Here is a 72,089-nt window from a genome sequence, read left to right as displayed (position 1 = left end):
AAACATCTTGGAATTCTAGGTATTCGGGAGGTAACTGGGGAGTCTCCGAAGAAATTGCTGCTAGAGCAACACCAGGTGGAGGGTGACAAGTAGAGACACATTCTGGGAACTGAACCGTTCTTGCTCGCCAATCGATCCGAGGATTGTGTTTCTCTAACCAAGGTATCCCTAGAATAATCTGGAACTGAGGGGCCTTGATCACATCGAACACGATCTTCTCATGGTGTCCATCTTGACTTACTAGCGTCACTTCTTGAGTGGTATGCGTTACTGGTCCGGAGGCTATCTCCGTAACATCCACTGTAGTAATGACGTCCTTTACAGCCTTGGGACAAAGAGTTAGATTCATCCTCAAAACCATTTCCTGATCCACATAATTGCCGATGGCACCGCTGTCGACGTAAGCTTCAATCGCATGTAATCGATCCGGATGATCAGGGCTAATGAGGACCATAGGTATCACGAAATGCGAGGTCACGGAACTGGTTTTAACGCTCAGCAAGAGGACCTCTATTCTTGTCGGGCGAGGTCGTTTCCCTGCTCAGAGTTTGTGACCTTGGTAACTGCAGCTCCTACCGCCTTCTTGGCTGGTTTCACCGGACAGTCTCGAAGAAAGTGCCCTGAGTTTCCGCAATAGAGGCATAATTGCAACTGTTTTCTCCTTTCCCGCTCCTTTTGTGTTAGTGGTCCTTTCAGGCCCCCTATTTGCATGGGTTCCCTGGAGTCTACTCCTTTGGAAGGAGTTGGTGGTTTGGAAAATACTCGAGCATCAAACTTGGAACGATCGGCCTTCCTGTTCTGCAGTCTGTGATCTATTTGAACGACTAAGTCTATATAATCCGAACAGTCTTGTGGGGGATTCACTACTTGGGCTAAAACGTCTTTGAGCTCTCCACGTAGACCTCTATAAAACAGCGTAATCCTTTTGTCCTCAGGCCATTGAGTTTCCACTATTAGTCTGTTGAAAGATGCAATATAAGCCAAAAGGTCTTGATTACCCTGTTGCAACGAAAGAAGCTCATTGTCCAAGGCCTGCCCCTGTGAATGTCTTGCGAACAGTTTTTCCATACTAAGCTGAAAGGCTTGAAAATCATGGAGAACCGGATCATCTTGATTAACTAGAGGGATCGACCAGTCTGCCGCATTGCCACTAAGGTACGAAAGCACAAAAGCTACTTTAGCTTGATCAGTTGGAAAGGCTGCTGGCCGGCATAAAAAATGCAACCGGCACTGATTGATAAATACTGCAAACCTCTTTGGGTCACCAGAAAATCGTTCGGGCGGAGCCAGAGGTACATTCCCAGGTAGGTTGATCTGCACTGGATTCATAGGGGATGTTGAAGGAAGATTTGCCCCTGATGCGGGTAACGGGGTCTGTCCGGCTTGTGACTGTAGCAATTGTCTAGCAAGATCGTCTGTTCGCTCCTTGGAAATAATTAGTTCCCTTCTTAGAGCATTCGTTTCCTGACGAGCTGCATGCACTTCTGCCCTTAGTTCCCCAAGTAACCGGGCTAGGTGGTCGGTATCTGAGGTTTCCATAGCGCCTGGGCGAGAGTTTTGCAGTAGGCTTTGCGTTCTGTAATGCTCACCTGATTCTCGCAGAGGCGCCGGTCTTGACTGGGCGACTACCGTATCTTCAAAAGTGATGTGCACCACCCGGTTGGCTCTTTGGGCTGGACCTCTGTGCACTGTATGCCTGACTCGAAGAGTAAGATGTCTGCAGATAGAAAATATGGGATTAATGAACTGGGGTTATTGGGGTGTCCCTATCTCTTTCCTTTTCTCCTCTCCTGTAGAACCCCAAAGGTTAACGCTCTCACCTTAGGTAAGTGAACGCCGAGCTCTCCATCTGCCTCGGGGCAGGGTGCTGTAACCAGTTTCTTCACTGGATAGGTAGCGCATGCCTCTTGACTTCAGAGGACTGCTGTCCGTCGTTTACTTCACGAACGGTCAGTTCCGAATATTTCAAATGTCTTTAAAAGTCTTTTGTAATGCTGTCTCTTATTTTGCAGGGTTCCGGCGATGGCGGTTGACTGGCTGAAGTGAGTTGAGGATGGACCCGTATGCGGAATAGAAGCGCCTGGAAGCGCGTAAGTAAGCGCTTGTTGCTTGCTTCACGATGCGCACTAACTGTCCTTTTATTTTGCAGGTACCAGTTCGGAGCTGCTGAAGGATGCCGGAATGCCCACTGAGTTCGGCGTGGATGGAGTAATGGCACGTGAGTATTTAACGTTACCCAATGTCTTTAAACGCACCTTCTTTTGTCTTACAGATGCGGGATGCAGCGCCGAAGGCCTCCGGAGCGTGCGAAGAGTTGGTAAGCTTTTGTCTTTCAGATGCCGGAATGCAGTGCGATGACCTCCGGAGCGCGTGAAGAGTAGGTAAGCCTTTGTCTTTCAGATGCAGGAATGCTGCGCGAGGCGTTGATGACAGCCGATGGACCAGGTAAGAGATGCGCTGTCACTGAAGACCGTAGTGCTAACCTGTTCTTTCTTGTCTTTATAGATGTTGCTGAAGACTGGATTCAGGATGGTAAGCCTTTTTCCTTTAGGCCCAGGATCAGATGCAGAAGACACGATGAGCGTTCTGCTGCAGAGGATGCAGAATAACGCAAAGCAAGATTCATCCATCGGGTGTGGTTTAAATAGCCTCCTGTAGTGCTTAGGTGTCTCCTTCCACAGCCACGCCTAGGTTTCCAGAAGAGTTCCAGTGTTCTGAACCTAGGGAGTGGCTCCTGCCCACCCAACAGGAAAAGTAGTCCCAAACAGAAGAGGATCAGGGGTTCAACTGGCAGGTAAGTAAGCAGCATGGTCTGCTGCAGGTAAGTCCACCCAAGCATTATGAGCCCGGCGCTTGCAGCGCTGGCACTGGGCATATTTATCAGCCTGGTGCCACTGGCGCCAGGACAGGGTCCAAAAGGTCCCAATTGGGACTGGCTGGCACTCGGAACCTGGGTTATGGGTCTGCTTCCAAGGGAGTTGGGTAAGTCCTGGCCTTTTGGAAGCAGAGATCATGACAACTAGCCTCCCATGGACAGACCACAATCTTCTCTATTTGACATCCCTGTTTTACTAAGCGCTAAAGTGCCTACTAAAGCACCGGCGACCTTAGCAAGAAGCGCCAAAAAACTCACTGCTGACAATATCAGTGCACTCCTCAATCTACCATGCCTAGCCCCCCCGTTCTCCGATGACCCCAACATCCTCGCAGAAATATTCAAAGACACCATCACAATGGCTGTCAACACTGTTGCCCCACTGAAAAACAAAAAAGAAAAAAAATCCTTCCATTCCAATTCCTGGTTCACTCAGGAACTCCAGACTTTGCGCAAAGACAAACGCTTAGCCCTAAAAAATTGGCAGCTTAACCCATGCGATACCACAAAAGCTAACTTCAAATCCATAGCAAAAAAATACAAAGACGCAATCTTCCTTGCTAAATCTGAAACCTACAACCATCGCATTTCCAATGCCAACTCCCACTCTAAAGAACTTTTCAATATATTCAAAGAGCTAACCGTACCACCTACATGCCCTGATGAGATCGTCAAAGACGAGGCATGGTGTACAGGCATTCAATCAGCCATGCTTACAAAAATAAACCTCCTCCAAAACAAAATATCCCACTACTTCAAAACCTTACCTAAGCAAACTGCACATGCACAGATAAAACCTAATGTAAAAGTAAGAAACGTGCCCACATTTGCATTTACCGAAATCTCCGAAACCGAGGTCACTGACATTCTCAGACACCTCAAACCCTCACAATGTAAGGGTGATGTATGCCCCCCTAAAATCATCAAAGATTGCGCAGAACCGCTCGCCCACCTTCTCACAGCCTTCATCAATGCATCCTTTAAAACGGGCATAGTCCCAGACAGCCTTAAAGAGGCCTGGGTACGCCCTCTCTTAAAAAAACCGACGCTAGACCCTGCTAACCCTAACAACTACCGACCCATAACCACAGTCCCTTTCCTCCTGAAACTACTTGACAGGCCGCCCACAAACAGATTCAACTATACCTTGAATCGAACGCAATCCTAGGTAAAAGACAATCCGGGTTCCGCAGGGGACACAGTACTGAAACCGCCCTTCTAGACTTAAAAAACGAAATTACCAACATCCTAGACAAAGGCAAGCCCGCCCTCCTCCTTCTCCTTGACCTTTCAGCTGCGTTTGATCTGGTAGACCACACTACTCTTACCAGTCACCTGACACACGCTGCACACTTCTCAAAGGACGCAGCATCCTGGGTAACATCATTCTTAGAGGGAAGAGCGATGAAAGTGTTCTGTAACACAGCACATGCAGCACCCTCCATCATCCACTGTGGGGTACCACAAGGTTCCTGTACTGCCCCCACGCTCTATAATCTTTTTACCAAGCCACTATTTGATAAACTAGACGCGCTGGGGATCACTTACACAAACTACGCCGACGACATGCATGTTCTCCTCCCCCTGACAGGGAATTATAACCAAGACGCCTCTACCCTACAGCAAATCTACTCTACCATACAAGCATGGATGGCTACTAACGGCCTCTGCTTGAACGGGGACAAGACCGAAATCCTCATTCTAGGACAGAAATCCACCCTCTCCAACCTCAACCCACTGTACATCAATTTCAACATAGACAATTGTATCATCCCAGTCCTATCCTCAGTCAAAACACTGGGGGTTCACATAGACGCAACACTATCCATGGACAAACAAGTCAGCGCCATAGTCTCGGCCTCAGCACTGAGTACTAAACTCATTAACGCAATAAAACCATTCCTAACCAAGGATAGCTGCCTCTCCATCGCCCGAGCAACTATAGGAGCCAAACTAGACTATTGTAATGCGCTCCTAGCCGGCACCTCCCAAAAAAACGTATCTAGGCTCCAAACAACCCAAAACAATGCTCTCAGAGCAGCCCTCAGCATACCAAAAAGAGAACACATCACACAAGCCAGAATGGCAGCTCATTGGCTCCCAGTCAAAGACCGTATCTCCTTCAAAATTCTCACAACCACCCATAAATGCATCAACCTCACAGCTCCCTCTTATTTATCTGACACGATAGGTAGATATCAATCCACAAGACCAAGAAGAGCACAATACACGAACCAACTAGCAATACCTTGCATCAACAGAACCAAAGCAGGAGGCATAGGCTTCCCCTTCCTCGCACCTAAACTCTGGAATTCCTTACCTACTGACCTCAGAGCTGATACATCTCTTTTCTCCTTCCGAAAAAAGCTCAAAACTGCCCTATTCAACTAAACCCGTTTTCATGTGCTCCTGCTGCTCTTGCATATCTGTAAAAAAAAAAAAAAAAAAAAGGATATCTCGTCCAATGTAACCTTACGGACATGAACTGTATGTAACTAAGTATAAGCAACACTGTAACTAGCGCCACGATGCCTTCGGTCTGATGTGCACTCAACAAATGCGAATAAATAAATAAATAAAGGTCAGATAATGACACACATTTCTTTAACAACCTTTCCACCAAGGTTTTGGCATTACTAGACACCAGGCAAAGGATATGCACAATTTACCACCCCTAGGCCAATGGAATCGTGAAACAGATAAACTGCCGCTTGAAAAGCAAGCTGTCGAAGCTGTGCACTAAATTAAAGAAAGACTGGGTACACTGTTTGCCACTTGCATTGTTCAGTTTGCACACACAGCCCTGCAAAGACCTCCATTAATCACCCCACAAGGTGGTAACAGGGTGCTGCATGCACACCCCGCTCTCTCCTGATAGATGAGCATCAGATGCTCATAGGACAGCGTCTATCTTGGGGGAGGAATTTAGCAGCTATTTGTCCTACGTAACCAAGGCAATAAAAATTGACTCCCAACAGATCGCGCCTCCCCGGACAGAGGAAGCAACAAGCGCCGCAACAGACACACCAGCAACTTCACTCCCTCTGCAGTTGTTCCCTGGCGATTGGATTTACATAAAAAATGTTATCTGCCGGTGGAACCAACCCAGATATGACGGTCATTTTCAGGTCATTTATGCCACTCTTCTTGCTGTTAAAGTGAAAGAGCTACGTTACTGGGTGCACTTTTCTGATATCCACAAAGCACCCCTGCCCCAACCTGCACCAGACCATTAAAGTGTCCCATGTCCACAGCGCCCAAACCCCACCCTCATTTACAGCCTGTGTTCCCCATTTGAAACAATAAATGGATATCACCCAATACCCACACACAACGCTGCTATTCATTACATTTGTACAAGGATTGTACTCTTGCAGTCCCCATACTCCTTTCTTTATATCTTCAACTCTTTTTCTTTCTCTTTCTCTCTCCCTCTCTCTCTCTCTCTCATTCCTTTTCTCCCTTTTCCTTTCTTTGACCTTATTTAATAAAAAATCCTTTTCAGGTGGTTTTGCAATGGACCCAACTGTCTCCAATGATTCTGTTTATATTAGGAAAAGTCATGTGTACAATACCATGTCAAAATGTTCCTATTCATGTTTATAAGTACTCAGTTATGTTGCTGGACTGTTTGCAATATTTATATTTGGATTAGGCATATATTTGGGATGTACTTTTATATAGGGAGGGTATATAAAAGAGGGGGGTATAGACACAAATGCTACTATTAATATGTCTATTCAGGATATACATTCAACCAAGGATACAGACATACATGTGTTCCCATTTCTTTTAACACACAAATCTGTGGCCACAGATCCCTGTGTTAATGATTAATTAAATCGTGACAATACTGTTAATAGCACCAATTACTCTATTATTTCTTCCAAGATACCTTCTGCTCTCACCAGGTCTTTTGCAAATGTATATAACATCATTTTAGCACATAGAAAAGGGCAGCTAAGTAAGTACAAATATGATGAATACCGCAGACTTGATCTACATACAATAGAAGATGTGCATCAACCACAATTCTCAAATAGTTGGTACGCGGACATGAGCTTGATGGGAAAGAGAAGGGTGAATGGAAGTTATTATGTCTGTTCATTGATACCACAAACGTTGGGAGCACCCAAGGTATTAATATCACAAAAATTACCAGTTTTAGAGGCTCAATGCCTGGTTCATCTGGCACTGTATAGGCTGCAAGGCACATTCCAGGCGCAAAGTGTACAATTAGAAACTATGGATCCTGATCAGCTGCAATGCACTCAAAACCCTAAAAGCATCCAGTGTTTGCAGAGGCCATACTTGAACCTACGAGGTGTAAAATATGAGGACAGCAGGTGGCAAGAAACATCAATGAGTTGGGCAGCAGGAGGACTACTGGGTTTCGGAGATGAAGTGTTGGCTCAAGTGAATTAAGGACATGCGCAATTTTGGAACAAACGTAATAAAAAAACTGACGTGGATTGAAGCAATGGAAAAGTCAGTAAACGGGCAACAGCAAAAGACTCATGAACTGTGTTTTTACACTGAGGAAACAGTTTTTGTAGGGGCCAATCTGAGATGCAATAAAACATTGTTAATTCTAGACTTCAAAAAAGGCACTGCTGCATCAATGAACTACTACAGGGTTGTTCACACAGCATCTATTCTTGCACCTGCTGCCATCATGGAGGGGCCACTGCTCACTGGCAATGTTGCACTTAGCGTTTATCGTGGTCCCCGAAGAACAACTTGCAAAGAGATCAAAAAACGTGCCTGCACAACCCAAGCAATCATGGGGCCCACCAGAAACCTGTTGCAGCCCCCCATCTTCCATAGCTTACCTGAGAAAGAAAAGAGCGAGTTGCGTATGAAAAGAAGATCAAATTATCTGTTTCAAGACTCCTCCAAATTTCTCAAAGAAATATGCAATGAATATAGACTGTTTAGCAAAGAAGAAACATTTTTCGCATCTCTGCTACTGCCTGGGGTTCAAAAAGCCACAAAAGTCAAGTGGCTCCAAATTGTGCGATGATAGGTTATACAGCTGGCAAATGACACAGAACAAGGCCTCAATGCAATCAAGGTCGAAATGCGTGCCATAAGATTGATGACCATCCAGGACTGATATGTGCTCGACCTGCTCACGGCAATGGAAAGAGGGTTTTGCTGCAAAATTGGCGATTCCGTCTGCACATTTGTGCCTCCAAATGATGCAGAAAACGGCTCCCTGGTGCTGATAATAGGAGCACTGCACAATCTCGGATCGCACATGCATACAGCAGAGGCATTGGTTCGATGAACATTTCTCTTGGGCACCGTCATGGGTGGGAGCAATCGTCAAGCTGGTGGTGCCTGTGATAGTGTTGGTACTTTTCTGCACCTGCCAGCTGGGACTTCGATGTTATGCCAAAGCAATATCTATCAGTGCCATGATTATGGTTTCAATTGGGGTATCAAATGCACCTCGCGGTACAAAAGACAGTGTTGCCCAATCAGATGGCACAAATAAATCACACATGGTGGTGATAGAGCAGTGCTTATACCCTCCCGGCACTATCACTACACCCCCACTTGACTCCGAGCATTATACAGAGCATTGGGTTGATTTAGCAGTGGATGGGGTTTGTATATACATAACTTTTACCCCCGAGGAGCATGCCCAGTCTGGCCAGAGTTTGTGTCATGTATGTAGAGTATGGGTTCCAAAGGAGAGATCACTGCCTTATTTGGAGGCTGAAAGGTTGCAGGAGGAATGCTGGCAAGGGACAAATAAAGGTGGGCTTAAAGGAGATTTCATTAATGTAGAATTAACGAAAGGGGGAATGTTGGGAAGGGGACACAATCTTCCCGCACCCCACATGCTTCAGAATAAGGCAAAGGCTGTTGCCAGTAATGTAAGAGACCAGGGGCCACAGGGGTGCCCTTAAAGGCTTCTACACAAATAAAGGATTGTATGCTGTGTAGGTGCAGTGCACATGCAGTAATAGCAACCATTTTAGATATTAGCACCCAAAGTAGAACACAAAAACTTAAATGTAGCACAAAAAGCCAGCATCCCAGACCTAGGCCACGAACATGAGCAAACGAATAGGTTGTATCTCGGCAACAAGTTTGCCGGTCCGGTAACTATGATACCGGTAGGCTTGCCGGTACTGTAGTTACCGGACCAGAAAACTACGAGTTTTGCTGGCGGTGCCTTATCGCCCGCCAGGACAGGCCTGGTGGGCGGACCGGCACCTGTGAGCAGAGCATGTCGGATGCACCGGCACCATTCTGAATGGGCCCGGTGCCTCCGGCCTTCCCATTCCCATTGAGCCCTATTGGGCTCAAATGGAAATGGGGAGCATGTTTTACTGGGTCCGGTAGGGCAGTAATAACCCGGTAATTGCCCATTCCCGGGTGACAGTAAAATTCGCAAGTTCGGCAGCAGCCTGCCGGTTTTACCGGCAAGGCTACCGCCAAACTTGTAATGAGACTCATTGTCCTAAAATGTTGCCAACCTTCACGCCCTGGGAAGTTTGTACCCTGCAAGGCCATGGTAGGAGGGCTGAGCATCTTTGTTCAATGCAATCCCACAAGGGCACAGACCTGCTACCCCCATCAGCACCAACTCTAAGTTATAGCACTCACATGCCCTGGCTTTAGGATCTCTGCATTCTAATGTGCCAGCCAGCCACAGACCACTGATCATAAACCTGTTGAACCCCCAATTGCTTAAAAAGATCAGAAAGCAGGGTCTCCTGCCTTCACTTCTAGATCACCTGATTTGTGCTGCGAGGTGCAAGGAGGGATGAAATGATATCCCAAAATGAGGATGGAAGACCGTGGAGAGGTGCCGGCGTTTCTGGGAGTGAGTGTAGTGTGTAAGTTAGCATGAACTCGGCTTTCCCCCCAGACTCCTGTCTGCTTGTACCAGGTGCACTGCTACATAGATAGAGATGGGTTGTTTACTTTACAAATAATTGGTGAATTACCCAGCTTGTGACTGATGACGAATGCAGCATCCCCCACGTGGAAGAAGATGGACAGACGGGACTGGGATCAATGGCCCGGCATCCCCTTTGGAGCAGGTGACCTATGTGTAGGGTCTCACCAACTAGCCGCGCGGGTTTCTACTGTATGTACTACCGATGTTACCAGAACATTCCGCGGCAGCAGAGTTGTTTGTTGGCGCTTCCATTTTTGTGTGGAAATAAACCTTTGTATCCTTGCAAGAGGTTTATTGGGCCTTTTCCCCTAGTGGGTTGTATTTTTTCGGGTGTGAGCATCTAGGGGTTTTCTTACAGTTGGCAAAGCACAACGCCATGCAGTAATTGCTTCTTCTAGACTGGCTCATCCTGCTGTTTGAAACAAATGAGTAGGTGAAATGGTTGCACATTGAGTAATGAATAAAGCACAATTACACTCTTCTTGATGAAACCCTAATCAACTAGTAAAGAAGTTCAAATCACTAAATTGTTGTCAAATGAATTTCATTTAATAAAACATGTTGTTCATTTTGCTGAACCGTATTATTCAAAGAAACACAGAACATTACTATCTGAAAAATCGTTAAACAAATGTATTGAGATCAAAAAGTCCACCTTGTGCACAAAAATAATACACATGTCACAAATTGAAAACACCTCCCTGTGCAAACCCGAAAACCAGTGCACTACCACCATGTGAAATGAAACTAAAAAAAAAAATGTAAAACAGCACCACAAAACATTTTGGGAATGGGCACTAGACAGTTCAACTCTAGATTAGCAGGGGTATCAATAGTATATCCCGGGAGCAATTCACCAGTACCGGTTCCTGCATCCAACGAATAATGGTATGCAGACCTATGCTAGCACACGTTAATGTATAAACAAACACAGCACCACATGCTTGATTAATCCTGGCAATATAGAAGCAAAACAAAAACAATTCCTGACTCAATGCGACGTTTGATGTAAATTGCCAACTCGAGTTTCGTCTTCATACACGGCCATGTGTTTAGAAAATGGCCCAGTCTTCTTCTGGGTAGAACATGTTTCAGGACAGGGAGAGACCTACGAAAATGCAACAATATTGATATTAAACAGGGGGACAGCCACATGAGCCTCGAAAAGCGCTCAATACAGGTACACATATAAAATAAATATGACACAAATACAGAGCATACAACATTAGTGTTTTGTAATACATGATCCTTGGTGCAATTTAGAAACGATGTGTAACCCTCTCCATTGGGTCCAGGACCCCATCGCCAAGCGGAGTCTGTGAAGGACAAAATGTCCTTGAGATTTAGTGAAATAACCTAATGTTGACTTAGTGTACAGATAACAGATTGAAACGTGCATTGCAGGGTACAAAAGGGACAGACCTCAACTGCGAGACCTCTGGGTGCCTGGTGCAAAGGCCAGTCCATAGCACGGAAAAAAGTACCAATATAGATCATAAGCTGAGTGCAAATGTCCAAAGTCCACCCAACACGCAAACCTCAATCACGGTGACACTACTCGCTCATTCACAGGGCATGCATATGTGAGGGCCACCCCGAATTCTGCTCAGTCACTCTGCGCGGCAAGGATTGCAGGTCGCCCCACCTGCCGAACGCACCAACCTGCAATGCCGGATGCCATCTCCTACAGATCCCTTGATCTATGATCTCAGCACGCACAGGTCGACCTCCTCGTCGCCAATTTGGTATCCTGCGTGATATCAGGCAGGCACCTTTCTATTCCCTCACACGACTCCTCAGTCACACCAATGACTCAGATAAGGAGCGGATACCAACGTGGTCACGCGAGTGTTACTCCAATTGCTTATTCACCCTAGCTCAGACTCAACTGGCTGAAGGTGAGCAAAGCATGCAAGATAATCCCAGGTCCTCATGGATAAGCACTTCACCTCTCCGATTGCCGCTTGGTCTGCAGGCCCATTATGGATGACTGGCCACGAAACGGCTATTTAAAAGTGCTAAAAGTAATACGACTTCCAAATAGCCAGCTGGCTTCTCCACGTAAAAACACAGTGGCCATCTTCGAACATTCTGATTAAAAAGCGATGGCTTGGGAAATCTTGTATATCGCATGTGAGGATCAAGCATACAGCGTAAAGTTAGAAACGTGAGTAAAGCAGATTGTTTACAACCATTTTAGACCTGTGAATCAAACATGATTTCCCCTTCATTTTGGGCAATCATACCAGTATCATGTCGGACATGACCTAGTCCACAGTCCTCGGTCCACAAGCAAATGCTGTAGAGTCACTAAGTTCTTTGGACTTGAATGAAATCCAGTTGCACTTGTCCAGAATCTGCCCAGTGCCCATTTGCCTGCAAAAGGCTACCAGCATTGAACCATACATTACTCAGCAGCTGTGTCCAAAAATCAGGTTACAAAAAAGAGGCCCTGTGTATCTTATCATTAAGTTCTGACACATGGGCTTTCAGGTGAAAAATCAATTTCTGTTCAAATCTGAACAGATGAATGCCCGTCGTATACTCCCTTGGGTCTGGTTTTACTGTGTCGACCACTATCCATGTCTGTGTGTCGATGATCCATGAAGTGTTGCACCAATGGTGCAGTCAACGCCCCGTTCTGAATCCGGGACCTGTTCTCCCCTCTACTAACTGACACTTTGCGAGTGGTCATGCCTATATAAGCACGCTCACAGGGGCACATAATCATGTACACCACGTTGGAGGTATTACAATTCATGTGTGTCATTAACCTACACCGGGTGTTATTGTAAACTACTTCAGTGCCTGAAATAAAAAATTGACAAGCATTGTAGTTACCACAATGGTAAGATCAAGTTGTAAATTCCACATGCTGGAGATTGTGTTGATTAGTGTATGGGGAGTAGAGTACCTTGAGTGCATCACATAGTCCTTGATGTTTTTTCTGCGTTTCATTGTGAATAAAGTTAACTGCGATGTACACCCTGTCCACTGGACCAAGTTCCATTTTTTTTGTTTGTTTTTTCACCTAAGTATTCTTGTTTGAAAAGGTCCTCACACAGACAAGTCTGTCAGTGGCATAGTCTTCGGTGCCATCAGGTTTTCACGATCCAGATAATACACATGCTTGGCTGAATGCTTTAGCATTATGAACAGAGATCCGTGTTCAGTCAGACGAGTAATCAAGTCATTCGCTTCTTTTACATAGTCGTCTTTGTAGGTACAGCTCCTCCTAAACCGGAGAAACTGGCTAAAAGGTAAATTGTCACAGAGTGCACAGGGATGTTGGCTAGTATATAATATTGCTGTGTTGCGGTCCGTTGGTTTTCTGTATAGACACTTATATGGCTTATCTTGATGGGGTTTAATAAGGATCTCAAGAAAAGGAATCTCTGAGGCACTGTTGGTATGAGTGAACTTGAGATTGTCATTTTGAGCATTCAGCCAAGTCATAAACAGCTCTACGTCCTGCGTCCAAATGAGAAATATGTCATCAATATATCTGCTCCATAACCGGATGGAGGAGATACATGGATTATTGGAATAAATGTGCCGCTCTTCAAAGTGGTTCATAAACAGGTTGGCTAAACTGGGGGCGAACACTGCCCCATTGATGTCCCCTTGCATTGTCTGTAAATATCTTTCTCAAAGGAAAAATAATTCTGGCATAAAACTACTTTGAGCAGGCTGATGATAAAACTAGTGGGCACCCCGTGAGGATGTGGGCGAGTGTGGTGTCTAGTTTCTGCAACCATAAGAGGTTCATCTTGTGGGTTATTGGTGTAAAAGGCTGATATGTCACAGGAGACAAATAACTCTTCATCCGCTCTGAACTCTGCACCTTCCAATAGGCTGAAAGTATCAGTAGTGTCATTCAAATATGACCTTGATTCTGCATCAAGCAGTTGTAAAAATGAGTCCGCATACTGACCTCTAGTATCGAGCACCGACTGATACAGAGAGACTATCAGACAGCTGGGAGGATTTATTGAATCTTTACAGATCTTGGGTAACGCGCATATTGTAGGCATCCTAATGTCACCCTGGGTGACGAACATGGCCTCCTTCTACGTTTTGTAGCCTGCCTCAATGCCTCTCTGCACAGGTCCTAAAGCTATCCCAAAATAACCGATTCCATTGGATCAACCCTGGTGAGTTGATAATGCTGCTGGTTAGAGAGTAATGTCTGTACCATGTTCTTATAGAAGGCAGCATCCATTAACACCATACCTCCACCTTTGTCGGCTCATTTAATCACTAAGGAATTATCGTTTTGGTGTTGATGGAGAGCACAGAATTCTTCTTTACTTATATTCCTCTGTTTGTAATTCTCACAGGGATCTGAGTTGGGACAGTTCTCACAGGATCATATTCTCAAAGGCTATTAACTCAGCTGAAATTTCGTGGTCCATTGGAGTAAAGGTTGCTGGAGGTCTAAACCTGTTCAGTGCCTGGTCCTCTATGTTATCCTTGTCCATGAAGTAAGCTGCCAGTGCACTTTTCCAAAAAATACTCGCAGTACTAATTCGATTTGGTCAGGGCTCACCTCGGTTCCATGTGTTAATATCCCTGCTAAAATATCGCCATACAAACATATATCGCCATATTTTTGCAGTGATATTTAGGCATGGAACCTGCGGGTGACACCCCTGCAACCTCTGCATTATTTTTAAAGGAGTGTGGGACACCGCCGCAACCCCAGCTCCCAAGAAAACCCAAAAACTATCCCCCCCAAAAAATATCGCCTATGGCCATCCAGGCATTCGGCAATATTTTTGGTGGGGATAATAAGTAGTGATACCCTCACCTCCTGGGTGAGTACAAAGCTCAAACCTCTTGAGAGTACAACCAATTAAACTTTAGTTAATTCTGTGGATGACAAATTGAAAATAGGGAGACTCACCTTGAATAGTTGCAGTGACATGTATTGGACATGTTCTGCTTGTCCTAAGTCGGCTGGTCCTGTGGGTCTCGAACGAGGGACAGCCGCCCTCACGTCCACCTCGGTATAAAAAGGATTGATTGGAATCTGTCTGGCGATCCTGGTAGGATCTCTGCTCTGTTTCCTCATTCGACAAGCTCAATATGTCCAAAAAAGTAACCCATTTTCATCTCGTCCCTTCTTGGGACCTAGGGATTGGACCAAAAATATATGGTGGTGGTCTACAACCTGGGCGTAAATATGGGTAAATCTTTTCCGTAGAATGTAATGATAAATCCTTTGGAAGTTTCAACTGTTTTTTAGGTACATTTTTGAAATCCTCGATTCCTTTATTGATGTTTTCAAGTTTAGAAACTGCATTGGCTATCAGGGAATTTGTGGTAAATGTCTGCTGTGTTGTGTGGCGCATCAGATCGCGGCTACATTTTATGGCAATCTGGGAGAAGCCAGTTTTGTAATCATGTCGTCCAAAAACAGTACAGGGGCAGTCTGCATTTGAAGGCCCCACGGTATCGTATTTGATTTTAAATACTCCTTCAGGAGGTGACCATGCAGTTACGCCCTGGAGGCTTTCTTTTTAAGGCGCAGTAAACGGTCCGCCATGATTGTGGGCTCTGAATTAAATGCACTGAGCAAATTGGCAAAAATGGATGGCCCAGCAATGGCCTGAGCATTCTGGGCTTCAGTGAAACTTAAAGTATCAGACTCCTCCATGGAGACTGGGATCCAGGAGAGGGACACCAAGGGGAGAACCACAATTGGTTCCCGTGTTGCAGACTGAAGTAGTAAGTGAAAAACCACTTAAAAGATGCTACGTGGTACTAAATTCAAGATGTTCAAAAAGACCTCAGCAGCCGTGGGCTGTACAATTCACAAAGTACACAAAGGGGAGAGGTCGCCCATAAAGCTATGGGTGACCTCTCCCCTTTGTGTACCTCATCCTGCTGATTGGCCATGGAACTATAACCTGCACAATTTTGGAAGCTTTAAGATACTTCTACTGACGATGCAGATCCTTGCGGGTGCGAAAATGAATGGAAAGTACTGGCTATCGGCTAGCGCGGTGTATTGCATGGAAGGGGATACACAGACAGGCGCATATGCCCTATAAGAAGAAAGTGCAACCTCACTGGTATTATAAAACATTCAAATTATTCAATTGTACTGAAGGGCATCATCAACTTTAAACGTGGTGACGCGTCAAATATCCACAAGCTTCAATCACACCACATAGCATTCGTTGAATTCAAACAATACCTGCTGCTCTCACTCTTGTAGAGAGAATTACTGGATGTCATAGGGATTATGGGATGTGTGTATTGTTGGGGGGGGGGGTGAGTCAGGACCACTGGTCTCTATAGAAATGGCTTGATATCATGTAAGCTCTTTGTGTTAAATAGTGGGGGCTTGTCTTGAAAGGTATTCCACCAGAGCTTTAAGTGGTCTGGGGCTAGCCAGGACATTGCCTGGCAGTCTCTGAAAAGTGCTCCTGAACGATGGCTCTGCCGGGCTCACCCCACTAGCCTTCCCCCAGAGGCAACAGAGATGGTCTCTGCTGCTTGGTGAAATGGCTGCCTGAAGGGGTCAGCACTTCTGATTAAGAAACAAAAGGAGTCTGGTGCTGCAAAATGTATGATAGCAGTGAGCTGCCTCTCCTTTTTTTTAATCAGAAGCGCTGACCCCCACCACAGTTAGCAGAGACCATTTATTTTGGCTAAAGGGATCCCTGCAGGGGTCAGTGCCTGTGATTAAGAAACAAAAACAGAGGCGGTGCAGAAAAACAAATAATAGAAATGTACCTGCCGCTACTGCCTGACTCCCAGTGCTCACCCTTAGAAGCAAAATCCAGCCCCCACCCACGCTTCCCATACTTAAACCACACCCCTTTCACCTGTATTTATATACGCAGGTGTGGGAATTTCTATAGTGCAGCCCTTGCTGCTAATTTCTATAGTGCAACCCTTGCTGCTAAGCAATGAACTGACATATGTACAGGGAGGGGAATAGTGCAGACAGACAAGGAGACTTAGGTAGGAGTGCATATTCTAGGTAAGGGGATGGAGAAAGGAAGAGGTTGGTTAGCGTTTGCAAAGGTGTTCCTTTTAAAGCAGTGTGTTCAGTATCTTCCTGAAATGTAGGTGGCAAAGATTGCGCGTTGGGTGGATGTTCCATTTTTTTCTTTTTAAAAAAAAATCTTTTTATTTACATATCTTCAACAAAGAAAAAACACCCACACAAAGAAAAAACCCACAAACAAAACAGAAAAAGTAGCAGTGTGTTACAGAAAAAGGAACGAGGAAGCAAGTGCTCGCTTCTCGTGCGCTGCGCAGTCTCAAGGATTATTTGTCCATGCACCTTGTGGTTATTGTCCTTGCACACATTATGCCTAAGGAGCCATAGTATGTGGGTCTTATGCCCTCCAGATCTGTTCCATCCCATGCATGCCCGTTTGCACTCAGCGATTACATGTCTTTATAAGGACAAGAAATAGTGACTAACTTTTCAGTGACTCTAAAATAACCAAAACATGTCCACTTATTTCCTCTTTTTTATTTTGCGGGGTCCCCCACAAACCCCATGTTTTCCCTGCTTTACTAACCCCCTGTCAAGACCCGCCACCCTTTTTTAACCCCTTACCACACCTCTACCATGTACTTTTATTAAAAAATTCTACATTTTTGTCATTATTTATGTTTCACTGAAAAAGTTTGTCACTATTTTAATTTCGTTATAAACACTGTATACCGCGACAGCCCCTGTTTATAAACTGTAATTAACAAAAAACATACAAACTGTGCATGCTATAAGTGTCTGACCCCCATCTGCTTGTCACCTCCAGGTGCGTTCCCACATCCTCATATATTCGGTACCACACACATTGCTGTTGCATAAGATTCACGGCGGCATGTGTTTCGAGGGCGCAAACAACATTTGAGCTGGTGCATTCCATGATGTGACACTGTTTCCTGTACACCGCACGGTGCCACACCACTGTTTCTGCCTCTGCCCATCTCCTCAGATCACCCACCATGCCCCTATACGGGGGTCTCCCGCGGACTTCCAAGACAGTGCTATCCTGGGCTTAGACAAAATGCAAATGAGGTCTTTCATCCTTGCTATATGTGCCGCTGCGCGGCGCCGCGGAAATATCTCCAGCAAACACGCCTCCGGTGCTCACTCATGCATTTCTAACCCTCCCCTCCTTTGAGGCCCCGTTTGCGATTTCCTGCCAGAACCCTCTAATCACTGGGCATGTCCAAAACATGTGCAGCATGCCTGCCGACTCACTTGTGCATCTTGGACATCTCTGACCCCTGCCCTCGAGAACTACGAAATGGCGCGTGGGGTCATCTATGTCCTGTGTGTAACTTACAGCTGTATCAGTTTGAATCTGGCGTTCCTGGACACCGCCCATGTATACAACATCACCCTGGCCCATTCCCCATCTGTTAAAACCCGACCCACATCCTTCTCCCACTTGGCCCGCCCTCCGAGTTCTGATTTACTAAGCAAATCCAATATTATGTTGTAGAGCCTGGAGATCACATGACCCCCTTCCGTCAAGCCTTAGATGTAGTACAGAGTGGCGTCTCCCTTAACTCCCGTCTTCCTGTCCGGACATCAGACTGTGGCAATTTTAGTCACCTTACACTGTCCCTTAGGTATGTTGTGGTTCTCAATTAGTTCAGAAAAGTCCACCAGTATCCCATCCCGGCACAAGTGCCCCAGAGTGATCCCCTCATTTGGCTCCCAGCAGCGTCCAATGCCACGGACCACCTCCCGGTTCGCCCAAAGATTGCTGCTAGAGATATGTTATCAGAGTACGGTTCTTGCCAGCCCACCATCTTCCAACCCGACGAATGTCCTCTCCCAAAGTGCTTCCCTCAAATAGAATGGCGTTACTATGTCCCGCAGCAGGCCAGTGTCTTGGGAGAATACATCTGCCAGCCAGGTCATGATGAACTGAGCTGACCTGCAAGATAATATGCTTCAAAGTGTGCAAGCCTGATACCCCCCTGCTTATAGTCCCTCCTCAATGTAGCCAATGAGATTCGGCCCTCCTCCCTAAGCCCCCCTCCCATAGATAAAGCCTCTCACTACCGAGTCAAGTTTTCGAAAGTACAATCCCGGGATCTCATAAGGTATGTTCACAAAATAATACAACAGGCGCGGCAGCACCCCCATTTTGAGTAGCACAGTGCGGCCCTTGGGTGGCTGTTCCATATTGAACATGCATGACATGACAAGGCCAGTTTGCTGTTTTTTGGGATTTTGGAATGCTGCAGTTCTTGATTTCCATGCTGAGGATGTCATGGCTACTTGTATTGTGTTGGCCTCTAGGTAGCTTGAGTTTCATGGGCCAGGTACTGTGGACTGAGACACTGGCTGTCAGTGTTTTGCTGGTGATGCAGTCCGCTTTGAAGAGGATGTGGGCTTGTAATTGCAGCCAGTGCAGTCCTCTGAGAGCCAGGGTGATGTGGTTACATTGTTTGCATTGCAAAGTGGCAGGCTGCTAGGGGGTTGGCCATGAAAGGCGCCAGAGGAAGACATTGCCGCTGTCTAGATGAGAGTGCACAAGGGCTTGGAAGGCTTGATTTTGCGAGTGCTGAATACCAGATTGTGTTTTCTTGGTGCCGTGGATCTCGAACGAGAAGTCACTGGGGAATCCGAGGAAATGTGCATGCACGTGAGGTGTATCCTCTGCCAAAGGAGCTCTTGCTTCTGTGTGTTTACTGCTCTTTTGTGCTCCTGGGGTGGGGTGGCCGCTTTGCAGAGATCGCACATGTGGTAGTTGTGGAGGCTGCTCCTATGTGAACACGGCTTGTATGTCAAGCTTACTTCTGTATGCAAGATGCCTTTGCACACAGAAGTAGGCTCTCCTGCCACAGAAGCGGGTTCCCCTTTGTGGAGACTGTGCCACATCCTGTGGGAGGTTGCACATTCTCCTATATGGAGGATTCACCTATGCAAGGTTACTGCAACACTGTCCCCTGTTTAGAGACTTGCATGGTCCTTTGGTTGACTGCTATGTGGAGGCCACACATATCTACAGCCTGCCTTGGTTGTGTGTGTAGGATGTGTCTGCTCTGGCCAGCGAGTGCGACACTGGTCCCGCGTGAAGGCTGTGTCTATTTGGATGTAGGAGGGGCTTGTGTCAGAGTTCTGGGTTGATTCCTCCTGGGAAGGTGTAGAGGGCTTTCTTGGGGGCTCCCGCTGAGGGGCGTGTAAGGGAACACTACTGGGAAGCTGCAGGTGTGTGTCGCTTCTGACAGAGGTGTGGTGGGATGTCCTTAGCACATGTCCCATACAGTACAGAACTAAAAAAAAAACAGTACCAATAACGAATCACGTACATCCTTTGTCAGAGTTGGCATGGCAGCACCAAGAAGCCCAGGGGAAGACAAGGAAGCTGGAGGAACCCTATGGTCTGACACTGCATCGCTGCACATGGAGACCGTGCAGAGCAGCCTGGGAAAGACTGGCAAGCTCATGCTTGGAATCAGAGACTACCTAGACCACAAGGAACATTCAAAAGGGATTCTGACCCTCCCCACGACCATACTTTCTTGCGGGGGCCAAGCACCATAGCCCCATAATTCCAAATTGGACATTTGCCCTCCTGCGCCGCCAAAGGAGTTCTGCAGCACCTACATCGGGATAAAGGGCGCGGGTTTGTCCCCCAACTAATAATATTTCCTAGTTCTGTCACATACTGGGAGGAGAAAACAGGACAGGATTGGCTAGGGAGAGAGGTCCAATGCAAGTAGAGAGGGGAGGATAAAAGGAGGGAGCAGAAAGTAGGAAGTGTGGGTTGTTTGGCAGAAGTCAGAGGTGGAGGTGGAAGACGACCAAGAGACCAGCAGGAGGGAGGAAGGCGTGGCAGACTGTGGAGGCGATTTTTTGCAGCAGATGAGGTATTGGCTAGAGAGTGGAAGTGATACTATGGCATGCATGTGTGTGTTTGTGCAGCAAGTGTTTTTAGAAAGGTTAATGTAAGGAGTGGTTGTGAAGCGGATGCCGTACTGAGTGAAGGGAGGGTGTTTGAGTAGTAGTAGCTGGAGGGATTAGGTGTGGTCTGGAGGAAGGAGTAGTGATCTGGAGGGAGGAGCATTGGGCTGGCGGGCGGAATAGTGGTTTGGAGGGAGAAGCACTGGTTTGGTGGGAGTAGTTGTGTAGAGGAGGGAGTAGGAACATGGAGAAGGGAGTGGTAGAGGCCTGGAAGAAGGAGTAAGGCAAAGGGTGACAGCAAGACCTAAGAAGTGTGAGAATATCGAAGGGACGGGAGTATTGGAGGGAAGAGTGGGTAAAGGGAAATAGCAGGAAGGAGCCTGAGAGTGAGCATGTTAGGCAGAGTCTGAAACTAGCAGGGAATGTTTAAGTTACTTTAGGACACTGACCACTGGATAGTGTAGGGAGAGTTACGAAGTCGCTTAGCAAGATAAGGCCTTCAACCTTTAGGAACTTACACCCAGCTAAAGACAGAAGTAGACAGTAGGGGTCAACCTTCGGTATCTACCAACCTGCGGGTCAGGGATGCCTGGGTTAGGATGGAGGTTCCATATAAAACAAGAGCCCTAGGGCACACAAAGACATCAATAAAAACCCTAGAACCACCTTTGAGACTTTGAGCGATTCTTGCTCCATCTGTCACAGTAACCTACAGGGAGACGTAGCTTGAATTTCCACTTACATGGAAATTCAAACCTTTCCAGGCTACCAGACAGTGGTGTGAAGTGCAAACCACAGCCAAATACTTCCATAACACAGATTGACACCCTCAAGATGAGTTCGCGAAAAGCCTCTGTGATGCATATTTCATACTTTGGGGCTTCAATGGCTACTGTGCGAATGTGATTAACCACCCACCATGCAGTAGCACCACATGCAGCTTGGGATGGCTATCACTCTGATCGAGTTCCCAGATTCTGTATATGTTTGGGGTCTCTGAAAAAAAAACAGGCGTAATCCAAGGAAATACTTGTCAGATGTGACCGAAGAGGGTTTACAATGGCTATGTGGCACAGGAGTCGCTGCATGCATGCGACTAAATGCGCAGTAGCCCAAGAGTTCTCACAGGCATGTGGCGAATCACGAACCATCTCCACCAAGCACAGAGACTGCTCAGAAGGGACTGGGGAAATCCCCTAATGCTTACTGTGGGGTTCAGAAGAAGCCTCAGTGACTAAAGGCTAGACAGGAGAAACAGATTAAGCCAAAGGGATGCCATCATCTGCCTGCATTGTGGCCTGGGAGAATTAGAGCCTGAAGCACATCTCCTGCACAGCCCTGCATATAAAGACATTCAAAGGACTGTTTGCTTACAAGCTATGGTGAAAATAAAAACTAGTGTGTGAGACAGAATGCCATCTGTGAGGGCTGAATAGCCTGAGCGTTTTTTATTTTGTATTACTAAAATGATGCGGATGGCTCTGTCTTTGAAAGTTACGTCTGCTAACCAGAACTCCCATTTCTGAAAAGCATAGTGCACACATGTGACTTGTCTTCGCTTGTCTACTAACACGTCTCAGCAGCTGCCTTGTGATTTGGCAGCATGGCAGTTACAAGGTGATGTGCATTCCTCCCAGCAACTGTTAGAACCAAACGCCTGGCATGCCAGGATCTGCATTTAACTGTGGGCAATCGTTAGCATAAATTAAATTACATGATTTGGGGCCCCAGGATCTGGTGGCAGGTGACAAATCTAAATAAAAGCCATGTCTGCTTCTGACATGGTGATCTGTGGAATTCCACAATTGTAAAGCCTAAAACATATTGAACTAATTTTATTATCAGCCACTCGGCTCATACCACCAGCTACCCCAGGTAAGACCCGCAGCCCCCAGGCCCCCCAACAAGAACAGAAACACCCGTGGCCAGGCCCGCTCCCCCCCCCCCCCAGCTCGCCACCCCTACCCAGCTCCCCCTTTCTGCATCCCAGCCCTCCCGCATCCCATCCCGTCCCGAGCCATGATTGGAGCTTAGCTCCGTGTGTGTTCCAGGCCCTGAGACCTGCGTGAGCCACTCGGCTCATACCACCAGCTACCCCAGGTAAGGCCCGCAGCCCCCAGGCCCTGATTGGAGCTTAGCTCCGTGTGTGTTCCAGGCCCTGAGACCTGCGTGAGCCACTCGGCTCATACCACCAGCTACCCCAGGTAAGGCCCGCAGCCCCAAGGCCCCCCAACAAGAACAGAAACACCCGCGGCCAGGCCCGCTTCTCGCCCAGCTCGCCACCCCCTACCCAGCTCCCCCTTCCTGCATCCCAGCCCTCCCGCCTCCCATCCCGCCCCGAGCCCTGATTGGAGCTTAGTGTTAACGCTCACCCAGTAACCCAGCTGGAAAGGGTCTAGCGACCCTCCTCACACTGGCCCCTGCATCCACTGCAGGCAGCCGGCACGAGGTGAGTTAGCCCATCTCTGGGCACCTGTGTGTTTCTGGCTGCGAGACTAGGCCCCCAGGCCTCCTCACACCGCCCCCCCAGCCCCACACCCTCTTCCTGCTCAGAGTGCCCTCCCGCCTCCCGACCCGCCCATCCCTGCTCTGATTGGGCCTAGAGCCCTTCTTCACTGGTCCTCCCAGGGCAGCCCTCTGCCCGTGCAGCCCGGCGACTAAGGGCCCCAAGGCCAAGGGCGGCTCAAACAGAGGCGACTCCAGGAAGTGTCAGGCCCCCCAGGAAGTGTCAGCTGGTGTCCACAGGGGAAGCCAGTGGCCAGCCGTCAACCAGCAACTACAAGGACGAGAACGGTAGGGTGGTTTGGGTTGGGGAGAGGTACAGCTCTACCCTAGATACCTGACCACTAGGCAAAACCAATGTTTATCAATGTGATCACCCCCGTTGCCCCAAACTACATTGATAGTGGGGCCTCTGTGCCCAAATTGCATTGTCTGATCTCCAAACTGCATTGATAGCAGGGCCTCTGTGCCCAAACTGCATTGTCTGATCTCCAACCTGCATTGATAGGCCTCTCTCCCACTATACAGGTGTCCCAATCCTAGCAGGGCCTCTGTGCCCAAATTGCATTGTCTGATCTCCAAACTGCATTGGTGGCAGGGCCTCTGGGCCCAAATTGCATTGTCTGCTCTCCAAACTGCATTGATAGCAGGGCTTCTGTGCCCAAATTGCATTGTCTGATCTCCAAACTGCATTGGTGGCAGGGCCTCTGTGCCCAAATTGCATTGTCCGATCTCTAAACTGCATTCATAGCAGGGTCTCTGTGCCCAAATTGCATTGTCTGATCTCCAAACTGCACTGATAGGCCTCTCTCCCACTATACAGGTGTCTCAAACTTAGCAGGGCCTATGTGCCCAAATTGCATTGTGTGATCCCCGAACTGCATTAATATCAGGGCCTCTGTGCCCAAATTGCATTGTGTGATCCCCAAACTGCATTGATAGCAGGGCCTCTGTGCCCTAATTGCATTGTCTGATCTCCACACTGCATTGATGGGCCTCTCTCCCACTGTGCAGGTGTCTCGAAATTGGCGGGGCCTCTGTGCCCAGGTTGCATTGTCTGATCCCCAAACTGCATTGGTGGGCCTCTCTCCCACTGCGCAGGTGTCTCGGGCTTAGCAGGGCCTCTACGCCCAAATTGCATTGTCTGATCTCCAAACTGCATTGATAGCAGGGCCTCTGTGCCCAAATTGCATTGTCTGATCTCCAAACTGCATTGATAGGCCTCTCTCCCACTATACAGGTATCTCAAACTTAGCGGGGCCTCTGTGCCCAAATTGCAGTGTGTGATCCCCAAACTGGATTGATGGGCCTCTCTCCCACTATACAGGTGTCTCAAACTTAGCAGGGCCTCTGTGCCCAAATTGCATTGTCTGATCTCCAAACTGCATTGATAGCAGGGCTTCTGTTCCCAAATTGCATTGTGTGATCTCCAAACTGCATTGATAGGCCTTTCTCCCACTATACAAGTGTCTCAAACTTAGCAGGGCCTCTGTGCCCAAATTGCATTGTGTGATCCCAAAACTGCATTGATAGCAGGGCCTCTGTGCCCAAATTGCATTGTCTGATCTCCAAACTGCATTGATAGGCCTCTCTCCCACTATAAAGGTATCTCAAATTTAGCAGGGCCTCTGTGCCAAAATTGCATTGTGTGATTGCAAACTGCATTGATAGCAGGGCCTCTGTGCCCAAATTGCATTGTCTGATCTCCAAACTGCATTGATAGGCCTCTCTCCCACTATACAGGTGTCTCAAACTTAGCAAGGCCTCTGTGCCCAAATTGCATTGTGTGATCTCCAAACTGCATTGATAGGCCTCCCTCCCACTATACAGGTGTCTCAAATTTAGTTCACTCTCAAATCTAGAACACTCGCAAATTTAGCTAACTCTCAAGTGTGACAGAAGCCACCAGTGAATTACGGCGCTGGGCCACTCTGACTAGGGCCTCTCGCATCACAAGGCGAAAGTCCGAACTGCGCCTGTCAAAGCCAACCTCCAACCAGCAGAAAACCTTCCCAACCCACACAGCCTGCTCACCACAGTAAACCGCGCTCAGGCAGACGGACAGTAAAGAGAGCTACCGACAACACCCAACTTAATAACCCTTACCACCCTCCTTCCCCTCTTAGGACATCAACCGAACAAGCCGCCAACTTCAGCCAGAATACCTCCTACAGACGGAGCCCAAACTCGTAGCGGACACCCCCTCGCCCACCACAAAACAACCAGACCAAAGCAGGACTAACTAGACGTCACCAAACAAAGACTAAACAACTCTCAATCTTACAATGCCGCGCAAACGACCCAGGAAAAGACCCAGGAAAAGACGAAGAGATGAAAGAACAAACACTCCTGAACAGCAACCTAGAACAACAACCATAGGCTGGACCCCCACAGACAGGAACACAAACCGAAGCAACTCTGAGAGAAGAGAAAAATCCCTCTACCTAACTCCATACATCGCAGACAACTGGCCACCACGGCAATCCAACCCAACATTAGAAGCAACAACATCAAACAATCTAACACAAGAAAGAAAAAGAAGGATGAACAAAACAAACAACACACAGACGATCCAGGCAATAACCCCTTACATCACAAAAGCAAGAGGAACTTACAATCAACAACCGCAACTCCCGGAAGACGAACCCTAGGAAACCACAAAAAACCCAAGACAAAACCTAGAAGAACTCTTCGAAGACGCTGACACCCCGAATCCCACAGCCCAACAAGTGCCCGACCAGGAAGAAACCTCAACACCAAGCAGAAGACGATCTCGACAAAACAAAAACCAAACAACACCTCCAAACTTCACTGCAATCTAATAAACGCAAGATCCATGTCAAAACACTCAACAGAGATCTTCGACCTACTCGACGACAACGGCATTGGCATCCTGTTCATCACAGAAACATGGCTGGACGGCAACTACAAAATCACACTCCAAAGTGCCTTCCGACCGACTTCAAATGCCTAGAAATAAACAGAAAAAACAAAAAAGGAGGAGGCATCGCTATAGCATTCAAAGAACACCTGAAAATAAAAACTGACAAACCACTCAACATCCCCCACTGCGAAACCATGGTAATACACCTAACAGCAAGCCCAAAACCAACATCACATTCATCCTGGTATACAGACCACCGACATATGATGCAATATTCGCCGATAACTTCATAGAAGCCATCACCAACTTAGCCATCAACCACGAACACCTAATCATCCTGGTGGACTTCAACATCTGGTTTGAAGACAACCACGCTAACTCCCAAAACTCACTAATTGAACAACTCAGCACCATGAAACTACGACAACTAGTCAAAGGAGCAACGCACTCGTCAGGACACACCCTAGACGCAATTTTTGCCAAAGAAAAACTCATCACCACGGCACCTCCAATACAAATACTGTGCAGCGACCATCTCATCATCCCATTCGTGATTACTCTGCCTACCCAAGCCTACATCCAACATCCGAAACTCACAACCACCACCAAAAGAAACGTGAAGGAAAGCAACCTAGCCGAACAACTGGAATTAACGAAACCCTCAACTACAGAACTGGAGCTAGCTGACCTAGACGGGAAAGCAGAGATACTGCACAAATGGATCGCAGACACAATAGACAAGATTGCCCCAGAAAAACCGTTCACCCCATCAAAAAAGAGCAATGGCAAAGTGGTTCACCCCATTATTAAACACCATGAAAAAGGAAAACAAAAAGATGGAATTGGAATGGAGGAAAGAATACAACCCAGGGAAAAAAACACTGTACCAAAAAACAAATCCATGCATACAAGAAGGAAATTCAAAAGGCAAAGAGAAGACATTACGACAACAGAATCAACAATGCCACCAATACACAAAAAGAAATGTTTAGCATCATTAAAGAAATGAGAAACCCACCAGGCTGCGATAACACCCCAACCCCCTCAGAAAAACTATCCAACAACCTGGCAGACCACTTCAAACAAAATATCGATTCCATCCGACAAACCATACAAAAGCGACCAACCAACCACAACATACAATCCAACCAACCTAACACGGAACCACAGCACAAACTCCAAAGCTTTCCTGAAATATCAGCAGAGGCATTCGCAATGCTGGTAAAACGTAGCAAGAAAGCGGGATCACCCATGGACCCCTGTCCCCCAGACAACTACAAATCAATCCTCAAACAAGGATCGCCAGCAGAACACTACAGAAACCTTCTAAATCTATCACTATCAACAGGAACTGTACCGAAGATCTTCAAATCAGCATACATCAAGCCACTCTTAAAAAATGCAAGTGGTGACGTAGATGACCTTTCCAACTACAGGCCGATCTCTAACATCCCCTACCCAGCAAAACTTCTAGAAACCTACGTATATAAACTAACCCAAGAACACGTTGAAAAACACCACCTGCTGGATCAAGCTCAAATCGGTTTCAGACCAGCGAGAGGAACGGAAACAGCGCTACTATCCATCTGGGACGACCTAAAAACTAACGCAGACTCGAACGCTACCTCAGCCCTTATTCTGCTCGACCTCTCCGCAGCCTTTGACACAGTGAGCCACGACACCCTGACTGAAAGACTAGAAGACACAGGCATAACAGACACAGCACTACCCTGGACCAAATCATTCCTAGCAGACAGAACAGAAACCGTATGGATCAAACCTTTCAAATCCACTACACAAGTTAACGACTGTGGAGTGCCACAAGGATCCTCACTATCTCCACTGTATTTCAACATCTATCAGACTCCTGTCATCAGAATCTTCAAAAAATACAACATTACATGTTACAACTATGCAGATGGCACTCAGATCATCTACAAAATCAAAGACACTGATGCCGACCATTCAACCCTAATCGACTGTCTAAAAGAAGTCTTCGACTGGATGGATGCCAACAACTTGAAAATCAACCCAGGAAAGACAGAAATCATGATCGTATCCAAAGACCAAGAGAACGAAACCACCATCCCGTGGCCTATGGAAATGGGAAACGCACCAACACCATTGAAGGTTGTAAAAAATCTGGGAGTCCTAATGGACAACACCCTAACCCTGGAACCACAAATAAATGCAACAGTGAAGAAATGCTTTCTCCTCCTGCACACGGCAAGAAGAATTCTACCTTTCCTCTTCTTCACGCACAAAACACTCACTATCGTCACCCTAATCATGTCAAAAATCTACTATGCAAACAGCCTTTACCTCGGAATACCAGAATACCTCCTGAGGAAACTGCAACGGATCCAACTATCCAGAAGAAACCACATCACTCCAGCCCTAAAAACACTACACTGGCTCCCAGTAAAATATCGCATCACCTTCAAAACAATGTGCATAACGCACAGGGCAATCAGCGGACAAGGAGCGGAATTCCTACAAAAGAAAATAACAGTCCCCTCCGATCAAGCAACTAAATCCACCTGGAACTGAAACCATACCTTAAGAAAAAACTTGGAGGCACCTCCTTCTACCACTTAGCTGCAAAAACCTGGAACAACATCCCAAAAGAAATAACACTGAAGATCACCTAAAATTCAGGAAATCACTAAAAACCTGGCTCTTCAACACCACAGACTAAATCTGGAAACCAAAAAACCGAAAAATGGATGACTAATGGAAACCGGAAAGACACGGACATCCACGACCCGGGAGGATAGCTCCCACGGCACCTGGACGGGTGACACTGGACTGACTGGAACAGAGGCGGCACGCACAGAGACTGAGTCAACTACCCCAGACAATCCCAACAACACTTTCGCTTGCCCCGTAATTATCAGCAGGTACCACAATGGTGTGGAATTGTTGAGATACTGGAAATCACCACACTACCTGAGAGGTTGACATTGGCAGGTGCAATACCCACAAGAGTATGAAGGGAGGATAAGGGGAGCTATGAGAGAGCATGTAAGAGGTGGGGGCCAGAGGAGTAAGGAACCTTTAGGCCATTCGGACCCGGATCAGGGCAAGGCCGCATCAGGGGAGACTACGCAAGCCGAGCGCCTCAACCAGGATAGAGACACAAACTAACCAACCCTACTAACAAATTTCCCTTTCCACATACACCTCTCAAACTCCAAACCAAACACAACCAAAACCTACAGCACAACAAACTGCACAAACTTCACTACATTGCAACAACAAAACAAAAACACACATAGTCTTGCACAACAGTACACGACGACTACCGGCCGCAAACACCCCAGGCCCAGCAAATGGACCCACCGGGCTGAGGCCGCCAACAGCACATCACTGCTCTCTTGCGCTTTTCCTGCTTCACCCCACTAACTCAACCTCCCCTCCTCTTTCAGAGCCGCCAGAGAGCCAGGGGACCACTCCGGTGGTGATAGTGCACGGTACAAATGACCTTTAACATTAACATTAACATTAACATTAACATTAACATCAGCTTAGTTACTTGTGGTCTTTCTGATCAGGGGCTATTCACTGACTGGGACTGAGTTTTGCCCATAGAAAATCTTTGGGCTTGGTCCCACCAAAACCCTTTTATCTTCCCTGGGAAAGGATTGTCGTCTCACAATGAGACAGGAACTGCCCACAGGGAACAGAGGGAGGTCCAGTGCTTCAAAGGGCAGGGTCTGCCAGGCCAAGGGAAGTCACACCAGAATGATAATTAACTAAGAGCTTTTTTGATATGGGTAGACAAAGGGGCGAAGTAGAGAAGCCCATGAGAGAACTTTCCAGTTAGGGAAGGGATCCACCCTCTTAGAATTTTCTAGGGCTCCAAAACTTCCTGTCTCCCCTTGCCATTTCCTGCAGAAACAGCACTGTGGGTATGACATAAACAAGCAGAAGATTCAGAGACGGCAGTCAGGATTGGACCCATTACAGAAGGCTACAAGATAACCCATCTGCTCTGGCCAACCGCTTTATTAAGGAGAGGCGACTCTCGCCTTAGTTGATTCATCTTTGGACACTTCAAGAAGGATTCCTCTGGAACCTGGTTGAGAGTACACTCTGCTTAAAAGTCCTCTCCCATAGAGGTGAAGGCCACGGTCTGCAAGGAAGAGGAAAGCTCTTCCCACCCAACCATCCCATGGGAATATTTGGGGTCACCGGCTGGCTGGACAAGGCCTAGTGCAGCTGAGACTAGTGGTACCCCGGACCCGACCACTGGAGGTAGCAGAACCCCCTGTGTAAGTGCTCTCTACAAACCTTCCTGATTGGGAAGCACAGAGGAAAGGACTTGTCTTGCCCTTGGAGTCTTTGGACGGGGACCCTCCAGCATCACGAAGTCAAGCACCAGCTCTCGGCTCCAGCTTCGATCAATTTTCGAGACACTTTGGGAGCAGCTGCGAGCACCTGGAGCTGCCTTTGACAGTTGCAGCTTTTTGGATACACCATCAAGCCGCTTACTTTCTTGAGCTAATTACCATTTAAGAACTGCATAGCATCGTGGGGTGCTTTCGAGCCAACTCGGCTCGATTCGGCACATCATCTCAATCCATTGCCGCCTTGTTTTTTCATCCGAATTGGGGCCGATCACTGCTAAAAGACTAAACTGTATTGTTGGCCCGTCTAAAGAGGACTTGATCATCTTGATACTTGCGATCTAGTGGAAATCACTGACCTGAAATGCCTCAATTTCGTCTCAACCCATTACAAATGCCTAGAAACCCCGAGCCCCAAAGACAATCATTAAAAGGTATTTTTTGTATAATTGTTATTACATTTTAACAACAAAATTAATATCATTTATCACATATGTAAGTGGAATCAAGCATGTCATCAAATAAAATATTATTAATTACACCCTGCCCATGTCTCTCTCTCTATTTCCACATTGTGATTTTAAGGTCTTAGTGATATGTAAGACCCCGCTCTCTACATTTTCAAAGATATCTTCAATAACTATGTACATTTCTGCTACAATCATTGCCTGTGCACACCTGTCTTCAAACAAAGAGTGCCTTTACAGAGGTCTGAGTTATTGATGTAATTAAAATACCCAATTTATAAAAGAGCCTGGATTGAACCTTCTTTTATTTTCGTACCAGAGCACTATGGTTGTTTAGTTTGCTCCTTTGTCAGCTCGCACCCATCCTGAAGAGTATAGCCTGCCCTCGGCCTTAGTGTCAGTGATGAAAGTAGAAAAAAAGAACTAGTGGTACACTGGCTGCATCCAAAAAGGAGGGAGTGGGATGCTCGGACAGATGGCAGGGGGAATATGGGGGGGATGAGCGGGGAGGCGGAAGGCGGGGTCTGGGTGTTAAATGTGTGTGGGGGGAAGGATTGTGACCAGGATCACAAGCGTTGGCTGAAATTGTTGTATTTCAAGTTCTACAGTAATGTCTTATAGCGTTTACTTACAAAAAACACACTTTGCATAATAAAGCCACATGACAACATGTAAACCCTTATGGCAACATGTTAAGCCAAAAGAATAACACTGTGGCTCTAATTTTCACGGATGGTAAACTATAAGTCCCAGAATGCAAGATCATATCAACCTGAAATATATAGGTAACCCCACTGTACTTTCAGTGATTTGGGATATGTAATAAAAGAAGCTGTGTAATACACAATGATAGATATACAGGTTCAATGTCACAAACTGCCAGCTCATTGCTATTCATGATGTTGAACAATTGATTAGCGACTTAAAGCAATTTTATTGTTTTGCAAATCAAGAAAGTAGAGACATCGTGGATATAAACAAATCTTTAAATGAGTGCGTTTCGCTGTTTCCTTCAACTAGCACAGATGTGCAAGCTAACTGGTGCTTTGCGAGTTCCATCATGCACGTGAAAGGCTCTGCCAGTGACGAAAGAAATGTGTTTGCAACTTGAGCACCATAACGACTTGCAGAGCCGCTGGCCTGAGCCGATTCTGTGGTGGGCTCAGAAAAAGCGTCAACAACGTGTTCCTTGACGCTTTCAACTAAAGGTACGCTCTGTAAAAAGCAAACGAACTAGTGGTACGTGTTTTATTCCCTGTTGGCCCCTGTACTGCTGCAGAGCTGTCATCTCGTCACAGTATGGGTTTCATGTGGCCCCAATGTAACGCCACATGGGAGCGCCCGAATGATACTGTAGGGGTTCAGTCTCTGTCTTTGCCAGCCATTCTGAGCCATCTCCACACATGCACTTGGCAGAGACGAATGCCCCAGGCCCGGGTCGTACAAAGTACAGTGCAATGGAGGGCATGGGGAGTTAGGCGTAGGGTGGGGGCGAGATGGCGCGAAAACACAAGGGGAGGGGCAGCCAGGTGGCGCCCCCACCCCAGCGTTGCCAGGGCAGCAGCCAGCAACCCCAGGAAAGGTGTGATGGCAACCAGCAGGGGGGTGAGGGGGGGGCACTGGAATAACAAAACAGCTAAGGAGTATAAGTAGGGCTCAGCAATGGGGGGGAAAGCACAAACCAGGCAAGAAGCTCACCTCGCTCCGGTAAGCTTCTAGGACCTGGAAAAGCGAATGAGAAACGCAGAGTTAATCCTGGGTTAAAGGGCCTCTCCATGCTCACATTCAGGTAATTCGCCAGGATGTTCTGCCATGCACACAGAGGAGATATGCAACGGTAGCGCGCACAGTTGCAATGGCAACGGGGAATGTTCATCCCTCGGCTTCGCCTGCGCAAGTGCACACCCAGTGCATGTGCAGTTTTTTCCTGGATTCCGCTTGCGTCAATCAAGCGGTACAATCTGCGCAAATACATATATGTTTCACGCCCTGGAATGAGGTTGCAGTTCCAGGCAGTGGCACCGCAAAGATGGGAGGAAAAACACAGGAAAGCCGCTTTCTGTTGATTTCTTCCACACTTTCTCTGGATGTTAATGAAAACAACGGGAGAGGCAACACTCTGCCTCAGTGTATGCTTGCATGCCAATACAAAGGAGAAAAGACACAAAGATATATCACAGCCGAAAAAGAAATTGTGCACAATGTCCAGGCATATCGCATTTTATGTACTCACTTTAGCATACAGCGAATGCTTGCCAACGGCGAGTTATACCTAGAATACAGACACATTGGCCCTCATTACGACCCTGGCGGAAATCAACTGACATGACCGCCATAGCGTAAATAGCGTTTCCGCCACTGCACGATGGAGGAAAGTGCGGCTAATTCTGACCCATCGGGCACGAGCATTACGCCATGGCGGAAGTGCAAAGTCCGCGATGGCGGAAATGACCCCAAAACGCCCCTTACCGCCGTCGTACGTCGCCCTAGGTGCAATTCCGCCACACATCTTAGCGGTCACCGTAATGAGCGGTCAGCGCAAAATACGGTCACCGTAAATATACGGAAACGGAAGTAAAAACATGGGGCCGGAACGGGAAACAGCACGCCGTACACCTATAAAATCAGAATCCCAACACAACCATTAAAAATCCGACCCTGAGACACATCCCAACCCGTTAGCCACCCCAGCCAAAAAAATAAATATGGGAAAAGTTGCTAAAAAAGCGTGCGACCGCAAGCGGCAGGTCCACTTCTCCAACGAGGAACTCACCGTGCTCACAGAGACCCTCCAGGAGAATGCTGCCGTCGTCTTCTCTACGCAAATGACCAGGACGGCACTTGAGAACAAGAAGGCCATATGGGCGCTGGTGGCACAGCGGGTAAGTGCGGTGGGGACCGCACCCCGCAACCCACAGCAATGCAGAAAGCGATGGGACAACCTACGGATACGCGTCCGGAGCATACTCTCTGCCAACCGGAACATTGCCACAGCTACCGGGGGAGGATCGGAATCACCCATCAAGTTGACCCCCTGGGAAGAAATCTGTGCCTCCACCATTGGAATGGAGAGCATAGAGGGAGTCGGAGGGATGGAGAAAGGAGTGCAGACATCAGAAGAATCAGGTAGGTGGCCCAAATAAAACTATGCCAAATCCTCAATTACCAACCATGTGAAGTACCATGTGTCCCCATAGTGCAATAGAAACACATGTTCAGGAGAACGACCACATACAATGCCATGACAGCGCCCCATAAATGTCAGATCAAATAAATAAATATATAAAAATCCAAAAAACACACTCTACGTGTGCAGCATGCACACCCTAACTGCAGACTGCAAAATAACTGCATCCCCAATGCACACAAAAATGAGACCACCTCCAAGGCCCTGACCCAAATCACCCCCAGGTACCACCCCAATGCATGTGATACAATTGCCATTACAATTACCACAGACCCATGAATAACGCTCGCCCTCCTTTACTCCACCACAGGGTCCGATTCCAACGACGAGCTTCAGGACACCCCTACCAGTACACCTGCAAAGAGGGCCAAGACCAACGGCCAAAGACCCTCCACCTCAGCTGCACGGATCAAGACACGGCAGCTGCACAAATCGAGTGGCAGCACACTGGAGGGGACATCAACAGGCACCCCAGCAGCCAGCATGTCCACAACAGCAGCACCACAGGTCCCCCCAATGGATGCCACAGAAGGCACTGCTTCTGGTGGCAGCAGCACCCTAGGTGACACTGCATTCATGCCAGCATGCTCCGACACAGAAAACGGTGCTGCCGAAGTAGGACACATCCATGACCTGTCCCAATCCCCCTGTATGTTTCATCCCGTACACCATGAGGAAACCACGCAGGGGCACCCACAAGACGACGACTGGCCAACCCCCACAAGGCCTGTTGCAAGGCAACATGAGGCGTCCAGCCCCTCTGTGACACCACCGCAAATGGGCATGGCCCAGCAGAGGCAACAGTCCCTCGAGCAGATGATAGTGCAACAGCAGCAACTAGCCACGCTCCTCAAGGAGCATGCTGATGAATGTGGGGGTTCTAAGGCAGCTATTGAAACATCTACTGAGACACTTAGGGCAGAAATGGAGCGAAGTACAGAGACACTAAGGGCACAAATGGAGAGAAGTACCGAGAGCCTGAGGGGGGAACTGCATGCGACGTCCAAAGACGTATGTGGTGAACTTGCGCTGTGCGCCGTGTGCTCACTGATCTCTCACAAACCCTTAGGGACATGCATGGACGTGAGCAGGCAGAGACATCATCCGTTGCAAGTTCCGTCCAGGGCAGCCCCCAACGTAGATCTGGGAGGACCCGGCGCTCCACAGGCAGGGGTGCCCCTGATACCCGGAGAGGAGGCTTGCAATAGCGTCTGCCCACTGACAATGAGCGTCATTGGACACTGGTGTTCGGGGGGGAGGTAGGAGGGTGGAGGGGGTGTGTTGGGCTTCTTTGGGTGGCGGGTCGATTCGGTGTGTAATGCCTTTTCACATCTGCAATACAATTCTTCATATTCATCCTATGAGATGTGTGGACATTGATCTCTGTGTACGAGGCCTATCTTGGCGTACAGTCCATATTGTGCATGTTCCAGACACACACAGTGCCACAAGTCCCGTGTCCATGTAACAGCCACCAGGCGTGAGTGCTAGAAGCATGCATCTATGGAATTCTGCCGTAATTCACGGGCCTCCTGTGCCTCGCGGACCCCTTGAGGTGCTGCCACATCCCCACCCTCATCATGACCATCTTCAGGTGCTAGCAGTTCTGCGTCGGGGGGCATGGCCACATTCCTACGTACGCACATGTTGTGTAGCATTACACATGCCATGACCATCTTTGCCACCTTCTCATGGCGGTACAGGAGTGCCCCGCCAGACCTGCTGAGGCAGCGGAAACGAGCCTTCAGTAGGCCGAATGCCTGTTCTATGACCACACGGGTACGTGAGTGGGCATGGTTGTAGTCCTCCTCATGCTGGTCCTGTGGGTTCCGGATTGGTGTAAGGAGCCATCTCTTCAGTGGATACCCGCAATCACCTGTATGTGGACAAGAATGGATGTTTGTGGAATGTCATTGCTACGTACGCACCCCCCCCCCCTTCCTGCCAGGTCATTCACGCATCACCTACCCCACATACTCATGCATTAAATGAGACTCACCGAGTAGCCAGGATCGGCGCCCTGCGTGTCGCTCCATGTAGCGTGGTATTCTAGAGTTCCGCAAGACCATAGAATCATGTGTTGATCCCGGAAATCGGGCAGAACAATGTGTAAAGATCCTGTTGGAGTCACACACCATTTGCACATTGATAGAATGATATTGTTTCCGGTTGCGGTACTGGGCCTCCATGGCATGTGGGACAACCAATTCCACATGGGTGCAGTCGATGGCACCAATGCAACCCGGTATGCCGCCAAGTGCATGGAATCCCACTTTTGTGTTTGTAAGCTCCTGCTCCGAGCGTGGTAAAGTGATGTAGTCGTCTGAGTGCTTCAGGAGGGCATCAAGCACTTGGAATAGTGTCCGTGAGAATAGTGGCTGTGAAATGCCATGCAACTGTCCGACTGTGTGCTGGTAGGTGCCTGTGGCCAGGAAGTGGAGTACAGACACCACCTTCAGTAGGGGTGGGATTGCGGTTGGGCTATCTATCATGCTGACAAGGTCAGCGTGTGTCATGTCGACAATGGCAGTTATGGTGTCCCGGTCCAAACGGTAGAGGGTGTGGATCTGCTCAGCTGTGAGGTTGAACGGATTAGCTCGGAGGCGTGGGATTGCGGGCTGCCTGCGTGGTGGTAGTGGCTGTGCTGGTGGGGCTTGCTGGCCATGCCTTGCCCTCCTCCTCCTCCTCCTCCTCCTCCTGCGTCTCCTCTGTGCGGCCGGTTGTTGTAGTAGTTGGCGTTCGTCTTCTTCTTGAAGTTGGAGTACTTGCAGTGCAATCAGGTCCCCCAGGCCCAACATCGCTAGTCCTGCCGGTAGCATTCTGGAGTGGGTGTGGTTGGGGGTTGGGTGTGCAATTTATGTGTTTTCAGGCTGTATTGCCTTCACCTGTGGTGATTCATTCCACCTGTGTCAGCTGCAATGCCTTTCGTGCGAGCACGTCCCGCACACGACGCTGCAATTCGACGCATGGCATCTTGCATTTGCAATCATGTTCTTAATCCCGATGGCTGTGGAATATTGGTTTATATGTTAATTCTGCTATGGTCCCATTGTTGCACATACTATATTTGCATTCGCGAGCAGACTTGTGAAGGGTCAGTGGAATGTAGTGCTCGATCAACGGTGGACCCTCATGCAGCACTGTACCGACGTTCACCGACGGCGGGGAGTCCCATCAGTGATTGAGGCCAGTTACCATTTTCACACACAGCCGCACTGCATAGATGTATTTGTGAATACAAGCGTTCACAGATGCCTTTTCAACGTGATGTTGCAAATGAGGAATTCGAAGGACAGCGCTTTCGGTTTTCAACTAGCGGCGTGGAGACGCCCACAGGTCTGACTGGAAATGTAACGTTCTATTGTTGAATGTCCTTGGGACAGGGCACATGGCGGGAATGCAATGATTGATATGGTTTGAATGGGATGCGCCATAGCGTAGTGGACGATAAGGCAGGACGTTCCCAAATACATGTGACTTCACTACACAAGGAATCCGGGCAGGAGCACAGTGGATTTTGAAGGCTGCATTACGCACAGACCCAATGGAAATTTCGAATGTTATGTGAGTGAATATTCAGGCGTTTTCATAACGGGATGAGGGAATGATGAATGGATGCATGGAAAGATGATTTAATTGGGAGTCTGCCATGTACATGCCTATTTGGAATCTGTCCCCTTCCCCTGCGCTATGTGATGTAAGGCTGCCATAGTGGGACCATCGTCTGTCTGCCCTTGTTGAACCCTCCCTGTCTCGACGCGCCTTCAATCACTTGTGTCTATGCACGTTGATGATCCCATCTGATGGATCCTGTTCTGACAGGCGCATGCACACAGACACTCGTTTGAAATGGTGTATTCACCTCGATTTGTGTCGTAATGATTCGCAAGTGATTTTTGGGTGCAATTGATCCTTATGAGTGGGCTAGCATGCATATGGTTGTAGGTTTGGTGTGTTGAATGAAGTGAGTAATGCATATGGAGTTCGGATGCCCATACTATCATTTTTTTCATTTGGGTGACAGGTATCTCCTCCCCTTCTGCCGCTGCCATCTGTACGCCACTCCTGCAGATGGCTTCTACAGTCGACACCTGCAGCTTCGAGTTAATCAGTGGAGCACCATTACGATCTTATGGGACGATCGCCAATGGCCCACATGCCCTTACGCAGTACTAGTGGCTAGGTGCAGCATACCTAGCTTCCAGCTGGACTAGTGCCTACTTCATGGGACGGCCCTGCGGTCCTAGGCGCTTCCATGTTGGCTTTTTGGACGTTGATGTAGCCCCTGTGTGCCATGAAGGTACAGGGCATCACACATGGGGAAGCTGGTCATTTATTGCGGATGCAGCCCACAGTAATGCTGATCATTTGTGAGTTTATGTTCTAATGGCTGTATGGGCTTGGTGATTTTGATGTGCATTAAATTTATATTCTGATATTAACCGTGTAGCGTTATTCTTTGCTAGTAATGTGGCATATTCCGATTTGTGGCACGATGTATTGTGAGGTGTTCTGCATTGGGTTCCGGCTTCTGGGTACAGTTGTGTGGTACGTGCTTATGCTGATGGTTGGTTTGACTACTGGCATGTGTACAGGGCTGGTGCAGTCTCCCTCAGGTTACTGCTTTGGATGTTGATTTACACTGGTGGCAAGCGATGGGGGACTGTTGTTGTTTTGCGTCATGGAATTTTCAGTTCATTTTGGTGTACTTGCACCTTCAGATGCCTGTGCTGCATCAGTACGACAATGGTGTGTTGCCAATTGTGGATGGCCACTCACAGGGCACTTGGGGCCCCTGCATGCATTTGTTCGTTGGCATGCATGGGTGACTTGTACATTTCACTGGTTGCATGGTGTGACTGCATTGCGCCTACGAGGAGTTGTGCAATGTGGCCAGGGAGTGGAGTACAGGCTCTCAGTAGGGCCATTACGGTTGGTTCGCGATGCCGTAGTTCTCGCCATGGCGGAATGGTACTTTCCGCCATGCTTGATGGCGTTAGGTGAATGTCCGCTGGGGTCAGCATTCGCGTACCGTTGCGCCATGGCGGATATTGCGGTTTTGCACGGCGCGCGTGCGCGTACTTGGTGCAGTTAGCGTTGGCGTTCGCTACGGTGTTGCTAATGGCATCGTACTTTACGGTGACGGGTCATGATCGCAACGGGCGGTATTCGATGGCGGTATTACATTTCCGCCATCGTTTTTCGTATTCCGCCAGGGTCGTAATGAGGGCCATTGTGTTTTACCTAGATAGGCCTGTTGTACATTGTCCGTGTATGCCATGTGCCATGCTGTTACCTGGTACAAGTTGGCATAAAGACTGGCCTAAACATCTAACAGCCATGAAAGCAGATGTCGCAGAGCGCAACAAGAGCACAACCAGCTGAGCTGTGGAATGTGATCCAGGCCTCAGAGCTGGGCATTCATAGCCCCCCTCTTTGAGAAGTACACAGCGCTGAAGCTGAAGCTGCTGGCTCCAAGGTCGATAAGGGCCTGCCTTACAAAGACAATCTGATGTTACGAAATATGTCTCTCTCGCTCTCTCTGTCTCTCCTTCTCTCTCTCTTTCTCTCTCTCTCTCTCTCTCTCTTTCGCTCTCTCTTATTGTGATTTGTACTTAATGATGAGCCAGGCCTGGGAGGGGTCAGAGTCGATGCAGCCCTCCGGAGCCTGGTGTGTGTGTGTTAACATTACAGAGCTTTTCCACCAAGACTTCTGGCTTGCGTATTATTTGTGCCGAGTGCCAAGTGCCTGGAATGCCTGAGACGGTGTGAGGGAGCTAGATGAGCACTAGTATCGGGGGGGGGGGGGCAGAATGAACAAATGTAACACATACTTCCTGGGATTCCTCTGCTCTTTTGCAGTTCTCACCTAATACTAGTCTGGATTTAGTGCCATGGTGTCCTGCTGCTAGTAGGGGTGGTGCCTTCTTTGGGTTATTAGAAAGTGGTAGTCAGTGATTAATCACGTGAAGCGCAGTATTCCATTGGACTAAACTGCAAAAAAAACCACAGATGCGCATGTAGTGGAAAGGGTTGCTTTAATGTGATGGGCCACAGCTTCCAACAAACCGCTAGCCTGACTCTTTGGCCTTACAGACTACTGACCATTAACAATGAACCAAACAATGAATGAATGATTGAATTCATTATCCTTGTTCTCTCCCCTCACCCCTCCTTTCCCCCAATTCCTCCCACCCTTCTTCCCCATCTTTTCCCAGAGTCCATGCTCCCCCTTCTTCCATGCCTCTTCACCCCTCTTTTACCCCCCAGCCTAGCCTGTCCGCGCAAACAGTGCTAACCCCCTCCTTTAACATGCTAATGACCCCTTCTGCTTCCCCAACCATCCTCCAAAGGGCCGTGTTCCCACCTCTGCGATCCCCCAACACCCTCATTCAACATGCGCTCCCCTCGACACCAATCTCCATTGTCCTACATTTGGCCGCAAAGCCTGGCTGTCATGCCACATTAGCAAAAACAATATCACACATCAACCTCCTCCCCTAAATGCACCAGCCTGCCACACCAATGCCACCATTGCCCATGTTAATCACCACCCCTATATTGCCCGACCACACTCTCACTGCCCCCCCCCCACCGGGGTGAGTGGGCAATAAGCCACCAAGCTCAACCGTTGCTGGCTCCCGAACCTTCCCTGCCCCAATTTAAACTGGGAGAAGAGGGGTGCCTTTATTGACAGGATCCACTTGCTGCCTGGAGTGCAGTGCCCAAATGCCTCCTTGTGCCCAATAGTGCCCAAATTCCCCATGGGCCTCCTCCCATTTCTGCTCCTTTCAGCTCCTAGCCCCTCTACACTGGAACTCCCTACCTCTCTCAATCTGCTCCATCCCCACCTTTTCCTGCTTCCGTTCTTCCTTGAAATCTTTCCTTCTCCACCCCCCCCTGATACCCTTACCCCCTCATCTCTCTCTCTTCCTTCACTTCTTCCCCTATTTAACTCTCCCTACCTGCTCCTTTTTTCCCCTCTACCTTACCTCTCCATCCGTACCTCCTCATCCGAACACCCTCTCTGTTCCTTCCTCCTTCTCTTCCTCACCACCCCTCCTTCCCTTACTTACCCTCACATGTTAATTGCCCTAACTACTGTTTTATTGGTTTGATTCATATCTTGTAAATTGCTTCTACTGTTATAAATCTCTATGTATCTTGTTGTTATAATGTAAAGCACTTTGCATTAAAGCACTACATAAGCACAATAAATACAAATACAAATATAAATCACTCTGGGGGAAACACATACGCACACCCCCAGAACCTCCCTTGAGCTAAACTACATAAATCCCCCAAACTCGTGTGGAGTGGAAAAGGTTGCTTTAATGTGACAGGCCACAACTTACAACACATCGCTAACCTAGCTCTTTGGGCTTACAGACTACTGATCAGTAACAATTAACCAAACAATGAATGAATTAATTAATTCATTATCTTTGTTCCCTCCCCTCGACCCTCTTCCCCCCCTCAATTTCTCTCACTCTTCTTTGCCCATTTCTCTTCCATCTTCTCCTAGAGACCACACCATTGCTTCATCCATACGTCTTCACCCTTTGTGTACCCCGGGCTAGCCTTGCTGTGCATGCAGCGCTAAACCCTCCTTTACCACGCTAATACCCCTTTCTACTATCCCCAACCATCCTCCAAAAGACTGTGTCTCCGGCACCCAGAAAAACCCTCTCTCGGGCTGTTCTTTCTGTCGCCCACCTTTTTTTACCTCCAAGTCTTCACCAACTCAACCGCTGCTATCCTCAAATCCAGCAGATAATACACATTACCCATCATAGACCAGTACACACCATTCTCCTGATATAAGTCAAAAGCCTCATATTTAATGTCCTGGTGTGCGAGTGTATACATCCCCCAGGTCTTGCAAAATTTACCAATCTACTTATTGATCTTTTTCTGTGTGCGCTCCACAGCACCTTACTTATAAGCCCCTCTCCAGACCCTCCTTGGCATCAGTTCCGTCTAATATATTGTAACTGTTGGCCATATCTCCTTCAACCAACTTAAATCCCTCATCATCTTCTTAATCAATGCCACCCCCGGCTCCTTGACCAAATGATTCTCTCCAGCGTGCTAAAGCACTGCCACCGGCACCCCATGCTGCTACGTCAGCCCCGCCAACATGGGCAACAACTGATCTCACCTCAAACTCCTCACCCCCGACCATCTCAACAAAACATCTGTGTAACTGCAACCCAGTTAGGTATCAAACAATGTCTTTGCAGCCTGCCTCCCTGCCCATTTCACCATGGAGTGGCTGCAGATCCAGATCTGGGGAAACCTTCCTCTCCTCTCCCTCGGGCCGCATCTGTGAAAAGAGACAGTCACAAGCATGAGATACCCATGCCGAAATACCCAGCTCCCCAAAATCCTCCCAAACTGCTCCACTCCCCACCCCCAGGTCTCTGACATATATCTTGTATTTTGCTGACTTTCAGCTCCCTAACCCTTATGTCCCCGCTCAGTCATTCCCAATCTCATCCCTTCCGATGCTGCTACTAACCTGAACCTATGGGTCCCAAATGCCCCAGCCTGCTCCCCTGTCATCCTAAACCCCTTCCTTATCACCCACAGGATCTGCCCTGCCATCACCCACTCCCCTCTCTACTGTATGAAGACCAACTCAGCACTGTCCCTGCATCTACTTTGTCAAGTTAACCCACCCTGACTGGAAACAGTTCTCTCTCTCCCTTGTCGAGGTGAACCCATAGCCCTTTGCCTCTCTTATCCGTCTTTGAATTCTTGATCTTAATATCCAAAGAGTCCTCCGTCAAGAACACGTCATCGCACCGCAACCCATCCCCACCCCACTGCCCGACACCAGCTCTGATACTCAGAAAGCCCCAAAAAACAACCAAGTAAAGCATCCCCTTAACATATCCCTCTCCCACAGGGACCAACATATCCCCCCAATAGCTTGACACAATATCCCCAATAACTCAACTGTTACCGCCTTTCTCTGTACCTCAGCTGCCCCTTTTCCTGTGCCCAACCTTCCAGCCAGCATCATACACACCAACTCACCCCCACTAGGCTGAAAACCCCAAAACCACTTACCATAGACAACATCCCCACTATCATCTCCCTAGACCAACCCATATCCATGCAATCCATTATGAAGTTCACCACATACGCTTTCCTCCTCTCCTCCACATCACCTCTCCCTTTCCAACTCCAGGTACCCCTTTTAGGAACTCTAACCACGCTCTCTGGTATGCCACCTGGGAACTCTCAGCCAGCGACAACTCTACTAACTGCAGCGCTCTCACTCTCCTAGCTGCCATAGCTCCTCTGGGATCTGCTCTGGGATCTGGTGCCCTTCAGCTCCCCTTCCAGTGTTGACCCATGGAATCTCTGCTACTGAAAATGAGATAAAGCCTCAGCAATGCCATTACCCTATCCAGGCAGCTGCGTCACCTTAAACACAATATTCCACCTCAGGCGCCACAGCACAAACTCCCTCAAAAGCGTGGACACCCTCTGATCCTTGGCAGATGGTCTGTTCAACACGTTGACCACTGCTGTACTTCCGACATTAAAGTTCACCATGTTGCTCTCCAGCTCCTTGCCCCACAATACCAATGCCACCAGCAACGGAAAGAACTCCAAAAACACAATGCTCCTCCCTCTCTTTCTCCTGTGCAGTGGCCATCTCTCAGCACACCATCTCCCCCGCCAGTACACGCCAAAACCTGTTGTCCCTGACGCGTCAGAGAAAACGTGTACCTCCCAGGATACCGGGTCCCCCAGCAGCCATATGGTCACACCATTGAACACTTGCAAAAAACACAGCCATGACCTGCAACCCTCCTTGAGAGCCCCTGACACCCTTATTCTGTGGTGCAGTTCCTTTGCCACCGCCATGGACCGTGCCATATTTCAGCAAAATGTGCATCCTGGTGCCACAGACCGGGAAGCAAAATTCAAGTGCCCCAACAGCTTCTGCATGTCACACAGCGCCATCTTGCGTGTCCCCACTGCCTTCTCCAAAAACTTAATCAACTTGCTCACCTTGTTCTCCTGCAGGCATGAGGTCATCGCCACCGAATCCCACTCTATCCCCAGAAAAGTCAGGTTCACTGCTGGCCCCTCTGTCGTGTCCTCTGCCAAGGAAACCCCCAAATCCTCCATCAACTCCTGCTAGACCTCTAGCATCTTCTGACACTCCTCCTCTGTCCCCGGCGTACTGATAAACAAGAAATCATCCAGGTAATACAACACTCCCCTGAAACCTGATCTGCATGTTAAACACCACTGAAGGAAAGAGTTAATTCACTCGCAGGAAACTGCTCAGACCCTAGGCAGCGCCTTATCAACCCAAATCGCAAATTACATCCCTAACAACCAAAAATCATCCGGATGTACTGGCAGAAACCTGAACGCTGACTTGATGTCACACTTGCCCATAATTGACCCCTTCCTGTTCTCCCTTACAAGCTCCACTGCCTAATCCATGCTCACATAAGACATCACACAATCATCCTCAGCAATGAAATAGTTCACTGACATATCCTTTGGCCATGAAAAATGGTGGATCAGTCTAAACTCCTCCTCTGCGTTCTTAGACACAACCACCAATGGGGACACCACCAAATTCCCTGACAACTCCAGAAAAGGTCCTACCACCCTCCCCTCTGCCACTTCCTTCACCATATTCTGTCTTACAATGACTGGCCTCTCCCATACAGACTTCAAGTTCTCCGCCTACCTCCTTACAGTACGGCCCTTGTATGCCAACCCAAAACACTCCAGAAACACCTCCCCCAAAATCATTGCTGTGGCCCGGTCTGGATAGAAGCTCAGCACCTCCTCCAACCTCTCCAGTCTCACTAGCATATAGACAATTCCCCACAACCCTTTTACCTGCAACCCTACCCTGTCCTCTGTCTCCCACTGCACAACATTGTGTGACAGTGTGCTGTCCTGCACACCTGCTGCCGAAACTAGCAGACTGCCCAGAAGCACACTTCCTTGTTAAGTACCCAGCATGCCATGGATGGCTGGCCTCTATCTCCTCCCCCAGCCCGGTCCAAGACGGAGCAACCATGAAAGGGCCGGTAAGGCACAGGCAAGCCACTTGCTGTGTGCAAAGTGGGCGCAGGCCGCGTCGTTGCAATCCACTGTAACTACGAATCCATGTCGATATCTCCCCACACCGCCACCTGAGCTTCTCCCATTTTAGCCCTAAATTCCTCATCATACCTTACCCACGCGAAACCACCAAAGCTCATAAACGCCTTCATAATGACGACCATATATTTGAACAATGCCATGCTCCTCTCTGGGTATTTACCACAGTACACACTGGCATATATCAAAAAGGGCGATGTCCAATTGTCAATTGTTACCGGGACCTTGTGCCTCGCTGCCAGCTTCTCATCCTCTTCCTTTGATCCTTCCTTCGCCCTCACAGCCCTATGCAAAAGCTTAAAGACATCCACAAATTCCACTGGCCAAATTCTCTCCTTGGTGGCTGCATCAAGTGTGCCCCCAATGGCTTTGTGATACCATATATGGTAACATCTTGAACCTCTCCTTGACCTTACTAACCCTCAGACCTCTTGCTCCCTGCACCACGGGACCCCTTGTCCGGCTCCTGGTATGTTTGTACTTCCACAGTGCTCATACTCCTCACCTCCGCTCACGCCAATGGCCCGGTGTCCCCCACACCATCATTCTTCTTCAAACTTCTGCACTAATTTAGCTTCTTCACCCTATCATGCAGCTTCCTTTTTGCGATTATTTTCATGTAGTAGCCTGCAATAGTGTGTGATGGTCAGCTGTATTTCTGAACATGGCTTAGCCTTGATTCCTACCAATTTCTTGAGCTGTTTCTGTACCGGCTCTGGCAGCCCTTGGCACAATATATGGTAGAACACAGGTATAGATTTCCCCCAAGATTCATGAGTCTCGAGTACCCACACATCTTGAACATTCTGTATGTAAATTAATGGATCCTCAGACTCCTTCATTTTATGTGTTATTATAGCTCCCATATCAGGCGTGTCTGGGTAAAACACTCGTAGTGCCTTCCATACTGCGGCTCTGCAAATGTTAAATGGAGCACCGTCATGCGTGGTATTAAATGTAGTCACACCAGGGTAACTACATTGTCCACACAACGTCTACTCTCTCACCAAGTATGGTGATTAGGAGACCCTTGATATCCCCTATAGCTAACGTGTTCCCTCCTGTCATTTTTGTAACTTGTGTATCCATTTTCCAGCTCCGATGTCAGCATTGGAAGCTTGTTTTTCAGGTTTTCTTGATCCATATGTGGCCATGGAATATATTGTGGACTTGCCCCCCCCCCCTTTCTCAAGTAACAGAAATTGGGATGAATAGCTCTCTCTCTCTTCTCTCATTGTTCTCCTAACTATTGCAGGGGTAATATTCCCACATCGCCGCCTGCCTGGCAATGATCTAAGCCTGTTCACATAGGGCGATGGTGACACCCCCATCTGACCGTGAGATACTTCGTCATGTCGGTCTAACTGTGTGGCTGACTCTGATGCCCTTGGTGCAGACTCGTTAGTGTCCGACCACATTATCCCTTTCTCCCTTGGGAGTCGTCTTTCGCTCCTTCTCTCTTCCTCCTTTTCCTCGTGCTCCTCCCTTTCTCAGTCGGACATTGTCTGTGCCCAACTCGTGCCACTTCTTGTGTTTTCATTGTTCCTACTTATTTCTAGTCTATCCAGGGATAGTTCTCTATTCCCACTACTTCGGGAGACATCCTCAGTGTCGTAAAGTTGAGTGCACTCCAGGCGCTCGTCTTCTCCCTCCCCTTGGGGTATTTGTTCTAACCCCATTTCATCATATATTCTATCAATCGTTTCTCCGATGCTTCTGGTGTCAAAGTCACCCTCGATATTCGCCCTAGACGTGCCTGGTATTGAATCGTACGCAGGGAAGAATTCTTCTATATCTTCCCAATCTACTACTGGCTCTGTTTTTTTAACCTCTCTACCCAGATAATCAAGATTGCGTGCTCTCTCTCTTCGCTTACGTTCTACATTGTCATCAAATTCTCTGCGCTTCCTTGCCAATTCTCTGACCCTATCTTCTTCCTTTTTCTTTTCATTTCTACGTTCATCTGCCCTTCGGATTTCCTCATCCCTTCGTCTCTTTATTCTCTTCTCTCGTATTCTTTGCTCTTCGTCTGACTTTTGCTGCTTCTGTCTGTCTTGGCCATTGGCTACTCTTTGTTTGCGATCAAGCTGTCTTTCTTGCTCTTTGCGATATAGCTGTTCTCGCCTTTGTTCATCTTTTTTTCTTATTCTTTCGTCTCTTACTTCTTTCTCTTTCTCTTTTCTCTGTACATCATCTAGCCTCTCTCTTTGCTTTGCATCATTAATGCCTTTTCCATCAAGTTTCAATAGGATTTGCCCTCCCATCAATTCATTTTTTGCAAATACTATCTCATCAGTTCTATCTTCATTTCCTTTCCATCTTTTCCCTTCTCTCACCTTCTCGAGAGATGCACTTGTTTGTATCTGGTCCATTCTTTCATCATCACGTCTCTCCCTGTCCATTGGGACTGTGGAGGTGATATCCTTATCTTTATCATTACCTTTATTTTCATCACTACTTTGCGTAGGTGACTCATATGCCAGGTTGCTATACCCTGCAGCTGCTTTAAGTTATCTCAGTGGGTATACCCCTCATCTTTATTTTCTTCAATCTACATTTCAGATGGGGCGGGTGGTGCGGTCGGCGTCTTACCCCCCGCTGAACATACATTAAGTATCCAATCTATTGGTGGCACCTCTTCCTTTCCCTGTTCATACATTTTCTAAAGCTCTAGAACAGCTAGGTGTTTGTCTAACTTCTTGCCAGTGTGTGTGGCGTGCAAGTATGTGGTCATGTGTTGCAAAACAGCTTTAGATAAGGACCCACCCTGTGGCCATGGGATAAACATTTTGTGGGCGGTCCCCTTAACACACTCTGTACTGTATTTTTTCAGCTAAGGTGCATGTTTCGGCAACTGTTTGCATAGGTGTGCTAATGGAGTTATGTCTTCCATGCTTAAATCTGTTCCCTTTCTCCTTATATAACACTAGTCAAAGGTTCACGTGATTTAAACAGTTCCAACAATATGAGCGAGCACCAATCACTGCAAGCTCCAATCCCGATTTTTTCACAAAATTTTATATCTTCTCTTTTACTCAAAAAACATCAATTCGTATATTATATTATCTCAGCTATTCAATCGCATAAAATTTAAGTTAATTTGTTAAAGAAAATGTTCAATTTATGACGTCACAACAAACAATATGTAAGACAGACGTTTAACAGACTAGACAAACACCAGCTGGTCACATGTATCTCTGCCTCTAAATTTTACCCCGACATTGAGTTTAAATGTATCTCTTTTGCAGCATATTTAATCGCTGTGGTAGTCTATTTGTTCCCCTTTATTTGGGACTCTGGATACACGTTTCTTCTAGACGCTATATTATCGCTGGAATAAGGCGAATCCTCTCACTTCTCGGGTGTCCTCCCCGGTATCTTTCCTTTAGTTACTTCTCAGTTACTCTTGAGTCATTATTCCCTTCCCCTTAGATATATGCATTCTTCTCTACTTCTAGCTATATTTTGTTTTCCTGCCTCCCTCCATTACCTTTTCCCTTTACTTGTTCTAAAGCATGCACTTTTGCCAAAACACTCAGTCTTTTTCACTCATCGTTTGCATGTTTCCTCTCTGGACTCTCGGGATCACTGCCTTTGTTACCGCCTTCTTTTGCTTTTCTCCCGCTCAGCTGCCTGTAGGAATGGGAAGGGTTTATGTCGGGAAACACAGGTCCCTTCAGACCTTGTCCTGCAGGTTTTGTTTTCTTACACTACCACTGTCTACGGGGAGCTTCACGGTCTACTCGGCCGAATGGCAAAGGACTTGTGATATTGCCGAAGACCTAGAGTTACTTTATATTGACGGTCAATGGGTGTCTTATTCTAATCGATCATTGATAACCATCAATCTCTGCTACCAAGTGTACTCCGAGATCCCTGGCCAGCCCATAGAGCCGAGGTTTGCTCAGACGTACTTTAAGACGAGATAGCTGCGCCCTTGAGATGGATGGAGGGGCGCAGATTCATTACTCCAACACCAATCAATAAGGACAACTCAATGGTTTTTCAAAGGGAGTCCGTTTAATAACAAGTACAGAAAACGGGGAGTTATGGATATCAGCAGTGATGAGATTGTCCTTCTCGCTTCAACTCCAACGACCTTCATACAAGTTGCAACATTTGTACTAAAAAATCTTCATCATTGACGTGTAACACTGAAAAGTTAACATGGTTAGGAAAAGTTAACTTTACTATAGGTACTATATCTGTATATGGTAACGGAGTGAGGAAATTGGGTAAACACTGTCAGGTGGGCATCTAAGCCCTTCCTCCAAAAATGACTACTGTAGATGTCACTAAAAGTATGACGTCCCATTGGTTCTACTAACTATAGGACCCTAGATTATTTAGTCCATTGTGATTGGGTTGGCACCAACCCCATGCATACTTTTCCACTTTGCTTAGCAGCACGCAGAATGGCAGCCAGGTGCTGGGTGCCCCTTAGTTACCCAGCCTTCCTCCGATTATGGTTAGAATCAATTATCACTTTAGTAACTATGTATCAATTAGTTCACTGTAGTTGGCCTATAGACTGCATCTTCTGTCTGGTAAATTTCTGATATCTCCGCTTGGTCAGGTGCCAAGCTTAGGTGTGAACCCTTGCTTCTTCTTGCTCGGCTGGTCACGTGCTTTCTACACGGTGAATTTGTCTCTTTTCTCTTAATTTGTGTATTTGATTCTCCTTTAGCCCGCCACCTGCCTATGTCTTCTTATCTCGACCTTTCAGAGGCAGGACATTCTGTTCTTAGTTTCAATTAAAGGTAGCTACTGTTTGCTTCTTCTATTGATATGACCTTGGCTTTTCTGGCACGAGTTGCCTCTGCTGAGTTTCGTTTCAGCCATCTCTTCTCGTTTTGCTGAATATGAATCTTTCTTATTTGGCCTTTAGTAACCTGGGTTGATTCTGCTTCTTGCATAAAGTAGAAATACACTTATAATACTGTGCTTCGTTTTGAGGTAGATTATGTATAATGGCGCTTGCCGCACTATTCTTCTACCAAGCATAGCAAGCCGCACTGTTTTCTTAGTTTTCTTGCAGTTCCAAGCAAATTTACAGGTGTAAACTGGTCGAATGTCTTCATCTTGCTTACAGCTTTAAACTTCTTTGCATTTCGACATCATCCTTTCACTTTAGGTTCATGATATCCTTATTCATGGCGTTTTGTCTCTTTGCATCATTCTCTGATTGTCATTTCTTCTATCTGCAAGTCAGTCCGGGGTCCTTGTTATGTCACCATTCATTTTCCATTAAGACCTTTTTGGTTTCTTCCGGGACTGTACTTAGGCAATCTTCATTTCGTTTCATTTGTTGGTAGAGTTTTCTTAATGGATACCTTACTGTCCATGGTTTTCTTGGTATTGGTACTTCAATAGGTGCTGTTCTTCTGCTAGGCACTGGGCTTAGCTCTACTGTGGCTCTCTGCTGGTTTATTTGCTCATCATACGTCACATATTATGGTGTGAATGTTCCTGGTACTTCAAAATGGGCAACGGGAGTGCATGTTTTATGTGGGACGCCCTCTACACTCCCCCCTCTGGGTCGATTCACCAACCACTTTCACTTCCATCTTTGGATTCATCTTACTTGGTTCTTCTGTATTCATCTTCACTCCATTGCATGAGTTCATTCCTTCTTCATCTTCTGGATCTATACATGATGGTTTGAAAAAGTGTCTCTTTGGAGTCCATATCTTTATTACTACTTTCAGGCTTCCTGCGTCCTTACATGTTTGTCTTTTTTCCATGTCATTAGTTGACATTGTCCATTTGGGCTGCAATAGACCCATCTTCCCACATAATTTCTGTGTTTCATGGGATAGAGAAACTTTGTTCCTTCTGGTGCGCGAATGCTGGCCTTCACAAAGTCTCTTATTTCTTCATCAATCTGGTCTTTAGGCTTCCATCCTGGCTTGACATCAATCATGATCTTCATCCCTATGGCTTTTTTCGCAGTCTTCTGGCATTGAGAGATTATTATCTTGATAACACAAACGCCTAGTAATATCATCACTAGCAGGGCTCCAAGGAACTTGAATGCATCTGCCATCCATTGTGGGACCCATGAGAATAGTGATCCAAACCAGCTGTCATCATCCACTTCGTCAGTTTCATCAATCTTCTGGTTCTGCAGTTTTGTCAGCATACCTATGGCTTCTGTTAAAATTCAATTCTCCTCATCGTGAGAAGGTATAAATGTGCAACATGATTCTCCGATTTTTGCACAAACTCCTCCATCCATAGCTGTGATCATGTCAAGCACATATCTGGTCTGGAGAGTCATCAGGCGGAAGGCTCTTAACTCTTGCTTAATCGCATTGAATCCTTTTATTGTCGTGTTGATGGTCTGCAGTAACTCCCATCTGGTTATCTGCAACCATTTAGTATTTGTTCCAACTTGAAATCTTGGCATGAAAATAGTTGTGAACACTAATGAGGTGAGGCTGAACATCCTATGTTCATATGGGATTGCATGAAAGGCTTCTTCTGATTTGGCAGAGAAGAAATTCTCTCTCTTCATCCGAGTTAGCAGTTCCACAGATCTCCTTTTCCTCAGATTAGCATCTGCTTTTGGGAAACTGTCAATGTTCAGGTCACTTTTCGGGATCACCAATGCTGGAATGTGGACGTTCACTATTGTGCATATACCTCCCCAGTTTTTAGGCAGTCTGATGTATGCTTTGGATCCACATGCCCAAGAATGATCCATAATTACTGCAGTTCCGTGCACCATTCCTGGAGCATCAAAAACTCATCCACAGTTCTGGTTCTCTCCCATTTTTCTTGTGCTATTATTCTTGAAGCAGAACTTGGGGCTCTCCAGTGGCACTATCTGCAAGGGTCCTCCTCTGTCTTCGACCCATGTCAGTAGTTTTGCAAGCTTTGGCCACAATGGCTTGCATCTATTCTGTACGATGTTGAAGGTGTCTTGGTAACGACCAGTGACCATCCAGGCTCTACATATTACTACTCTTTTCTCACATCCGTCTGGTGAAAGCACTGTTCCCCAAACCTGCATTTGGCTTCTGTTCTTCCAGCTTTTAGCCTCTTCTGGAGTTTTTCCATGGACATTTAGCTTCGGATTTACTTCCCATCCAATTTCAGCTCCTTTTACTCCAGTTTTCTCGTACCTGATTACATGGTTCCTAGTATGAGCTCTGTTTCTTGTCTTAATGTCTTGAACATAATCATCTTCATCGTGATAAGCTGTTTCAGTTGCCCATATTAGGGAAGCATCACTTCCCATAAACTGGCCTCTAGTTTTGCACATGGCTATGTGTGAAAGACAGTGTGCTGTCTGGACATCAATTTCTACAGCTACGATCTACGAAGATCTTGGACTTCCCTATGCTGTATGGTAGGAGTGCACAAACAAAGCATTCCCCTTCTGAATTTCATCTTCCAACTTCTTTCATGTGCTGGTACCAAATGTTGTTTGCCAAATGTGCTGTGCTGTCCAGGTAATCATTTAGTTCGTTGTCATCTCTGTGCATACTCCACTTGATTCTTAAGGTTTTCATGTAGTTTGCTATTACTACATCCCTGAATGCATCTGTATGGCTCTTTCTTGCTGGAGGATTCTCAGGTCTCCCGGTCCATGGTGCAGGCCTCCTCATCTGCGCCATTTGAGTGGAGGAAAGTCTGGCAATTCTTTCTATTTCCTCTTGCCTCTTCCTGGCTCTGGCTAATGACGGGCAGATGGATTCTGCTATCAGCTGTGCTCATGAGATTTTCATTGAGTTTGTCTTTGTCTCCATCAGTGTCGTCATTGCTGTCATTTCTGTTGGTTTCTTCTCCAATTCCTCTTGTTTTACCACTATGTCTGTTTCCGTCATTTGGCTCTTCACTTTACTTGTAGTGATATTTCTCATAGTAGGGAGTATTTTCTTTTCCCACGCATTGGATTGTGGTCCTGCAGTCATTGATATTAGGCCTGTTGCGTGTGCATTCAGTGTGTGCATGTGTGTGGTTGTCTGTAATCTTGTCACATTCATGCTTTGCCGACCCTGTCTCCGGCTTTCCTTTTTTTTGTTACCACAAGTGTGTGTGTGTCATTGCTAATCACATCCATTTCAATTTCTTTCATTCCACCATCTGATCTTCTAGGGACGGGAATGACTATGTAAGGTTATAAAACAAAGATGAATATAATACACAAATACTGTATGCCCCTGTATGTCGGGTGGCAGCATTTACTTCCAGAGAAATAGGGACGTCATTCCTCCTGTGGGAGGACGAGGTTGCTGCTCTGGATACCCATCTCGATCATTCGCCAAATGTTAACTTTTATTATACTCCTTTAACAATTGTCCCCCCTCTTGTGAATAATGAATTGTCTATTATCTCAGGATACAGTTCTTTTACTAAAATATGGGAGGTATCAAAATTAAGTGATAATTCAGCAAGTCTCTTTACTGTGCATATTCAAAGTATGTCAGTTCCCAGTCCGTGCCCCTGATCTGCTTCAGTCCCGAAGACATATTGTCTTTGTTAATGGGAAAGAAGAAAGGAAATCTCTGGCAATGTTCTCTCGATCCGTCCCTCGGCGGAAAGCTTTTAGAATCTCCTCAGATCTGCTGATGGTTAGAGAGTTCTACTTGCAGTACTATTCCATGTAAGAGCATGTCCATTTGTGCAATATTAGCTGGATCTCTGATGAATGTGTGGACGCCAACATCGATTGGTCTCCCCACTAGCTCTGGAAAATCAGTGACTAAACGAAAGAGAACGTTGTGGGCCATACTGCTGTCTTCTGGTGACAGGGACATCTGTCCCGTTTTGCTGATGTTCAGGACTGTATGCTTTCACTTCAATGTAAACAATGTCTGCACTGTCCATTTGCGTGGAGTGCAACTAAAATCACAATTTTATTTAGGAGTTGGCTTAGATGTTCTGTATTTTCTCGAAGAAACGTGAGTACATCAGTTGTTCTTCCGATAAGATTTGGCAGTCTTCAATTATTTGAAAGAACAATGTATTGACAAGCTCATTTACTTCCTTCTCTGCTTTGGACATTTGGCTTCTCCTCGCTGTATTCAGGAAGTAGAAGAAATTGTTCAGCAATTCCAGTAAGCAATCTTCTTACTGTCTTTTCATTTTCGGGATCGTGAAGAAAGTCAGTGACACTGGTGAGTCTCCCCACCAATGCCGGGTACAATCTTAGCACTAGATTAAAATATGTTACCACATCTTTAGTGATGTCACTACTGTGGGACACCATAAGTGATTCCGAATATGGTCTCGGTGTGGAATGAGTCTGGATACTGTATTTTCTTCCAATTTATGTGTCCTCGATCAAAATTTGGCATGTTATTTCCTCATCACCGTTTTAATGTGTCTCAATCCAAAGTTCAAGTACAACAGACTATGTTGTGGCTTATACCTGCAATTGTCTTCTTCACCCTGAAACTAGGATGCACGGAGTCTCCTTCATTTATGTCCTTTTCCCCTTTCTTTCTCAGAGGAAGTGTCCAATTTTAAGCCACAATTTGCAAAAAGTTATTTGTCTTTGTCTGGCTGGTCTTGCATCCTTATTCTTTGTCATGGATCTCGTCTGCACGTGCTGTGGTTCTTCCCCGTCGGCCATAGTCTTCTCGCGTTGGGGTGCAGGCAGGGGGCCTTCTCTGATGTAGGGCTTGACATTGCCCAGAAAGATCCAAGATCTCCTGCCTTGTAGTTTCACTGCGGAAGGAGTGCAGTCTTCCACTGTAAAGGGACTGTTAAATCTTGGGTCGTCCCACCTTTTCCTCGTATGATTCTTTACAAGGATGGTATCTCCAGGGAAAACGGATGGTACACAAAGTCCTTGAGCTGTGCCTGTAGTAGTCTCTCCCTCTGTGTTCTGTGCTGCCCTGCACCCTTTTCGTCGTCGCTGTAACTGGTCTGAAATTACAGTAAGGCAAGATGTCATGCAATATAGGTAATTTTGCATTTCAGACCCTAAGATTTCTCCTGTGGACTTGGCATCACATCTAGCTCTATCTCGGGGTGTCAGGGGAGTACGCATTCTTCTTCCTGTGGCTATCTCGTGTGGCGTAAGATGATGGTCAGAACCGGGTTGGTTCCGGAGTGCATACAATTCCAAAGGAAGACAGTGCAATCATTCTTTTCTTAGAGTCAGCTTCAACTTGGCTATCCTTTCCTTTAATAAGCCGTTGAACTTCTCACAGCTTCCGTTACCTTGTGGATGATACAACAACGAAAACTTGTGCTTTATACCAAGCAGCAAGCTAATCTGTTTGAATGTCTCATTTACAAAGTGAGCTCCATTATCTGATCTCATGACTTCACACACCCCCACCTGGGGAACACTTCTCTCACAAAAAATGTGGGAGGTCAGGTAAAGTCTGGGTGTGTACAGGGACCTGCCTCTATCCATCTAGAGAATGGACACACCACAACAATTAATCTGTACCAGTTACATACTTGAATCATGTCGACATAATCGATGTGCAAGTGTTGAAAAGGCCCATTTGGCCTCAGGATGACTCCTCTCATTACTTTTAATGTGTGCCCAGCTGTGAATTGTTGGCAGATTATACAGTTCACTATGAAAAATACAGCGTGTTTGTTTAATTTCGGTATGAACCAGTCTTCTGCGATCGTTGCCGCAAGATTCTCTTTTGTGATGTGTCATGTGTGCCGGATAATGTAGCTGCTCCTGCGCTAATTTTAACAGGGCTATAGGCATCACCGGTTTACCAGTGCTGTCTTGTCACCACAAACTGTTAGAAGGGTTTAAAGAACACCATCGCTGTTACCATAGCTTTTTCTCTTCCTGTGGTGCCTCCCCTTGGATTTCCATCAACTATGTTTGACCTAGATTGTTATAGTTTTCAGGTGTAGTTCGTGCAACCATTATTCTCTCATTGGTATGAGTGACTTCCACTTCCATGATCATCTCATTCTTGGATGCCATACGTTTGGCTTCCGTGTCTGCTGCTTGGTTTCCGCGTGAGATCAAATCTGTCCCTTTCGTGTGGGTGGCACATTTCATGACCGCTATGCCCACTGGGAGCTGTAATGCCTTGATCAGTCTGTCCAATTAGGCTGCATGCTGCACTGGCGTGCCATCTGCTCGGAGGTAGCCCCTCCTTTTCCAGCACGCTAAGCCTGCGTGCACTGTTGACGTCACATATGGGGAGTCACTGTACACCGGTACTTCCTGGTCTGCATGATTCTCAATGGCAAGTATCAACGCCAATAATTCTGCAGACTGTGCTGAAAAGTGAGATGGTATTCGTGCACTAAGGAGTACTCAAAATTCTCCATTTGTGGTGTGTTTCATTACAGCGACGCCTGTATATCTTTGCCCATCATTTTGATCGATTCTTGAAGAACCATCAATAAAGACACTTTCTCCTTTTGCCAAAGCATTTTTTTCACCCTGGGAATTTCATCATAGAATTCTTCATAGTTCGCACTGTCATGTATTGGCTCTCCTTCAGTGACTGGCTCTGCTATAAACATAGCTGGGTTCACTATCTTACATCGGACTACTTTAAACAATGGATTTGATATGATTACCTCAGAGGCAGAAGCTCTCTGGGATGTCAACGTGCCCTTTGGTTTCTCTATAATAGCAAATAGTGAGTGCTCGACATACAACGTCATTGAGAAACCTATCACAATGGTTGTAGCCTTCTCTATGGCGAACGCTGCGGCAGCTGAACTTTGTTCGCACGGGAAATGGCCTCTCATTACTGGGTCAAAATTTCCACTATAGTATGCCAGGGGCTTGTATCCCAATGTGGTTCTCTGTGTGAGCACTGGCGTCATAATGCTGCAATTTGTGTGTGAAAACAGGTAAAATTCCTCTGCATAATTGGGAATCCCTAGAACTGGTGCTATGCAAATAGCTTTTTTGAGTTCATCAAATCCTTCCTCCATGGTCTCAGACCATTACATTTTTTCTTTCGTCACTTGGGCCTTCTTTAGGGCCTGAAGTAAAGGCTTAGTGTAAGAGCTATAGTCGAAGACCCATGCCCTGACATAGTTGCACAGGCCTAAAAAGCTCTGCATCTGTTTTATCGTGTGTGGCTTAGCCGTGTTCAGTATGGCTTCAGCCCTTTCTGGGGTCACACTTTTTCCCTCATGTGAGATTAGCTGGCCTATGTACAGCATTTCTTGTTAACAATATTGTAGCTTTTCCTTGTCCACTTTTTATCCTTTCTCAGCCAGTATAGTCAATAGCAGAGCAGAATTGTGCCTGCATTGATCCTCTGTTGTGCTGCAGATTAAGATGTCATCCACATATTGCAGGACAACACTTTCCAATGCAATATTGCTTGGGTCCATCTGTAGGACTCTGTTAAAAATAGAAGGAGACTCACAGTACCCCTGGGGAAGCCTCAGGCTTTTCAGACGCATCTGTCTGAACGTGAATGACGTCAGTTCTTGTGAGTCACGGTGCAACGGGATTGAGAAAAATGCATTTTTCAAATCAATCACTGTGAAATATTTTGCCTCAACAGGTATATTGCATACAATTGTAGCCGGGTTCGGGACTAGAGGGAACTCGGCCTCAACAATATCATTTATTGGGCGTAAATCCTGAATTAGCCTCCAAGACCCTCCCTTTGATTTCTGGATCGGATAAACCGCAGTATTGCATGATGACTCTGGCGTCAAAAGATGCCTTGCTGCATCATAAGCGAAATTGTCTTAAAGATCCCTTCATCTGCCTCTCTGTACATGGGATATTATCGGGCTCTTGGCAGAATTACTCCTGGTTTCAGTTTCATTTTCACTTCTCCAACCCCTTTCAATAGGCCTACGTCATAGGGTCCTGTGGTCCACACTGAGACAGGCACCTGGGCAATGTCGTCATCAAAATATTCAGGACGGTTTCATGCCATCATCATTCTCTGAGGCACTTCTCTTTTCATCAAAATCACCCAAAAGGTGAGACTCCCTTCCACCATTGTCTCTCCCATATCTGCTTGCTCTTCAAACATATCGTCATCGGTGACGTAAGTCAATCGATATCCTTCTTCAATAGCCATTAATGCGTGCCATTGCCGGCCTTCGTCATCATAACCATCAATCAAGGCCATTCTCCTTCGTACTGCAGCTGTGTGTATCATCAAGGGAAATACTTGTCCCTTCTCCTCGTGTGTCAGTATTCTTGGTCTAAATAGAAACTCATCTGGGGTTCTCATGATTCTGTCTGCAAGGCCTGGCAGCCCTGCCATTAGCACACGTATTCCATATGCAAATATTTCTGGCTCTAATGGTATAGCCCTCATGGATGTGTGTCCTGCGTATGTTCTAATCATTTCTCATACGTTTGAATAGTGCATTCCTGGAGTTGAACATACTATGCCCTCCTCCGTGAACGAGATTGTCATATTTAACTTTGTCATTAGATCTCGACCCAAAATGTTTACTGGGGTCTGTCGTGAATATAATAGAGGCACGTTCATTTCACATTCTCCTATAGAGACTGGAAGTGCGTTTGTGAAGGCAACACGACTTGTAGCTCCTGTAAAACTCTGACTATCAATGGCCTCGCCGGACAAGGAAAACTTGCCTTCACGTATACACAAGCGTGTTGTACCCGTGTCAACTAAGAAGGAATATTCTTTATCCCCTATAACGACATCCACCCTAGGTTCCAGGTGAGGGTCTGGTGGCACTGATAGGATAGAACACATCAGGGTTCCCAGTGAGCTGTCCTAATCCATATATAGCTTGGGCCCACTGTGTGCTGATGGATTTCCCCCATTGGGAGTGTTATTTCACATTCCTGGGTTCATGGTCTGCCCTGAGCTCATCGTTTGTGACAATTGCAGCGGCGACTGTTGGGACAAACTCACTATATTCTGAGTTTGCAAATCTTGTTGCGCTCCTGACAATTGTTGATGCACCGTGTGATTTTGTGCAACACCCTGCAATAAAAATGCTGGTGGATTCGCGGTGCCTGCTCCTGTCCCTTGGCCATTCTGCACCATGCCTTGGTTGCTGCATGTGCGCGCTAAATCGACATCAACCATTATTTTCATCCCTATGGCTTTCTTCACAGTTTTCTGGCACTGTGTAATGATTATCTTGATAACACAGAATCCTAGCAGTACCATTGCTAGTAAAGCTCCCAGAAACTCAAATATATCGGCCATCCATTGTGGGACCCATGAGAACAAGGCTCCAAACCAGTTATCATCGTCCAATTTATCACTTTCATCGATCATCTGGTTTTTCAAGTTTGTCAACATACTTATGGCCTCTGTTAGGGTTCCGTTTTCTTTATCGTGTGATGGTACAAATGTGCAACACAATTCTCCGATTTTTACACAAACACCTCCATCCGTCGCTGTGATCATGTCAAGCACATATCCGTTCTGGAGGGTCATCAGTCTGATTGCTCTCAGTTCTTCCTTGAACGCGTTAAATCCTTTTGTAGTAGTATTGATGGTCTGCAATAACTCCCATCTGGTTATCTGCAACCATTTAGCATTCACTCCAATTTGGACGTGGGGCAGGAGTAGTGTTGTGAATTCTGTTGAGGTGAGTCTAAACAGTCTGTGCCTGTATGGGATTGCATGAATGCTTTTTCTGATTTGGTAGAAAAGTAATTTTCTATCTTCATTCTGGATACCAGTTCCACAGATCTCCTTCTCCTTAGATGAGCATCAGCTTTCGGGAAACTGTCCAACTTCAGGTCATTCTAAGGGATTACTAGCGCGGGAGCATGGATGTTCACCAGTGTGCATATGCCTCCCCAGTTTTTCAGCAGCCTTATGTATGCCTTGGATCCACACGCCCAGTAATGGTCCATAAATGACACTGCGGTTCCTTGTGTCATTCCTGGAGCTTCAAAGATTCTTCCGCAGTTTAGATTCTCTCCCAACTTCCTTGTGCCATTGTTTCTGAAGCATAGCTTCGGGCTCTGCAGTGACACTATCTGTAGGGGTCCCCCTCTATCTTCGACCCAGGTTAGTAACTTTACTAGCTTTGGCCATATGGGTTTGCACAGTTTTTGAGAGTTTTCTATTGCTTCCCTGCAGGCTCCAAGGACCATCCAAGCTCGGCAGATCACTGCTCCTTCTTCCCATCCATTTGGGGAAACCACTGTTCCCCAGATCTGCATTTGGCCTCTGTTCTTCCAGATTTGTGCCTCTTCTGCAGTTTTTCCTTGAATGTTCAGGCTCGGGTTTGTTACCAATCGTGTTCCTGATCCTTTGACGTCAGGATTCTCGTATCTGATCACGTGATTCTTGTGTGCACCCTGTTTCTTGTCTTAATGTCTTGGACATAGCCATCTTCATCTGGGTAGTCCTTTTCAGTGGCCCATATCAGTGAAGCGTCTCTTCCCATAAATTGTCCTCTGGTGTTGAACATTGCTACGTGTGACGTACAGTGTGCTATGGGTACATCAATTTCTACAGCCACGAAGATCTTGGATTTTCCCATGCTGTTTGGTGGAACAGCACAGACGAAGCATTCTCCTTCTGACTGTCTTCATCCTACTTCCTTCATGTGTTGATACCATATGTTGTTTCCGAGATGGGCTGTGCTGTCCAGGTAATCATTGAGTTCATTATTGTCTTCATGTGGGTTTCTCTTGATCCTCAATGTCCTTTTGTAGTTAGCTATAACCACGTCTTTAAATGTGTCTATATGACTCTTTCTTGCTGGAGGATTCTTGGGCATGCTTGTTAGCGGAGCAGGTTTCATTACCTGTATCGCTGTGGTAGGAGAATGTTTTGTGTTTCTTTCCTTTCCTTTTGTAATCTTTCGGAGATGTTCTCTAACCGCCGTTGGCTCACCAACTCCCCAATGCGTGACTGTGTCGTAGGTCTGGTGCTTGTTCCTTGCGTCTGAGCTGGCGTGCTTACTGTTATAGTCTCTGTAGTTCTAGTTTTCAGTTCCTCGTGCAGTTTCTTAGCTCTGACTATGAACGGGAACAGAGGGTCCATTAGCATTTGTGTTTTCTCTGTGAGTTCCTTTGTGGCTACTTCTGTTCTTTTGAGGGATTTTGCTATGCCATCTTTCATTGGTTTCTCACTTGGTTCTTCTTGGTTGCTTCCACTATTTTCTGGAGCTGTTCGTTCTGTAGGCAGTTTCCCTTTCTCTGTTGCCCTTGTTTGAGGCCCTGTTTCCATTGTCACTTGCCCTTGTTTGAGTGTGTTCAGTGTGCGTGTGTGTGCAGTGGTCAGTGCTACATTTTCATTCACTCCGTGCTGACCCTGTCTCCAGCCTTTTTCTTCATTCATTACCTCAAGTGTGTATGAATCACTGATAATTACATTTATTTTTATCTCGTTTGTTTTATCATAAGTATTTGTTTCCTCTTCGCTGTGCTCGGGTAGCTTGGCGAAGGCTTCCCTGATGACAGTCAGCAGTTGCAAGATTATTTTCTCATTTGCAGGATCTTGAATAAAGTCTGTGACACTGGTTTCTCTCCATATGAGTGTCGGATATGATATTACCACCAGCTGGAAGTAGGTTAGCACATCCCACTTGAGGTCTCTGCTGGGAGATACCATAAGTTCTGTAAACAAAGTCTTGACACTGGTTGCTTTCAGGACGCTGTGTTATGCTCTCAAGAACTGTCCTTCTCCTTTTTTTTGCAGTCTATCAGAGTCTTGATTCTTTATACTACTTGAGCATGACGTTATTTCAAAAGTTTGTTTTATCAGTGTTGTTGTTGCTTTGTGTATGTAGTTCCCTTCTTTATACTGCAACTGTGGTGCCCAGAGTGTCCATTTTATTGTTCTTTATCACCTTTCTCTGGTTTGGGGAAATGTTCTTATTCAAAATTCACAGTACCCCTGTGGCAGCCTCGTGCTTTTCAGGTGCATTTGCCTGAAAGTAAATGACGTCAGGTCTTGTGAGTCACGGTGCAACGGGATTGAGAAAAACGCATTTTTCAAGTCAATCACTGTGAAATATTTTGCCTCAGTGGGTATGTTGCATACAATTGTGGATGGATTAGGGACTAGAGGGAACTCGGTTTCAACTATATCGTTTAATGCTTTTAAATCTTGGTTTAATCGCCAAGACCCTCCCTTTGATTTCTTGACAGGGTAAATCACTGTATTGTAAGGTGACGTCACTAGGATGCCCTGCTCAATCATGGCCGAAATTGTCTTCGCGATCCCTTCATCTGCCTCTTTTGACATACAATATTGTCGTGCTCTTGGTAAAATTGCTCCTTGTTTCAGTTTAATTTTCACTTCACCTGCCCCCTTCAGGAGGCCTACGTCATACGGCCCTGTAGTCCATACCACGACAGGCACTTGGGCCATGTCGTCATCAAAGTGTTCTGGACGTATCAGCGCCAACATCATTCTCTGTGGGACCTCCCGTTTGATCATTTGTACCCAAAATATGAGACTCACTTCCACTTCCACTTCCACTTAGGTCAGGGTGTTCTTCGAACAGATCGTCATTAGTGACATTAGTCGCTCGATACCCTTCTTCAATGGCGATAATCACACACCATTGTCTGCCTTCGTCGTCATATCCTTCGACCAATACCACTTTCCCTCGCATTGCGGCAGATTGTATCATTAAGGGAAATACTTGTCCCTCTTCTTCATGCACAGGTATTCTTGGTCTGAATAGGAACTCATCAGGTGTCCTCATAGTTCTATCAGTGAGGCCTGGTAATCCCGCCATGAGCACCTGCACGCCATATGCGAAGACTTCCGGCTCTAATGGTATAGCTCTCATGGCCATACGCCCTGAGTATGCTTTGATCATTTCACACACGTTCGAATAATGCATTCCTGGAGTGGAGCACACTATACCATTCTCGGTAAACGCGATTGTCATATTCAACTTAGTCATTAAGTCCCGACCCAGGATATTTACTGAGGTTTGACGTGAATATAATAAGGGTACAGTCATTTCGCGCTCTCCCACCAAGACTGGGAGCGCGTCTGTAAAGGGAACTCTACTGTGAGCTCTCGTGAAACTCTGAGTATCTATGGCCTCGCCGGACAAGGAAAACTTTCCTTCTCGTATGCACGAGCGCGTCGCACCCGTGTCAACTAAGAAGGAAAATTCTTTAGCCCCTATGACGACATTCACCCTAGGTTCCCTATTAGGGTCTGGTGTCACTGATAGGATAGAACACATCAGAGTCCCCCGTGAGCTGTCCTACTTCATATATAAGTTCGGCCCACTGTATACTTGCTGATTTCCCCCATTTCCAGGGTTGACTCCCCCTCTGGAGCTTGTGCCTTGCGACATTTGCGGTGGTGCCTGCTGGGATTGTCCCTGCGGTACGTTCCCCATGTGTGAGGGTTGAACCACTTGCTGCACACCTTGCTGCGAGCCTGACACCTCCTGCTGCAGTGCGTGATTTTGGGCACTGCCCTGGTGTGGGACAGCAGGCTGATTCACCATGCCTATTCCCATTCCTTGGCCGCATTGCCACATGCCTTGCCTTCCGCACATGCGCGCCACATGTCCTGTCATTCCACACAGCCAACACACTGGCGGGGGTCGGGCCATCTGTCCATCTGGCGTAACTGGACTGCCCATCTGCGCGTTCTGAAAGCCACCTTGATTATTCCGAAAGCCACCCTGGTTACCTCGAAACCCACCCTGATTGCTCTGCCATCCTCTTCCCCCAAAACTCCTTCCGCTCGGGTAAAATCCTGCGCTACCCTGATTCTTCGGCGATGGGTTAGTCGCTTGCTGTGCGTGTGGTTCAGCTGGGCTTGTCAGCATGGCTCCCTCGAGAGCATACTTTGAGAGTTTCTTTTGCACCAGCTTCGCCTCCTCACCCTTACGAGTTGCCTCCTTTTTTTCGATTCTTTTCTTGCAACAATCTACAGTAATATGCAATTGTCAACTGTATTTCAGCCCATGGCTTCTATTCCTACCAATTTCTTCAGTTGTTTTTGCACTGGCTCGGGCAACACGTGGCATAATATATGGTAGAATAGAGGGATAGATTTCGTCCAAGACTCATGCTTTTCGAGCACCCACGCATCCTGAAAATTCTGGATATAAATCAACTGATCCTCTGACTCTTTCATTTTCCGCGTCATTAAAGCTCCCATATCGGAAGTGTCAGGATATAGCGTTCGCATCCCTTTCCACACTGCTGCTCTACAATTATTAAATGGCGCTCCGTCATGGGAGGTGTTAATTAGGGTTACCCTAGGGTAGCCTGCCCGTTTCCATACATCGTCTGCTCTTTCACCAAGTATGGCAATTAGGAGGCCCTTAATGTCCCCTATAGCTAAGGTGACACCCCCCGTCATTTTCTCTAACTCATGTATCCACTTCCCAGCTCCCGATGTCAGCATTGGAAGCTTATTTTTTAGGTTCTCTCGGTCCATGTGTAGCCACGGAATATATTGTGGTCTTGCTCCCCCCTTTTCTAGCAGTGGGAATTGGAATGCGCAGTCTTCCTTTTCTTTCCCGATAGCTCTCCTGTCTACCGCTGGGGTGGCATTTCCACCTTGCCGTCTTCATATCAATGCCTTTAATCTATCTACATAGACAGGTTCTGACACACCCCCCGACCGGGGGGTTTTCCTTCATGTCGGCCGGAATGCACGTCAGACTTCGGTGTCCTACTTGTGGACTCGCTAGCGTCTGACCATCGTATCTCTCGGTCCCCTGGGAGCTGTTTTTCGCACCGTCTCCCTTCCTCGTGTGCCTCATCCTCCGTTTCCCCACCGGAGTCAGATTCTGAATACTCCCAGTTTACACAACTCCTTGCATGTTCTTCGTCCTGGTCAATCTACAGTCTGTCTAGGGGACAGTCCCCTGTTCCCACTACTTCGGGTGACATCCTCAGTGTCATATAGCTGAGTGCTCTCCAGGCGCTCATCTTCCCTTCTCCCATGGGGTCTCTGTTCTAGCCTCATCTCATCGTATATCTTATCAATCGTTTCCCCGATGCTTCTGGTGTCGAAGTCATCCTCAATATTTGTCCCACTCATACCTGGTACCGGGTCATGTGCAGGAAATAATTCTTCTATGTCTTCCCATTCTACAGGATTGGGTTTTTAACTTCCCGTTCCAAATATTCAAGATCTCATACCCTCTGTCTGCGCTTACGTTCTGCTTCCTCATCTAGTTCCTTGCGCTTCCTCGCTTCTTCTCTAGCCTTGTCTACTTCCCTCATCCTTTCGTTTCTACATTCCTTTGCCCTTCTAATTTCCTCATCTTCTCTTCTCTTCACTGTCCTCTCACGTACCCTTTGCTCTTCTTCTGACCTTTGCTTATTCTGTTTGTATTAGTCGTAGGCTGCCTTCTGTTTGCGATCGAGCTGTTTCTCGCTCCAGCCTATCCTTCCTTCTTGTCCTTTCATCCCTATTTCCTTTTCCTTTTCTCTCTCTCTCCTTGGCGTCTCATCAGACCTCTCTACTGGCCTTTCATCAACACTTCCTTTTACATCTAATTTCAGCAATATCTGCCCTCCCATCCATTTGTCTTTTGCAAATGTTATCTCATCAGTTCTACCTTCATTTTCCTTTTGTTTCTTTCCCTCTCTCTCCTTAACGAGAGATGCGCAACTTTGTGCCTGATCCTTTCCTACATCATTGCATCTCTCCTTGTCCCTCGGGACTGCAGAGGCAAGATTGATTTCCTGGTCCATTTCTTTATTGTTGTTGCTACTATACGTAGGCGACTCATGTGCGGGGTTGCTATACCCCGTGGCTGCCTTTAGTTCTCTTAGCGGGTAGAGCCCCTCTGTCTTACTTCCCTTGATGGCTGGCTCCGGCGGGGCCGGTGGCGCGGTAGGCATCTCACCCCCTCCGTGCATACGTTTAATATCCAATCTGCCGGAGGCTCTTCCTCCTTCGTCTGCTCAAAACATCTTCCATAGTTCTAGAACAGCAAGACGTTTCTCCAGCTTCTTGCCTGTATATGTGGCATGTAGATAAGTCCTCATGTGTTGTAAGACAGCTTTTGATAGGGACCCATTCTGTGGCCAGGGCATAAACATCTTGTGGACGGTACCCTTAACCCATTCTGTGCTATACTTTCTTAATTTAGGTGCATGCTTAGGTCGTTGCTTGCATAGATGCGCAAGTGGGGTGACCTCCTCCATTTTCAATTCCGTTACCAACAATATTTATACAGTTTGTTATCCTTCTACTAGTATGATCGAGCACCAGATACGCAAGCTCCAATCCAATTATTTCCCACTAAAATGTATACTATCAATTAACTCAAAACCATCAATTCATTGGCGATTCCCTCTTCTTCACAGAATCGCGTAAAACCCAATTTCATCTCAAACAATCAACAATACAGTTATCTTACATTCAACCCACAACAGAACACATAGGACAGACACTTGAAAGACTAGACGGACACCAGCTGGTCGTACATATACCTGCCTTCTAATCGATACCCCGTCATGGAGTTTAAACAAACTCCTTTAATGCGTCTTTAAATGTCATCGTAGTCTAATTGTCGCTTATTATATGGGCTATGAGTTCATGTTTCTTCTGACCACTGTATTAAAGTGCAGGAACAAGGCGAATACTTACATTTTTCTCTCCGGTGCCCCACCGGTATCCTTACGTTTTTCTCTTTTATACTCGAGTTATTAACCCCTTATATATATACGGTCTTCTCTACTTCTGACTATTTTATTTTTTCTCTGCCACCCTCCTTTACCTTTCTCTTGCTTGTTCCAATGCCTACAAGACATTTGCCAAAGTAACGAGTTTGTTGCTTTACTCACCGATCGCATCTTTTTCCTCTCTGGAGCTTCGGGATCACCGCCCCTTCCTCTTCAGCCTTTTGCGGTCTTTTCGTCCGATTGGCTGCCTGTGGGAATGAGAAGGGTTATGCTTGGAAAGGCGGGTTCCTTCAGACCCACTGCAGATTTTTATGGACTTACACTATCATTGTCCACGGGAAACTTCTCAGCCTACTTAGCCGGAATGGCAAAAGGACTTTTGATATTGCCGAAGGCCTAGAGTTACTTCATGCCATTGGTCTATTGGTGTCTTATAACTATATTAATCAATAATCCATAATCGATGGACGAAACCATCCTCATGCTACCAAGTGTAAAAGAGGACGAGATATCCACCGACGGGCCATAGGTCAGTGCTCACCCTCTAGTACTTGTAAGACAAGATAGCTGCACCATGTGAGGGATGGGGGTGCAGGATTCACTCACTACAACACGACTCAATAATGAGGATTCAGTAATTTGGCAAAGGGAAGTCCATTTAATGACAAGTACATCAAACAGGGAATCAGTTGGGAATCAGCATTGTTGCAATCACCTGTCTCACTCCGACTTCCTCGAACTTCAGTTGAACAACAATTTTTATATGCAAAACTCGTCATCATTGACATCTAATTCTAAAAACTTATCATGCAATATAATTGGTTAGGAAAGGTAACTTAAATATAGGTGTTATATCTGTAAATGATAATGGAGCATGCAGATTGGATAACTCTTATCGGGTGGGTGTCTACACCCCTCCCTCTATATCACACATGATAGACGTCACAACAAGTACAACGTCTCATATGTTCTACATACAGTTATCTTACATTCAACCCACAACAGAACACATAGGACAGACACTTGAAAGACTAGACGGACACCAGCTGGTCGTACATATACCTGCCTTCTAATCAATACCCCGTCATGGAGTTTAAACAAACTCCTTTAATGCGTCTTTAAATGTCATCGTAGTCTAATTGTCGCTTATTATATGGGCTATGAGTTCATGTTTCTTCTGACCACTGTATTAAAGTGCAGGAACAAGGCGAATACTTACATTTTTCTCTCCGGTGCCCCACCGGTATCCTTACGTTTTTCTCTTTTATACTCGAGTTATTAACCCCTTATATATATACGTCTTCTCTACTTCTGACTATTTTATTTTTTCTCTGCCACCCTCCCTTACCTTTCTCTTGCTTGTTCCAATGCCTACAAGACATTTGCCAAAGTAACGAGTTTGTTGCTTTACTCACCGATCGCATCTCTTTCCTCTCTGGAGCTTCGGGATCACCGCCCCTTCCTCTTCAGCCTTTTGCGGTCTTTTCGTCCGATTGGCTGCCTGTGGGAATGAGAAGGGTTATGCTTGGAAAGGCGGGTTCCTTCAGACCCACTGCAGATTTTTATGGACTTACACTATCATTGTCCACGGGAAACTTCTCAGCCTACTTAGCCGGAATGGCAAAAGGACTTTTGATATTGCCGAAGGCCTAGAGTTACTTCATGCCATTGGTCTATTGGTGTCTTATAACTATATTAATCAATAATCCATAATCGATGGCCGAAACCATCCTCACGCTACCAAGTGTAAAAGAGGACGAGATATCCACCGACGGGCCATAGGTCAGTGCTCACCCTCTAGTACTTGTAAGACAAGATAGCTGCACCATGTGAGGGATGGGGGTGCAGGATTCACTTACTACAACACGACTCGATAATGAGGATTCAGTAATTTGGCAAAGGGAAGTCCATTTAATGACAAGTACATCAAACAGGGAATCAGTTGGGAATCAGCATTGTTGCAATCACCTGTCTCACTCCGACTTCCTCGAACTTCAGTTGAACAACAATTTTTATATGCAAAACTCGTCATCATTGACATATAATTCTAAAAACTTATCATGCAATATAATTGGTTAGGAAAGGTAACTTAAATATAGGTGTTATATCTGTAAATGATAATGGAGCATGCAGATTGGATAACTCTTATCGGGTGGGTGTCTACACCCCTCCCTCTATATCACACATGATAGACGTCACTACAAGTACAACGTCTCATAGGTTCTACATACAGTTATCTTACATTCAACCCACAACAGAACACATAGGACAGACACTTGAAAGACTAGACGGACACCAGCTGGTCGTACATATACCTGCCTTCTAATCAATACCCCGTCATGGAGTTTAAACAAACTCCTTTAATGCGTCTTTAAATGTCATCGTAGTCTAATTGTCGCTTATTATATGGGCTATGAGTTCATGTTTCTTCTGACCACTGTATTAAAGTGCAGGAACAAGGCGAATACTTACATTTTTCTCTCCGGTGCCCCACCGGTATCCTTACGTTTTTCTCTTTTATACTCGAGTTATTAACCCCTTATATATATACGTCTTCTCTACTTCTGACTATTTTATTTTTTCTCTGCCACATTCCTTTACCTTTCTCTTGCTTGTTCCAATGCCTACAAGACATTTGCCAAAGTAACGAGTTTGTTGCTTTACTCACCGATCGCATCTTTTTCCTCTCTGGAGCTTCGGGATCACCGCCCCTTCCTCTTCAGCCTTTTGCGGTCTTTTCGTCCGATTGGCTGCCTGTGGGAATGAGAAGGGTTATGCTTGGAAAGGCGGGTTCCTTCAGACCCACTGCAGATTTTTATGGACTTACACTATCATTGTCCACGGGAAACTTCTCAGCCTACTTAGCCGGAATGGCAAAAGGACTTTTGATATTGCCGAAGGCCTAGAGTTACTTCATGCCATTGGTCTATAGGTGTCTTATAACTATATTAATCAATAATCCATAATCGATGGCCGAAACCATCCTCACGCTACCAAGTGTAAAAGAGGACGAGATATCCACCGACGGGCCATAGGTCAGTGCTCACCCTCTAGTACTTGTAAGACAAGATAGCTGCACCATGTGAGGGATGGGGGTGCAGGATTCACTTACTACAACACGACTCAATAATGAGGATTCAGTAATTTGGCAAAGGGAAGTCCATTTAATGACAAGTACATCAAACAGGGAATCAGTTGGGAATCAGCATTGTTGCAATCACCTGTCTCACTCCGACTTCCTCGAACTTCAGTTGAACAACAATTTTTATATGCAAAACTCGTCATCATTGACATCTAATTCTAAAAACTTATCATGCAATATAATTGGTTAGGAAAGGTAACTTAAATATAGGTGTTATATCTGTAAATGATAATGGAGCATGCAGATTGGATAACTCTTATCGGGTGGGTGTCTACACCCCTCCCTCTATATCACACATGATAGACGTCACTACAAGTACAACGTCTCATAGGTTCTACGATATATAGGACCCTAGATAACTTGGTCCATTGTGATTGGGCAGCTTACACCCCCAGACATAAATTTCCACTTTTAATTAGCAGCATACAGAATGGACACCCAGGTGCCTGGTGTCCCAAGTTTCACCCTGCCTTCCTTCCATCAATCAGTATCTTGGGGCTATGTGTCAATTAGTTGGCTGGGCATGGCCTCGAAACTGTAGCCTCTTATTTGGAGAAGTTATGGCACCCTTGGATCTGGATGACATCAGACGTTGGTAATTCTTTGCGCCTGTCTTGGTCACATGTCTGTTCACTGTGAATCTGCTTCAGTTTCCAGCTTTTAGTGTATTTAATTCTGTTTTCGGCCTCGCCACCTGCAGGGGCCTCCCTTATCTTGACCTTCACGAGGCAGGCTGGTATGCTCTGAAGTTTCGATTTCTGTTAGCTGACGCTCTCCTCCCCTTCTCTGGTTGACCTCGATTTCCCAGGCATGAGCTGCTCTTTGTTGAGTTTCGATTCCGCTCCTTCTCCTGGCTTTGGCTGGGATATGAAACCAGGTCTGTAAGGCCTCTGGCCGCCTGGGCATACTTCTGCTTTTACAAAATGGAGTTTCATTTGTATAGCGTGCCTTATTGAGGTAGACATAGTTGGCGCTTGCCGCTCTATTCTTCTACTAAGCATTTCAAGCAGTATCGTTTTCTTAGCTTCTTGCGTTCCAAGCCTATTTACATGCGTTTAACTAGTTGGTTACTTCCATCTTGTCTCATAGCAACGTTTCCTCACGTTTTAACATTGTCTCTTTCCTGTGTCCATTACATCTATTTTCATAGCTACTCGCACTGGCGTCCTATCTTTGATAGCTGCTTTCGTTCATTTGCGAGTCTGTCCAGGCCCTTGTGTCATTTCCACTGGCCTTCCATTACAGCTCTTTGGGTCTCTTCATGGACCGTCTGTAGGTACTCTTCATTTCGTCTCAGCGGTTGGTACAGCTGTTTGATAGGGTACTGTGCTGCCCAGGGCTGTCTGGTTATGGGCGCTTCAACAGGGATGGATCTTCTGATGTACACTGGGCAGAGTCCCAGTGCAATTCTTTGTTGGTTCATCTGCTCCTCATACGTCACATACCTTAGTGAGTCAGTTCCTGGTACCTCGAAAGGAGGGGCAGGGGTGCAGGCCATGTCTGGAACCTCCTCTACAACCTGTCATCCCACACAACCAACATACTGGCGGTGGTCGGATCATTTGCCCTTTGACATATCTTGATTACCATGTTGCATATTTTGAAAACCTCCTTGATTGTTTTGAAAACCTCCCTGATTGCTCTGGCATCCTCTTCCTCTAAATCCTCTTCCCCCTGGGTAAAACCCTGTATTACCCTGATTATTCTGTTGTGGATTATTGACCTGCTGCATGCTCGATTCAGCTGGGCTAGTTATCATGGCTCTCTCAAGAGCATATTTTTACAATTTCCTCTGCACCAATTTCACTTCCTCACCCTTTCGTGCAGCTTCCTTTTTGCAATTCTTTTCTTGTAGTAGCCTGCAATAGTGTGCAATGGTCAGCTGTATTTCTGACCATGGCTTAGCCTCGATTCCTACCAATTTCTTCAGCTGTTTCTGTACAGGCTCTGGCAGCCCTTGGCACAATATATGGTAGAACACAGGTATATATTTCCCCCAAGATTCATGAGTCTCAAGTACCCCTGCATCTTGAAAATTCTGTATGTAAATTAACGGATCCTCAGACTCCTTCATTTTACATGTCATTATAGCTCCGATATCAGAAGTGTCTGGGTAAAACACTCTTCCATACCGCAGATCTGTAATTGTTAAATGGAGCACTGTGATGAGCGGTATAAATTGTGGTCACACCGGGGTTACCTGCCCTTGTCCACACATCGTGT

Source organism: Ambystoma mexicanum, chromosome 1p (genome assembly GCF_040938575.1).
Source record: "Ambystoma mexicanum isolate Mex_15411 chromosome 1p, UKY_AmexF1_1, whole genome shotgun sequence".
NCBI lineage: Eukaryota > Metazoa > Chordata > Amphibia > Caudata > Ambystomatidae > Ambystoma > Ambystoma mexicanum.
The sequence above is the reverse complement of the archived record's forward strand: the minus strand, read 5'-3'. Positions refer to the sequence as shown.